General features: G+C 44.0%; 1 protein-coding gene and 1 long non-coding RNA gene across 2 annotated transcripts; one reads left to right on the top strand and one right to left on the bottom strand.

Moving 5' to 3' along the window:
• Positions 1-14,115: 14,115 nt before the first annotated feature.
• Ctsv (cathepsin V) lies at positions 14,116-20,875 on the bottom strand. Its single transcript, NM_001281687.1, has 8 exons — positions 20,794-20,875; positions 19,732-19,868; positions 18,970-19,092; positions 18,709-18,855; positions 17,528-17,752; positions 17,133-17,295; positions 15,682-15,799; positions 14,116-14,505 (listed from the first exon to the last, which is right to left on the bottom strand). Exons 2-8 carry the CDS (start codon positions 19,855-19,857, stop codon positions 14,406-14,408), a joined length of 1,002 nt encoding a protein of 333 aa, NP_001268616.1. The 5' UTR covers positions 19,858-19,868; positions 20,794-20,875; the 3' UTR covers positions 14,116-14,405.
• Positions 20,876-37,768: 16,893 nt separating this feature from the next.
• On the top strand, positions 37,769-38,854 carry LOC110342476. The gene is made up of 3 exons (XR_002384557.2): positions 37,769-37,870; positions 38,016-38,175; positions 38,303-38,854. It is a non-coding gene; the product is annotated as an uncharacterized LOC110342476 (long non-coding RNA).
• The last annotated feature ends 28,962 nt before the right edge of the window (positions 38,855-67,816 follow it).

Below are 67,816 nucleotides of genomic sequence, written 5' to 3' on the forward strand. Positions count from 1 at the left end.
AGGTGATAAATAATAAAATACAGCAAAATAAAATGAGATAAAATAAAAACTACCACACTTAAGTTGGACAAGACAAACCAATGGAAGGAAAAGAGCCCAAGAGGAGGCACAAGAATCAGAGACCCATTCATTTGCATAACCGGGCATCCATAACAACACCAAACTGGAAGGCATAAGAGCAGAGGACCTGGTGCAGATCTGTGCAGGCTCTATGCATGCTGCCTCAGAGGATCTGGTGCAGACCAGTGCAGGCTGTGGGCATACTGCTTCAGTCTCTGTGAATTCATATGAGCTTTGCTTATGCTGATTTAGAGGACTTGGTTTTCTAGATGGCCTTCATCTCCTTTGGCTCTTAGTTCTGCCTCCTCTTTGAGGACCTCTAAGGGGAGGGATTTGATGGAGACATCCCATTTAGGGCTAAGTGTTCCAAGGTCTATGAAATGGCATTTTTGTTTGTTTGTGTTTTTGAGACAGGGTTTCCTCTGTGTAGCCTTGGCTGTCCTGGAATTCACTCTGAAGACCAAACTGGCCTCAAACTCACAGAGATTTACTTGCATCTGCCTTCCGAGTGCTGGTGTGCTAACCTCTCCCATTGAAATACCAAATTTTGGGCCTGAAGAGATGGCTCAGAGGTTAAGAGTACTGACTGCTCTTCTAAAGGTCCTGAGTTCAATTCCCAGCAACCACATGGTGGCTCACAACCATCTGTAATGAGACCTGGTACCTTCTTCTGGCCAGCAGGCATACATTTAGGCAGAACACTGCATAAATAATAAACAAATAAATAAATCTTTTTAAAAAAAGAAATACCAAATTTTAAGTGTATAGTTTGAGATGTTTTTGTTGCTGTTGTTAAATTTTTATTTATTATTTTTTTATGTGTATACGCCATGTGTGTGCCTTGTGCCTAAGGAAGCTAGAAGGGGGTGTCAAATTTATTTATTTGTTTGTTTGTTTAATGTGCATGGGTGATTGCTGGCATGAATGTCTGTGTACCATGTGCATGCCTAGTGCCCACAGAGGATAGAGGAGGGTGACAAATCCCATTGAACTGGAGTTACAGATAGTTGTAAGTTGCCATGTGGGTGCTGGGAATTGAACTTGAATCCTCTGAAGGAACAGCTAATACTTTTAACCACTGAGCTATCCTATCCCATCTGTGAGTTTTGGCAACTGTCCAGTCCTGGGGAACCTTTATAAAGATATAGAACAGATGCAGGGAGATCATGAGTTTGAGGCCAGAGGGCAACTCTGTAAAACAAACAAATGACAGTAAACAAATAAGTAATAAAAGTTATATAGCTGGTTACCACCACTTGAAAGTTTCCTCAGCCTCTTCTATGGGACATTCCCTGGCTATGGTTTCAAGAGCAGAATTAAGAACCTGAAGCTTAGCAGTAGCTCTTCGCCGTCTTGCATTTCACCCAAGCTGTGTGTGTCTAGCAATCTGTTGTTCTTTCATGCAGAAAAGGAGGAAGGGGTTTAGAAAGCAAGGGAATGGATATTGCCATCAACAGCTCAATACTCTGAACCATTGGTGATTTATTAGTAGGCGTGTGTGAACAAGATTGTGGGAGAGAGTTCCAGAGAGCAAATGTTCTGGAATTCTTACCAGAGTCACTATGCATTTCAGTTGAGCAGTCTTCTTGGAATGTTGTCCTTCGGCAAATTTCCTTTGTCCTCTTTCCAGGCCTTAGCGGAGCCCTCTCCCTCTTCCTCTCATCCGGTGATAGGAAGTGAGAGTCATCAGCTTAGTATTCTCAGAAAGCAACTGTGCAGCTGACATTTGCATGGACTGCATGGGAATCTCAACGGCCAGAGGCGATTCCTTATTTTGGGCTGTGTGAATAGACTGTATCCAGCAGATTTCAAGAGAATAAATGCCTGGATTACAGACTTTCCTTTATTAAGTTATCTAAGGACCCTGCGTTTTCCCTCCTGTCTTCTTTACCACTATGAACTACATAATTCCAATTCTGTTGCCTATGAAAGAAATACATGTTGGTTATTTTACCTTCCTGAACTCAAGTGATCCACTCACCTTGGCCAAGTAGCTGGGATTAAGGGCATGCAACCACCATGCCTACCTTGCATGTCGATTACATTTGTTGTTTTGTTTTTCTTTGCTTTTGTTATGGGTCTGGGGTGATTCAGAAATTCACTAGTATAAGCATGAGTAAATTTAAACAAAGAAGAGGTTTTATTCAGATACTGACACTGGTTACTCATGGCTCCAGGACTGCAACTGAGAGGTTCTCAAGATGCAGATCTGAATTACATTTGTAATGGGTTTATAAAGACAAAACTTGAAAGGCTATGTACTTCTTGCCTTCGTGCAATCGGGGGCAAGAACACATACTGACATTCTTCTTCCTGCCTATATGTAATCAGGCACACATCCCTCCTATATACAATCAATCATATATCCTGCCTACACAAAGTCAGGGGCAAGCAAGCTTTGTTGTTGTTATTGTTTTTCAAGACAGGGTTTCTCTGTGTATCAGTCCTGGTCATCCCAGAATCACTCTTTAGACCAGGCTGGCCTCAAACTCACTGAGATTCACCTGCCTTTGCCTCCAGAGTGCTAGGATTAAAGGCATGGGCCACCACTGCTTGGTGCAAGCAAGCTTATTTACAGAAGCAAAAACATATGGTTTATTATCTTACACGAACAATTTCAGCCCCCAGCATTCCAGAAAGTTATGGGTCCTTGGGCAAGCAGGGTTTACAGGTAGAAACATTTTTGTCTTATAGTTCTCTTAAGCACAGTAATTTCATTTTTATTATTTTGTGTTTTGCTTGTGTGTGTGTGTGTGTGTGTGTGTGTGTGTATACCATGTTTATGCAGTGCCCACAAAGGTCAGAAGAGAGGATTGGATCACCTGGAACTGGAGTTTTAGGTGTTTGTGAGCTACCATGTGGCTGCTTGAATTTAACTGAGGTCCTCTGCAAGATTAGCCAGTGCCCTTAACTGCTAAGCCAACTCTCTGACCCAATCACAGTACTTTAAACTTGTATACATAATGCTCTCCATCACGCTCCCTCCTTGAGTTGTATCCTGAGCCAATCCTTGATTCTGTGGGGGTGTACCTGTTCATACTGGGATTTAATAACCATCAGTTATCGACACCTAGATGGGAATTTATGTAATTAGTTAAGGCATTAATGATGCTTGGGTCGACAGTAATCAGCAGGAGAAGTGCTTCAGGGTTGGAGTCCAGCTCCGGCATGGTTTAGAACCCTAAGAGGAGGTGTGGAGTCCAAGGGGAAGGAGGAGACTGACACAATCTGAGGGTGAGTCGGGATGGCTGCCACTTTATTGAAAAGAAGGCTACACCTTTTATGCTCTATAATTGTATAATAGTTTAGCCCACGGGCAAGACTGAAATCAGGCTCAATGATTCAGGAATGAAAGTGGCCATCAACTTTATCACAGCATTTTTTTTTTTTTTTTGGTTTTTCGAGACAGGGTTTCTCTGTGGCTTTGGAGGCTGTCCTAGTGTTGGGGTACCCCGAATTGAGGAGGGGTCCCCAAGCCGGATTCATCACCCCAAGAATCAAGAGTCCACGCGCCAATTGATGCAACACGAAAGAGGCTTTAATTAGCTAACCCTAACCCTAACCCTAACCCTAACCCTAACCCTAAACCCTAACCCCAGCTTTTAGACCGATTGGCCCCGAGGTTCAGTTACAATCAGCTTTTAAAGACAAAAACCACAAGCTTTTGGGAGGGGTCCCTATCTCGTGACGGGGGAAGGGGGTACGTGACTCCTGTCCCGGGAAAGTAGATGTCCTTCACATCAAACCTTGGCATGAGTTAATTTATCTCTCCCTAAGTAAATAGTGTTATCTCCTTGTTTCCCACTAGTCTTGTTTGCCCTGGTCAGTTCTTCACAGGTGGCAGCCCATAATTGGCTTTTTGTGGATTTACAGCCCTTCTGCAATTAAGGTCTCTAAACCATACATTCCATTCTGTGGTATGGCCGGTTCCTGGGATGGGGTCCTTTGTTCACTTCCCAAATTCTCTAGTGGGGTGCCCTCCCTGTTTAAGCTTATATTTTATTTCTATAAATTCGGGGTCTTACACTAGAACTAGCTCTTGTAGACCAGGCTGGTCTTGAACTCACAGAAATCTGCCTGCTAGTGCTGGGATTAAAGGCATTCGCCGCCAACTCCCGGCCATCACAGCATGTTTTTCCTGAGACAAAAGTGCAAAGTTCAGCAAGTATCTAAATGCCTATTGTTCTCGTTCAGTAACTCAACCAGGGCATCCTCTTGCATCAGTGGACCAGGCCACAAGTTCCTCCTGCTGGAGATAAAGAGAGTCACTCCCTTCAGCAAGCAGGAACTTTCCTCAAGCCCCTGGGGGAATGGAGGCCATTATCTAAATGCCTGACCTCTGGAAAAGGACTTCTAGGGACCAGAAACTTTACTAAAAGTTAAGAGCAATTTTCATTCCTTATAATGCAGCATAAGAACTGAACTCCTCCCTAATTGTGTTCCTTTGCGTCTTAATCTTACTTCGAGGGGCCTGTTCCTTTCATACACACCCAAAAGGGAAGGTCCTGGTGTGTTACTCTTTTTCCATTATACTGTACCATTTTGATTTGTCCATGCTTATTAACTGAGCTCTGGCCCTGGATCTGGATTATACGATGGTCATCCTTGGGGTCAGGTGTGCCCAGTTAGCAAATCTTATGGAAAATGAGAATTGTTTGTACCTTTTTTTTTTCCAGATAGGGTTTCTCTGTGGCTTTGGAGGCTGTCCTGAAACTCGCTCTTGTAGACCAGGCTGTTCTTGAACTCACCGAGATTTGCCTGCTTCTGCCTCCCGAGTGCTGGGATTAAAGGCATGTGCCACCACCACCCAGCTGTTTGCACCTTTTTGGGTCTTTTCTGAAAAAATTTTTTGAAGTACAGCCAAATTATATCTAATGACTTCAGAGTGGTAAATTTCTGTGCATAGGAACAACAAATTTCCCTGTAACAACCTCCATGTTCCGCAGACATCTGGTTGAGTGCCCTATCATATTATAGAATTAATTCAGTTAATGGATCTACCTGTTGGTAGATCTTGGGCTATTTGGTTTTAACAGACACCTTTTTGATAATGAGGGAGCCTGGAGGTCAGCATGAGTCCTGGTATACCATTAGGCACTGTAGGTAGCCATTTTGTCTCCTTTGCCAGGGAATTTCCTTGGGAGCTAACATTCCAGCTTTTGGTTGAGGATAAGGGGCAACACACTCTCTTCTGTAACTGTTTCTCAGCTGTGGTAGAATGTTGTTATCAGGGCCCAGGCCAAGGAAGGCTGGAATGCTAGTGAAAGGTTGGGTGGGAGTCAGGTAATTGGGCATTCATTAGAAGCATCTGGTTTGCTGACCTAGCTGAAGAATCAGGGAACAATTTGAGCCGATTTACATCAGTATTTAGGAAGTCCAGGGGCACCTGGGGCTGGCATGGTGTAGATTGCCTTTGGAGCAGTTTGTAGTATGCAGTTGATTTCTGGGTCCAGTCTTGGAACTCACTTTGTAGACCAGGCTGGCCTCACTCTCACAGAGATCTGCCTTCTTCTGCCTCCTGAGGGCTGGGATTAAAGGCGTGTGCCACCACCACCTGACTATATAAGTCTTAATATAAATCTATATGGTTGTGACATAATGCATAGTATATAACAGTATCACAGACAAAGCTATATAAAATGATACATACTGTATGCTATATGGATTGGATGGTTACCCTAGGCTCCTATGATCTTTATGGCTTCATTGGGCATAACAGGCATTTGACTGTCATATAGGACAGCATTATATCTTCAGCTGCTGCATAGAGCAGCATACACCTTCAGCTGTCAGACCCAGAAGGCCTGAGAGATTTCCCTGTGATGGAGAAACTTGGAAAAACTGACACACCTTGACAGGCAGAGTAAGGCAGTCAACCCAAGTGTCCATAGTTTGGGCAGCCCTAGTAGGGCAGCTCTCTGTCCAGTAGTTGGCATTGCTATAATTCAGGTGGAGTTGTCTTTGCCCCATGGTCTTGAGGAGGCCCTAGGGTTGCTGCTAGGAGCTGGTGTTCCTGTCTATCATGGGAAGTTTTTTTTTCCCCCCTGTTCGTGAGATTTTTTTCCAGACTGTGTGCCAATTCCACAACTTGTCTAGGAGAGCCTTTGGCTTTGGGGTTCAAGTGGGACACAGAGACTGGCTGTCATTTTGGATAAGAGGCTTATCAAAAAGAGGAACACCAGAGATAGCAGCCTGAAGGGGGCAGGGCACATGACTGAACAGATCACATGACTGCTCACAGGTGGTCTCTGAATCCACTATGTGGACAAGTTTTGCTAAGCAAGTTACTTTACTTCTGGGAATCAAACCACTGTAGTTTCAGGAACCATCACTGAATCATTCTACATCTTCTCATAACCTTGCATTGCTCACATGATTCTGTACTACCTTTTTCTCCTGGAAACACGTGGCTGCCTCATCTCTCACATCTCTGCCCCTTCTGCTCTCACCTCCCCATTAAACATTTTACATGCCATATTCAGCAAATCTCTGAAAACTTTTGTGGGTCATCCATTAAGTATACTTTATTTTATTTAAATTTTTTGCTTTTGGTTTTTCGAGACAGGGTTTCTCTGTATTGTTTTGAAGCCTGTCCTGGAACTTGCTCGGTAGACCAGGCTGGTCTCGAACTCACAGAGATCCGACTTCCTCTGCCTCCTGAGTACTGGGATTAAAGGCATGTGCCACCAATGCCCGGCAGTATACCTGATTTTAAACAAACTTTGTTTTTAGTTACTTGCTAACCAACCTGGCTAGCAGTGAGACTTTCAAAGTAACAATATCAGTAAGAAAGGAGCTGGAGAGACAGCTCAGCCAGTAAAGTGATTGCTTTGCAATCACTGGTCAGCCCTCATGGGGACTCTGGGCTATTAACAGTCTCAAAAAACCAAAGTGGATATGCCAGAGGATGATTAACACCTGACTTTATTCTCTATACATCTATCCCAGAGGAAGCAGGTTTGCCTTCCCCATATGGGAGAGGTTAAGCTTGCTGAATCTGAAACTCTGCAATGGCCTTGCATGAGATATCGGCCCCTTGAGACGTTGCTGGTCTCACTTGGTATGGTAGTCCACACTGTATTGGTAAGCAGAAGCAGATATATCCCTGTGAGTTCAAGCCAGTCTGGTCTACATAGCAAGTTCCAGGCTAAGGCTACACAGTGAGACCTTGTACCTCACCCCGGTACCACCCCCAGAGATATTGCTGGTCCTTTGTAGCACACCAGCCTTGTTTTCAGACTAACAACTGGACTTGAGTTCCAGCAGGCCCTGAAAGGGGAAGCAGAAGGTGTGATCTGTGAAGAGGTGAACACTATTCCAAAAAACTGCATCATCTCCAATCAAGTGTGGGAAATGGATGTAAGGATGCCAGGCTATCCTGAAAGGACCAGAATTGCACATCAAACGAAGTTGATTGGCATTATATTATTAAGCAGAAATGTTTGAAGCAACATGGTGGTTCAATGGGTTAGGAAGGGTTCTATCAGCTTGAGAGCCATGCTGGAACACAGGCCTGAGATGCCTGAAATGCTTTTGGAACACCGCTGAGCTGATTAATATTTACTGTCCACTTGGAAGGATTTGGGATCACCTAGGAGAAGCAGGGGAGACACTCACATGGTAAAGTGCCTGCAACATAAGCATAAGGATCGGATCCCCCTAGAACTGACATAAATGTCAATTGCAGTACATGTACATGTCTGTACCCAAACCCCGGTACTCATTAGCCGATCTGCCTAGCCAAAGTCATAAGCTCCAAGTTCAATAAGAGACGCTGTCTCAAAAATAAGGTGGGGGCTGGAGAGATGGCTTGGTGGTCACGAGCACTTAACTGCTTTTGCAGAGGACCCAAGTTCAATTCCCAGCACTGACAGGGAGGCTCACAACTATCTGTAACTCCAGTGCTAGAGGGATCCAACATTCTTTTTGGGACTCTGTAGTGCACTAACACACACTGGCAAACAAAATCTTTGATTTTTTTGGGGGGGGTGGGTTAGTTTTTCAAGACAGGGAGGGTTTCTCTGTAGTTTTGAAGCTTACCCTGGATGGAGCTTGATTTGTAGACCAGGTTAGCCTCAAGCTCACAGTGCTGGGATTAAAGACATGCACCACTACTGCTCAGCAAATAAAATCTTTGAAAAAAAATGTGGGGGAGGTTGGGAATGGCAGTATATGTCTTTAATCATAGCACTTGGAGGCAGAGACAGGTGAATCTGTGAGTTCAAGACCAGCAAGTTCTACATAGTGAGTTCCAGGTCATCCAGGAGCACAGTGAGACCTGTCTCGAAAATAAATATGAAAATAAAATTGTAGTGTGATTAAGGAAGTCACCAAACTTTGATCTCCGGCCTCTGTATGTACATACGCGTCTGCATACATATGTTTATACACCTGTGCAAACATATAGCCACATCCCATGCCCAACTCCAAAAAATAAGCACAGAATTATCTAAGAGATACTGTGTCCAGGGGGACATTTTCAGAGAAGACTAAAGGTAGGAAGACGTAACCCTAATTGTGGATGGCACTATAGCATATGCTCAGGGTTTAGATACAATAAACGTTTGAAGTCAGCTGAGCATCCGTCTTCTTGCTTCTTGGCCTACTGTGAAACAAACTGTTGTCTTCCCACGCCCTACCACCATCATGGATTATGCTCCTCTGAAACTGTGAGTTAAAAAATGAATCTTTCCTCCCTTAAATGGCATTCTGGTGACTAAGTGTAAAAGCGGAGACAGAAGGCATCTAAATGGGAAACTGAGATGTTTAAGTGCATTTAAGATCTTCTTGCTGACACAGGGTGATTGAGACTCTCTGCAGATAGTCAGATTTCTTCAACGTCCATCTATGAACTCCCTTGTAAAATCTGGTTTTACAAAACAACTCTGTTGAGTCACTGGCCTTGGCAAAGTTGGCCACACCTTTACGGATCTACCTCAGGGGCATGCTCATTCTCTAGTACTATCATAATTTAGTTCTCAGGGTTCTTAATTGCTTCTCTCTTCCATAAGACACACTGGTCCATGACACTTGATGACATTATACTGACTGGAACTAGTAAGGACCATCCTCATTTATGTCCTGTGACTTTCACCTCAGTAGTTCTATGTGTCTAATTACATGCATATGTTGAGAGATGCCTCTTCCAAAGTGAAGAGATTGCTGCATCTATCCTCTTTGACAGCCATAAAAAATACTGAACACTTTTGGGACCCCTTTGGATTGTGAAGACAACATATTTAGCGGTCACTACAGCCCATGTCTCGAATAACCCCAAAGCTTTGACTTTTGACTGAGGCCAGGTGAGAGGCTTTGCAACAGATTCAGGCTGCTGTCCATGGTGTTCTGCCACTTAGATATGATCCACCAGTTCCAAATCTCCGTGATACACTAGACAAGCATGAAGTATTGACAGAGCTCTAGTGGTAAAGCAGTCTTTGGACCATGAAAGAAGTCATCCTCTGCAAATAGCTATTCTTATTATCTTGTGTGTATGTTCACATCCTGTAGTGCATGTGTCAAGGTTAGAGGACAACCTTGGGTGTCAATCTTTGCCTTCCACCTTGTTTCAAACAGGGTCTTTTGCTCCCCCCTGTGTAAGTAAGGCAGACTAACTAGCCTTGGGAACTTCTGGGGATTCTTGTCTCTACACCTCCCATCTCAAGGTAGAAGCCCTGAAATGATGTGCTCTTTACTTCTGTTTGTATATGCTCTGGGGGAATCTGGACTCAAGTTCTTGCTCTTACATGGCAAGTGGTTTTACCCACCATGCTATCTCTCCAGGTCAGTTCTGTTTTATGTAGGTCATATACCATCTAGTTACCCTGTGAACAAAGCTGTTTGCCATAAACTAGGTGTTGTGCGATCCACCATGACCTAAAATATGACCAAATGGAAGTTGTGCATACCATTGAGATTGATAAAGTACTAACCAGTAACTTATGCAGGAACATGTTCTAAATGCTGATGGCCCTTGGTCCTGTTACTGTTCTCCAGTTCTAAAAGAAAACTTGGGTTATGTTCAGTGTGTTTGGAGCACTATGTATACAGCACCAGAGTAACAGTGGCAGTACTACATTGCTTGTCCAGAATATCCCTACAGAACAGGGTAATTCATTTTGCTTGGAAGGGGAAATGGCTAGATAAGTCTATGTATGGATTTCATGGCCCATGGCCAAGGGTTTGACTGGTCAGAAACTTGGAAGAAGCAAAAGGAAGACAGTAGATAATTGGGCCCAACAATTTGTGGGGAAAAAAGAAAAATGGGTGAGTGGGTAATGATTGTATCCTAAGAGAATTCTCAACAAATTTCAACCTTATGGGAGAGGATTTTAATATTCAAGTGAATATGATGCTAACTATATATAGGTACCCGTTGGCCTTCTCCTGTAGCCACACAGTATTATCCAAACAGGTGGCCATGGTGACAGAAATGAAAGTTATGTGTGTGTGGGTTGGGAGGAACCATGGAACCATGACTAATCATTTCATTCTTTTGTCCCCAGAAGTATCTCAGAGTTGTTGCCTAGGTGTCTAATGGACCTTTCCATGAGAAAATAACAAGAACTACAAAAGTTTTAAAATATAGGGAATAGGGCCAGTTCTGGGAACTGCTTCATTTAAAAATAGTGGATAAGGAACATTTGTATATTTCAGTGTTTCCGTCTGTCTTAGTTATTTTTTTTTATTTTTTATTTTTTGGTTTTTTCAAGACAGGGTTTCTCTGTATTGTTTTGGAGGCTGTCCTGGAACTCGCTCGGTAGACCAGGCTGGCCTCGAACTCACAGAGATCCGACTGCCTCTGCCTCCCCAGTGCTGGCATTAAAGGCATGGGCCACCAACGCCCGGCTGTCTTAGTTATTTTTTATTGCCATGACAAAATACCACAAATAAGGTATAAATGCACGAAGTTAATTGCTTACAATTTCAGAAGGTTAGTCCATGACCATCATGGCAGGAAACATGGTAGCAGGCAGGCAGGTAGGTATGGCACTGGAGCATTAGCTAAAAGCCTACATGTTGAGATAACAACTACAAAGAAGAGAGCTAATTGGAATGGTACAGGCTTCTGAACCTTCAACATCCACTCCTGAGTAATATCAACTCCTCCAACAAGGCCACACCTCCTAATCCTTCCCAAACAGTTCCACCAACTAGAAACCAAGCATTAGAACGTAAGAACCTATAGAGTCAATTTTCATTCAAACCAGTACATGAATGCCCTACCCTCAGTAAATAAATGTAATAAAAATGCCACAGGCAAAAAAAAAAAAGTCATGAATATGCTGTGGGGGTTTCCTGTTTATTCTAGGTTGTTCCCTACTCTAATAAGATGCTCATGTCATAGCTTAACCTGTGACCTGAGCTAGCCATCTTGATTTGCAATTTTCACCTTTCCATACTTCCACTGCACTTTAAGATATTTTAGATGCTAGAGTCAAGAAAACACTACTATAGGTTTATACTTGATTTTTCACTCCTTTCAGATCTTTGAAGAATGTTTTCAGGTTGCTCTGTGGTGGCTTGAAAGAAAATGGGCTCTAAAGGGAGTGGCACTATTAGGAGATATGGAGGAAGTGTTACTGTGGGGGTGGGGCACTATTAGGAGATATGGTCTAGTTGGAGGAAGTGTCACTGTGGGGGTGGGTTTGGAGGTCTCATATATGCTCAAAATACTGCCCAGAGTCTCAGTTGACTTCCTGTTGCCTGCAAGATGTAGGACTCTCTGGCTACTTCTCTAGCAGCATGTTGATAATGGCATGAACATGTGTGAGCACACATAATCCCCCTCAAAATGAATCTAGACAGGGTTTCCCTGTATTGTTTTGGAGGCTGTCCTGGAACTTGCTCCGTAGACTAGGCTGTCCTCGAACTCACAGAGATCCACCTGCCTCTGCCTCCTGAGTGTTGGGATTAAAGGTGTGCGCTACCAATGCCCAGCTAAAACCAAAGAAATTTAAGAGCCAGCTATATCAATCATGTCTTTAATCCAAGCACTGGGGAGGCAGGGGCAGGCAGATCTCTGAATTTGAAGCTAGCCAGGTCTACTTAGGAGTTCTGTTATAGTAACAGTTATGTAGAGACCTTGTCTCAGAAAATGAATACAACCTTTTTAGAAAATGCAGTCTGGTAGATGACTATGACAAAGGTCATCTCATAGTGTCTCATCCCTGTTCATCACCCATTTCACAACAGCTTGTGGCTCTAAGTATTTCCCCAGTTTATCATCTGCATTTCCTTATTTGACTGAGGACATACATAGGTCTTAATACACATTGGCCCACAGAATGTAGGAATATTTTTCACTACCTTTTTTTTTTAATTTTTATTTTTTTGGTTTTTTTCAAGACAGGGTTTCTCTGTAGCTTTGGAGACTGTCCTGGAACTCACTTTGTAGACCAGGCTAGCCTCGAACTCACAGAGATCCGCCTGCCTCTGCCTCCCGAGTGCTGGGATTAAAGGCGTGCGCCACCAACGCCCGGCTTTTTCACTACCTTTTAAACAAGAAAATAATACTACTGGGTGTAGTAGTGTACATCTTTGTTTTGTTTCTTTGAGACAGGGTTTCTCTGTGTAGCTTTGGAATCTGTTATGGAACTCATTCTGAAGACCAGGCTAGGCTGGCCTCAAACTCAGAGATCAGCCTGCCTGTGCTCTTCCCAAGTGCTGAGATTAAGGACATGCACCATCATGGCCCAGCTCGTGGTGTACATCTTTGATTCCAGCAACTGGGAGACAGAAGTAGGTGGATCTCTGAGTTTGTGGTCCACCTGGTCTACAAAGAAATACTTTCTCAAAAACAAACAAACAAATAAACAAACTAAAAACCAACCAACCAAAAAAAAAAAAAAGGAACAAATTTCTTCATGATACCAAATACCTGAGGTAGTCAATTATATGTATTGTTATAATCATATGTTAATCACATCATGCTGCCAATCCTGGGTAGCATGAGGTTTCCTAGGAGAGTCAGGTTGAGTATCAGCTGAGATGGCATGACAGAGCCAAGTATCCCAGCAACCTACCTGTATCTGATCTGTTCTTGAACTACAAAGCAGTATTGTGGTCTTCACCTGCAATGTAGGGAGGTGCTTCTATAACCAGCACCTTAGAGTTTCCTTGCACTTAACCCCCTTCCAGTCAGTGAAGCAAACTAACATGTAAAACCCATACATCTGAATCTGCATGTCTGCTCACTCTCTAGAACAGTCTGTGATTCGAGACTCCTTTGGCAAACCTCTGTCTCCAAAAACATTTACATTATGATTTACAACAGTAACAAAAATATAGTTACAAAAATAATTTTATGGTTGGGGGGTCACCACAACACGAGGAACTATAAAGGGTCACAACATTAGGAAGGTTGAGAACCACAGTGTAGAACAATTTGCTCTTGTATCTGGCAAAACTTGACAAACCCAGAAGAATGAGACTTGAGATTGGGTATAACAATGCATGCTTGTTATTTTAGCCCTTGGAAGGCTGAAGGAGGGGGATGTTAGCTTTAGGCCAGCCTAGGCTACAAAGTAAGACTGTTTCTAACAGTAATATGCTACCTACTTTAAAAACAGCTAAAAAAGTTGAAGTGATAAAATATTTGAGATGAGCTTATTATCCCTATCCGATCACTTCATATTATGCATGTATTAAAAAATGTATTCTATCTCGTAAATATATGCAACTATATGCCACTTAAAACCAGTGGGGCTGGCAAGATGGCTCAGTGTTAAAAGGCACTTGTGGATAGCCTGACCACCTGATTTTGATCCCTAGGACTAACACTGTAGAAGGAAAGAACTGACTCCAAGTTATTCTCTGACCTACACACACACACACACACACACACACACACACACACACACACACACACACACACCCAATCACCCCCTAAGCTAGATTCATTAACATATGCCTGATGGGAAGCTGAGGCAAATAAAATCTATGTATCCTTAAAACCAGAAGCCCCCAGGAGCACCTGTCACCTTTTTTCATGCTATACCACAACACCTCAAGCCGAATCTTGTCAACACATTACAAAAGGAAGTCCCACCTATATACACACTGAACTAGATTTTATTTTTAAAAGCTAAACAAAGCTTTATACATCCTTTACAAAACAAATATTCCAGACTCAGAATTAAGCAGTGAGTGTTCAATATTATAAAACTGTGTATAAGAGTAGTTTAAGTAGTGGTAACATTTAACTCACGTAAAAATGTCACAGAGTTCAAATCATGACTTGGATCTTCAATGATTCAAGTACTACGGTAAGGGTTTGGTCAATTTTAAGATAAATTCCTTCCGACATAGTACCCATAAGTCTTTAATTACCACTTTCCATCAATTCACACGGTAGGATAGCTGGCCGCAGTAGCAATTCCACAGTGGTTGTTCTTGTCTTTGGCTATATGGAAGAAGCCTCCCATACCCCATCCAGTACCCCAGCTGAAAGAGATTCAAGGAGATATGAGAAAGATTAATAAATAACACTTGAGAACAAGACTGGACTTAACTCCGAGTGAGGCACTCATTCCTGTTAGTCTTTAACTGTGGGGAAGCTACAGGTCCACGCTTAGGCCTCCTCTCATTCTCTTTCTTTCTTGAGATAGGATCTCTCACTGAGCCTGGAGTTCACAATCCCCCTTCCCCCCCTACACTGGGCATACAGTTGTGTGTTGCAGTTCATGGCTTTTATGTGGGTGCTGGGGATTCAAGCATAGGTCCTCATGACTGAGTGGCAGTACTTTATCCACTGAGGCATGGGCCTCAGCCCCCTTTTATGTAGCCAAGGTTAACCTCACTAATTCTCTAAAAGAGGAGGCCCTTGAATTCTTGGACCTCCTACCTCCATCAGTGTTGGGATACAGGCAGGCACACCATACCAGGTTTTATGTGGTGGTGCTGGAGACTGAACCCAGAGTTCTGCATATTCTAGGCAAGCACTTTACTACACCCTCAGCGCCCTGTTTAACTTTTAAGAGGAAAATGAGGCAAACTAGGATAGAACATAGAACGCTATGTCTCCATATCTAAGGTTATGTTATGTTTCAATGGAAGATAATTGGTTGTGAGACTTAATTCTGACAGGATTTAAGGCTGCTGAGAGCAAAATACAGATAACATAGGGAGGCAGGAAGGCTAAGGTTTCTGCTGGCCATCTCTTGCTGAAGAGCAGACAAAGAAGAAAAGCAGGCTGAAATCACACAGGTCTCACAGCCTTAGTGAGATTTTGGGGCAAAATTTGGAAATTAAAATGTTACAAATATGTATGAATCTCCCCAACAAGCTTAGTTCAGGATCCTAAACACAAATCCCTCACCCTAAATGTGATAGACTTCCAGGATTTTATTTTATTTTATTTTTTTGGTTTTTCGAGACAGGGTTTCTCTGTGGCTTTGGAGGCTGTCCTGGAACTCACTTGGTAGTCCAGGCTGGTCTCGAACTCACAGAGATCCGCCTGCCTCTGCCTCCCCAGTGCTGGGATTAAAGGCGTGTGCCACCAACGCCTGGCGACTTCCAGGATTTTAAAATCTGAACATCTATCGACTTGTATCTATCTAAATATTGGTCCCCCGCAAAGAATTCTCTTTTCAATTTAAAATACAACATTTAGAGTCTTACCTGTTCTTGACAATCCAATATTTTTTCTTATTTGAATCTGTTCCTTCAAATCCATAGCCAATCACCAGAACCCCATGGTCAAGGTCCTTGCTGCTACAGTTCGGTTCAAAGTAGATGCCTGGCAGAGTTAAATGAATGTCGGGTAAGAGGTTCCAGTCACCAGAGGACAGTGACACACCCTGTGCCCCACAATATTGCAGATCCCAAATTCTGTAGAAGATGCTAGTCAAAAAATAGTAGAGGCTATGCTAGGTGAGGTGGTACATGCCCCAATCCCAGCATAGCAGCAGAGAGAGACAGGTCTCTAAGGACAGCCTGATCTACATGGAGAGTTCTAGGCCAGCCAGGGTGACAATAGTAAAATCCCATCTCAGTATTTGAGACAAGAGTTTTATGTAGTCCAAGCTGCTCTCCAACTTGCTACGTAGGAAAGGATGGGTTTGACTGCCTGCTCTTCCTGCCTCTGCCTCCTGAGTGCTGGGTGGGATTACAGGAATGAACTACAATGTCTGGCTCATGTGGTGCTGAGATTGAACCAGGGTTTCGAGAATGCTAGGAAACACATCCTCACTCCCCTCAATTAAAAAAAAATTCAATTGTCTTAAAGCCTATGGTGACAGGATCCATTTTCTAGCTAGCATACCAATAACCAGAACCCATGCTACTCTTAGATCTAAAGAGAAAAAACTTTAGCAAGCACTCTCTCCCCCTTCCCCCTATAATTGAATGACAGGCTCTTTAAAGTCCTAATAATTATAGTAGTAAAAAAAAAACCTTTTGGAAAAAGATCCAGCTATTAGAGAAAAGTTTGGTAAATTAGGTTCTATCTATAGAAGTGATTCACAATATTTAGAGAAATATTTCAGATGGTGAGATGGCTCAGAAAGTAAAGATGCTTGTTAAAAAGGCTCAGGGTCGGGTAGGGTGAGGGTTCTGGGATTGATATGTGAAGCAAGCTTGTTCCTAATTTAAATTAAGGAAGAAGGAAAGAAAGAAAGAAAGAAAGAAAGAAAGAAAGAAAGAAAGAAAGAAGCTCAGGGCCTTAGTTTGATTCCAGGACCATACAAGTTGTCCCCTAACCTCCATATGCATGCACAGCACAGATACATTCATCCCCTAAATAAATGCATTAAAATTTTAAAAAGAGGAGGGTGCTGGAGAGATGGCTCAGCAGTTAAGTGTATTCACTGCTCTTGCAGGGAACCTGCCTTTTGTTCCAGCGCCCACATTAGGTGGCTTACAAACTGCTTCTTAGTCCAGTGCCAGGGGATCTGACACTTCAAGTATCTGAGGGCACCTGCACTTACATGCACAGTTCCCCACCCCCACCATAAGTAAATAAGATAAACCTTGAAAATGCCTAATAGGTCAAATGCAGACTCAAAATCCCGACAGTCCTGGAAAGCAAAACTCACCACCGAAAGCAAGGTGGCACTAATTCTAACAGTTACCTGAACTATAGAACTGGAAAGACGGGTGGCTTGCATCTATAGCGACAGCAATAGGTCCCACGGTTGCCACGGCCTTCATAAGGGCCTTCTCCAGCTGAGGGATATCCACGTATCCTGTGTCATTAGCTGCAGCAAACTCAGGTTTGTACTTACAGGTTCCATCCTTTGAAAGGTAAAGGAGAGACTTGATCACAACTGTTTACCTTAAATTTAGAACAGGAGTTCTAGAAACAAAACAGTCAGTGATGTGCAGCTCCCAACGATCAGATCAATATTCACAAACCATCCCTCAAAACACTACAATGCTATTTGTTAGTTACCCAAAAGTGTAACTCTGAAAACCGTGTCTGATAATGTTTCCCTTTCTGAAAACAGAGATGAAACAAACCAATTACCTTTGCCTCATAGGGATAGGACTCCTCCGAGTCTAGACCTTTGTTGTTCAAAACGTACTGGAAGGCAAAATCCATCAGGCCACCATTGCAGCCCTGATTGCCTTCACCCCGGGAACAGTCCACAAGGTTCTGTTCACTAAGGGAGACCAGCACACCAGTCTTAAGGCACATCTGTCCTTCTAGGGCCCCACAGGCGCTAAAAGCCCAGCAAGAACCACACTGGCCCTGAAAAGAGAAAAAGATGAGTGGTTTACAAGACAAACATGGTCAACAGCTTTTACATATGCATACTTTAAAAGATAGTAAACAGGAAACTGGGTGTGGCAATGTGTGCCCCAAATCCACTTGGGAGATTAGAGCAAAAGGATTCTCAGTTTGAGGCCAGGCTGGGCTACACAGTGAGACCCTGTTTCATACTCCAAAGATGTAATATGCCATGGAGCAGACAGATCAAAATACTGTATGGGGTTCAAGGCTAAAGCACAGAGAATAGAGAGTCTCATGGGGCCTGGCCCCTCTCAGGAGTCACTGGCAGTTGAGGGCTCTGCGGGAGGGGAGTCATTATCTTCAGTGATGTTGTCAATGTTGCGTTGCTCATGCTCTAGTGGGTGGATAGCTATGTCACACCTATGTGCATGGCAGACTGGGTGGTCCTGGTTAAACTCCATGGGCTACAAAACAAAGAGACATGAGGGTGGAATGGGGACTCACTGGGAGTGGCAGGTGGTGTTGGTATGGTTGAGAGGGGGATATCAGGTGCTGAGTGTATAAAACTGCCAAGGCATAATAAGGAACTTGCATTATCACACTACACTGTAGCAAAGCAAACTCCAGTCCCTCCATGACCTTTCCGTGGGAGAAGGTATGAACCAGACGTGGTCACACCTGATGTTTTTGGGGGGGGAAAGGGTCAGTTACGTGTGCATGTGTGCCAGAAGCCAACCCTGGGTATTGCTCCTTAGTCACTATCTACCTTGTTTTTTTGTGAGACAGGCTGTCTCAGTTTTAGCTGGAACTCATTGATTCATCCAGGCTGGTGGGCTAGTAAGCCCGGGGAGCCCCTCCATCTTGCTTCCTACTTTCTGGCATTATAAGTGTTATCACATTGACTTTCTCTCTCTTCCAAGTGTGGACTCCGAGGTTCACGTTTGCACAACCGAGACTTCTCCCAGCCCTCATACCTGATTCTTCACAGGAGTCACACAACCTTTTTCTCTCCAGTCCACAGACTTGGGGAGCTGAAGCATCAGAGGCTCCTGAAAAAGCTTCCCCTTCCTGTGTTTCTGGTGCTTATAGCCATTCACCAACTGCCGGAACTCCTCATTGGTCTTCCGGGAAGCGCAAAACACAAAGTTGAAAAGATGAGATAATTTTGTAAAATAAATAAATAAATAAATAAAGAATACGGAGAAGGAACGGGAGAGTTTGCATCACACACTCACCATGTCGCCAAAGGCGTTCATCTCCATGGTGAAGCCGTGCTTCCCCTCACTGTATTCCCCATTGTGCAGCTCAATCATCTTCATATTCTTCTCCCACACTGCTCTCCTCCATTCTTCCTCATTCTAGAGGCAAACACGGAACTGGCAGTTTTTATTTTTGTTAAAAACCCAGGAAATGATGGGCGGTGGTGGCGCACGCCTTTCACCCCAGCACTCGGGAGGCAGAGGCAGGCGGATTTCTGTGAGTTCGAGGCCAGCCTGGTCTACAAGAGCTAGCTCCAGGACAGCTTCCAAAGCCACAGAGAAACTCTGTCCCGAAACCCCTCCCCCCCCAAAAAATATCCAGAGAGTTTCAGGACAGTGAGAATGAATAGTGAGACCCCAATCTCCCCACTCCCAAAAGGGGCGGGGACCCTGGGGGCTGGAAAGATGGCTCAGTGGTTAAGACCACTTGCTCTTTGGAGGAGGAGCCAGGTTTAATTCTCAGCACCACATAGAGACCACAACCAGCCACTAACTCTAGTTTCCAGGATGCACACGATGCAGGCATAGGTGTGTAAGCAAAACACCACTTATAAGTCTATAAATAAATAGCTACACTACAAAAAGAATTCTTCCTCCCAAAGAGCACGCAACGGGGATATTTGTGCTCTACTCTTCACAATGGGTGTGTGATTGGGCTGGCTTCTAGAGACTACTCTCCGGCTATAAACTTCCAAGGGCAAGGAGGGCCGGTCTCTCTAGACACTGAACATTACAAACCGTGTCATACAGTCTTCTGTGTGTGGACTTCCACTTGTGCCACTGTGCATTAAATGTTTGATTAAATTTTGGAGTGGCTGAGGCTGTTCCCAAGCACAGGGTAGCCAGGAGGAGTAAAAGATTCATGGTTCAAACACCTAGGGGAAGAAAAGAAGAGGAAATGAGGAGCCGGAAAAAAAGCCTTTTTTTTTCCTTTTACGGACTGGGTCTCATGTAGTTCAGGCTGGCTTTGAACTCTTTTTACTTAGTCCCGTCTCTCAAGTGCTGGGAATTTGGTCACGAACCACCAGTCCAGCAGCAAGCCAGTTCATTTAAAATAGTTAAATATCACCGCAACAGAGCAGAAACGTCTTTACACGTGTTAATAAGTGTGGGTGTTAGTGGAGAAAAACAAGCCAGGAATTAATCTTTGAAAGTTATTCGATGAAGACATCTTGCCAAGTAAGTGGCACAGGAACTGGGGGATAAACTCTTCCATTACAGTGCCATGGTAGTCTCGGGTCTCCTTGTATTCTATGCCTCAGAAACTTCAGAGGGCAACTCGGTCCCGGTCATTTACTGACAGTACCGGGTGACCCCAAATGGGGATGCAGGGGTCCCCAAGCGGCCATCTCCTACTTTAAGTAATGCACAACTGGAGACCGGTCGGAACTGACTTTCCAGAACTGACGCCTCAAGGCGATACTTCCCTGGGTGATTCTGGTTCGGGTCAGGAGCCAGGCCGGGCCAGGCCGGGGACTTGATGTCCGCTCTGCTACCGTAGCCACCGCCCACGGGTTAGTTATGGCGGCACAGGGAGCCCTGGGCCCCGTGACCGGCTTGCGGGGGTCTTGCTGCCCCTTCGGGTCCCGTCAGGCCCTTAGTCACGCGGCCTGACGACTACGACCCCGCTCGGCAACACGGACCCGTCACTCAGAGGAGGCCGAGGAACCCGCCCCCACCCCGAGGTCCTGGTCCATCCTGGGGTCCCCAGAACGGGTTGCAGATGCTGTGGTCCCCAGGCTCTCCATTTTCCTCCCTATATACGCTCGCGTAGCGTCTAGGCCCGCTGAGGTCACTCACCTGAGGTGGCGGCCAGCTAGCTACTTACAAGTTCTCTGCAAACTCGGATACAAGGAGGCCGCCGAGGTCCGAACGAAAATCTGGGAGAGCAGCGGCGGACTCCAGCTTTAAAGCCTCCCAGGCTGCGGCCCCGGCAGACCCCGCCCCCGCCCCATCATTGGCTGTGTCTGCCTCGGGGGCGGAGCCCTCGGGACTCCGGGCGCGTGACGCGGCCGGGTCCTAACCTGCCCAGCCGTGTGATCGCCGTGGCCGGAGGGTGAGCTCCTCCTTGGAGGGTCGGTGTCCGTGCAGTGCCTCGGTCTAATAAGATAGGCTCAGGAACAAAGGTCTGCTGCGGAATATCCAGCCAACCCTTCCTTTTTTTTGTCTTAAGAGTTATGGATTAAAATCTGCTGCGTGGAAAGCTTGTATAGTCCCGTGATTTCTGTTCAGCCCACAGCAAAGCTGGGTCTAAGTGGAAGAAGGCAGAGCCGAGGGCAAGACTTGATAGACTTTAGGAAAATCCAGAAATGGGAAAAATAAATCCTGTAAGATGAAGCCGTGGTCAGCACGTAGCTTCTCCCTACTCCGCACTTCCTGCCTTACCTATTCCGGGATTGTTCCTCAGGAGCCTTTCTCTCAAGCCTACTAGAAATTACTCACGTGGCGTGCATGTCTGGGCGTGTGACTGTGTGTGTGTTTATCTTGTGTCGTGTATATGTGTGTGTGTTGTGTGGTGGCTGAAAAAGAAAAGGGATTGAGAACGATGAAAAGCTGTTTTTCCTACTTTGCGTTATGAATTATTTTCCTCAACCTTAAAATGCCTCTTCTGGATTCATTAAATTCGCTGGAAATGTATACATACTTGTTTTAGAGAGGGTTTATATAAAGGGTTTCACTATGTAGACCAGGCTGGGTTTGAACTCAGGGATACTCCTGGCTCTGCTTCTCAAATGTTGCAATTAAAGGTGTGGAACACTTACACCAACCAGCACAAGGTATTTTGATTCTATCCACCTCAGTTTCCGCCTCCTAGCTGCCCCTTAGTCCAGAGGAGTAATATTTAATATGAAGACTGTAGTTGTGTAGCTTGAATAAATTACTTGGATAGAGGGGGAAAACACATATATAAGTAAGGACTTAAGGACAATAATGCAGAAAGGTGTAATTTTTTTTTAGTCACATAAGAATTTTTTTCCATTGGCTATTCCGTTTAGAAGTTCATTTAGTTGAATAATCTTTAAATTTGATTAATTTCAATGTGTGATTTTTAAACTTGCAATGTCTTTTATAAAGAAGTTTAACATAGTATTTTTTTATTTTTATTCACTTATTTGGTTTTTCGAGACAGTGTTTCTCTGTGTAATAGCTCTGGCTGTCCTGGAACTTGCTTTGCAGACCAGGCGGGCCTTGGACTCACAAGAGACCTGCCTGCCTCTGCCTCCCAAGTGCTGGGATTAAAGGCATGTGCACCACAGCCTGGATAAAGTAGTATTTCTTAAGAAGTAATTTTGACAGGTGGTGCTACGATTTTGAGGCCACCCTAGTCTACATAGTGAGGCCCAGCCAAAGCTACATAGTGATACCTGTTTCATAAAACAACAACAAAAAGCATTTTCATTAAAGAAAACAAATAGAAAATAAACATTTCTTGTCTTCCCTGCAGTTCTTTTCTAGCTTTGTTTTTTAAAATAAGAGTGAGGTGCTGGCTCAGCTTTTCCAGAGGAAGCTAGATCAGTTCCCAGGACCCAAACTGTGGTTCCTAACTACCTGTAACTCTCCTAGGAGGATATGATGCCCTCTCCTGGCCTCTACAAGTGACTGCACATGTGTGGCATACATACAACTTGTGAACACACACACAAATAGATGGATGGGTGTACTGTGCCTATGTGTAAATGCTTAGTGAAAAACTAATTGAAGGCAATAGATGAAATTTTGTGTCTCAATTTAAAAACAAAGAGAAAAGGACAGGCTTTCTAAAAACACAGGCAATTTTTTTTTTAAGACAGTCTTACTATATGTAGTTCAGCTTGGCCTCAGTCTGAAAATCTTCCTGCTTCAGCCTCTGGATGCTGGAGTTACAAGTATGTGCCACCAAATTAAGTTGGAATAAATTCTCTTATTGATGGAACATGGTCTTGGGCAAGACCACTGATTCATATTTTCACACCCACCTCTTTTTATTTTGAAACAGTCTTGCTGTGTTGTCCAGGCTGGCTTTGAACTTGTAATCCTCCTGCCTTGGTCTCTTGAGTAGCTGGGCTTTCAGGATGGAGCTACCAGACCAGGATTCAAACAAGTATTGTTTGTTTGGTTTGGTTTTTTTTTCAAAACAGTGTTTCTCTATGTAGCCCTGGCTGTGCTGGAACTCAGTAGACCAAGCTGGCCTCAGATTCAGGTATCTGCCTCCCTCTGCATCCTGAGTACTGGGGTGAAAGGTGTGTGCCCCCACACCTGGTCAATTTATTAAATGTTTATTGACATCCTTTTACTGCTAGAAAGGCTATTTTCTCTCAAGTGTAACTAGACCTAGAAGTTCTCAGATGATTAAAAAAAAGTATCTCCTACCCTCAAATTAATCACACTTTTTTTTTAGCAGCTGCATGGTGGTGGCACACACCTTTCATCCCAGCACTTGGAAGGCAAAGGCAGGTGGATCTCTGAGAGTTCATGGCCAGGCTGGTTTACAGAGCAAGCTCCAGGACAGCCAAGGCTACAGGGAAACCCTGTCTCCCGGGAATTTTTTAAAAAGTTCTTTCAGATGGCAATAATCACAGTTTTCAAAACAGTCCTTCATGGATGGGAGTAGGTGGGGTGGGGAACAGACTTAGAACTTGCTATAACAAGGAGACAATCCAAAGAGAGAAGGTGATGCATGGATTGATTGATTGATTGATTGGAGCTGTCACTTGGAAGCTGTGGGAGAAGTGACTAGAAATGTAACTTCCTTGCGATTGACTTAGAGACTTGGGTTTAGAGATCATACCTTGTGTCCTCTGGTTCATCCGGGGTGGGAAGTAGAGGGGGGGGGGAACAAAAACAAAAACAAAAAAACCAAGTCATCACCTATTGAGTAAGTCTGGAGATTCAGAGCTATTCACCCAGGTAGTTTCTTTTCTTCTGTGGGTCAGAGTTCTGTGCTGTTTAGTTGTCCCACTGTATGTTTGTTTATTCAGTCTAACACAAGCAATCTAAGTTATTTTAACACGTGGGTTTTACAGCTGCCCCTGGGCCATGGCTGCCAAGATTGCAGTAGGTGGAAAAACCTGCCCGGGCTTTAAGCTCCACACTTTAAGCAACCATCTGGCAGCAGGCCAAGCAGAAGTGCCCTAGAGAATGGCATCTCTTTGCCTTTTGGTGTGAGACATAGTCACCCTGGAGAAAGCATCAAGTCCTTTTATGGCCCCCAAATCTAAACTTAAGCCAAAGAGTACTGAATATAGAAGACATGGGAGACAGTCACTCAATAGGAGTAGAGGTCACTATTCCAAACCAGAGTGTCTGTTTATACCTACCCATAGCCTGTTGCTGTATTGAGAGCTAACACACACACCAATAACTAAAAAAAAGTTTTAAACAGGAAAAGGAGCCCAATAATAGCATATTTCTAAGAGCATTAACAGGATAGTTCTTTCACCGACCAACCATTTTTTTTGGCCCTTTCCTATTGTTTGATTTCTATTTATTTGCAAAATAATCTTGATAAATGCTAATTATTAAAACAGTCATGTTTTAGTCATGTGACTGAACGTTAGCTCTATTTTTTTAAATAAAATACAGTTGGATGAATTTCCCAACCTATTTTCTGTATGTATGTATGTATACGTTTAATGCAGTGCTGTTCAAGACAGTGATGTCTCTTTATATAGATCTCCAATGTAATCACCCCTCCAAATTTCTAAAATTCACAAAGCCTCGAATTATTCTTTAAAAACACTATCCAGACTGGAGATGTAGCTCCATTGGCAGAGTGCTTGTTTAGCAAGCATGCTGGGAGCGCCGGGTTGATAAACTGGCGCCATAGTGGTTGGTACACGCCTAGAATCTCAGCTCTCAGGAACTGGAGGATGAGGCCTTCAGTGTCATCATCTGCTACACAGTAAGCTCAAGGTCAGCCTGAGATACAGGAGAAACAGGATGAAAGGAACGTTCTGTAGTCATTTGTCCCCACACACTGCGCAGACTAGAACCGGATCCGTTATCTCTCGGAACTGGAGGTCAGGAGTCTGAAATCGCCCTTGCGGGGCTGAAAACAAGGTGTCAGCAGCCTCTGCTGCTCCTTTGGCTGATAGGGCACCACTCTAATCTCTGTGACAACAATGCTGTCTTCTGTATGTGTCCTATCTTTCTCTGTCTTTGTCCTCTACAGACACGGTGACTGCATTTGGGATTCACATAGGTAATCATTCAGGGGAAATCTCTCCTCCCCAAGATCCTTAACCATATCTGCAAGACTTTGCTGTAGTATATAAGTTTCTGGTTCCAGGAGTTAACATTTCATTATCTTTGGTACTTATGTTTATTCTGTCACATGTGGCCTAAAAGTCCCCTCTTTCTCCCTCCCTCCCTTCATTGATAGGGTCTCTTGTATCCCAAGTTGGCCTCTGACTCTGTATGTAGGAGAGAATGACCTGAACTACCACCAAATGCTAAGATGAAGGTGCGTGCCTTCATGTCTGGTTTATGGGGTTTAGGCATCCAGCCCCAGGCTTCATGTCTACTAGGCAAGCACTCTACCAAACTATAGTCCCAGCCCCAGGGTTAGTTTCTCAAGTCTGAAAAGAACACTCTGTGCTCGCTATTAGTTGAAGCTGTCCATACTGGGTGGTGGTAGTGCACCCTTTAACCCCAGCACTTGGAAGGCAGAGACAGGCAGATTGAGCTCCGGGTCAGCCTGGTCTACAGAGCTACTTCTGGGACAGCCAGGGATACACAAAGAAACCCTGTCGTGAAAAACAAAACCAACAACCAAAATAACAACAACAAAAAAGTAAAGAGTTAAGGCTGTCCTAACTAGGACAGTTAGGTCCCAGGCTCCATGGGAACTTCCCAAGCTGCCACTTCTTTGTCCCATCCAAGTCTCAAATCTGTGCCTTGTGTGCCTTCCTTCGGACATTTTCTGCCTCAACTTTCCCTTGCCATGTATGACCCACTGTTTTTAAGAAATGTAAAAAAAATTAAGTGTGTATGTACATGGACACACGTGTGTGCACCTATATGCACACAGGACATGGGAGTCAGAGGACAACTGCAAGAGTTTGGGTCTCTTGTTTCACCGTGTGGGTTCTGTCAACTAAACTCAATTCACTGGGTTTGGCAATAAGTGTTGATACCCAGTGATCCATCTCACATCCAGCCATTGGCCCAGGGTTTTAAGTAAGTTTCAAGACCCCTTACACAAGAGTTTTTTTCTATGACCTTTACCCTTTCCACAGCCATCCATCTCACGAACTCTATCTATGAAAGCGCTGCAATGTTTCCGGGTCAGACTAGGGGAATCTCTCTTATTACAGTAGATCCAATTAATAAATTATTCCCTTACTCATGCAAGGCCTTGCACCCCACCCCAGCCCCCGATTCCATGTGTCTCAATATAGTTCACGGTAAAGACAGTGGAGACCTTTGTACTGTGCCTGTCACGTGCACACACACCTGACCCGGGCTGTTTCAGGGAAAGAACGTCACCATCTGTGTGAACCCAGCACTAGGTCAATGAAAGCATTGCTAGAGTAAGCTGTGGTAGTGCTGATTCAGGTGGTGTCATAGCTGAGCAACGCTGGAGCTGCAGGCACAAATTCTGACCACTCCACACATGCTCCTGCTGTCACTCTTGTAACAACTGTGAGACGGTTCTCAAACTTCTTTCAGGGCTCGGGAAAGCAGGTAGTTGAAACCCACCTCCTGGATGATATTCTTGTAGGTTTGGGACAGAGCTCTCTGTATTGTTTTGGAGACTGTCCTGGAGCTCGCTCCGTAGACCAGGCTGGCCTTGAACTCACACAGATCCGCCTGCTTCTGCCTCCCAAGTGCTGGGATTAAAGGCAGGCACCACCAACGCCCAGCTTTTTTTTTTTGGCAGAATTTGCTTTTGTGTGTGTAGGTTCATGTGTGTATATGTGTGCTCACAGATGCCTTGTGCATGGATGTGTGTGCACAAATGTATGCACATGGAATTCGGAGGTCTTAAGTAATTCTCCACATTGTTGTTATTATTACTATTATTTTTTTTTGAGAAGGTCTCTTATTGCACCCTGAGATCACCAATTTGTCTAGACTTTGTCATCCAGCTCCAGGGAATCTGCTTATCTCAACCTCTTTTCCCAGCCCAATGCTGACTTTACAGCCTCATACTCCCATGTCTGGCTTTTATGTAGGTGCTGGGGATCTGAAAACTCAGCCCCTTATGCTTGGACAGCAAACACTTTACACATTGAATTATCTCCCTAGCCTCTAGAATTTCCTTTTTAAAAAAGTTCCTAAGAGATGCAAGTACTTAGTGTGAGACAGGCCAACATGGCTTAAAAAATGGAATCTGAGCTTTTGGGCTTTTGCTGTTTACCCTGCTGCCCGCTCCCCATCACTTGCTTAGAAAACTCAACTCTGGGAGTCCCAGGGCACCTTGAGAAGTAGAATGTGATTACTGGGGCCATAGGAAGTAAAGCTTCAAGACTCCTCTAGGCCAGTCTCTTGACTTTGATGCAGATGCCAGCTCATCGGATGTCACCCTGGAAGGAGGAAAAGACAGATGAGCCATGCAGAAGGTATGCTGCCCAGTCTGGGCTGATATCTGAACTTTCCTGCCCCACCAGACTTCAGGAGGCCATTTTGCTTGTGCCTCCTGGGTGTGGCTAGGAGACAAAAGCCCTGCACCTTCCCTAGGATGGATTCAAGGTCAGGTTCATAAGCCTAATTAGGTGCCATGCTCAAGTGACAATCTCAGATACAAAAAAGTAGGGTTCATTTATTCATCAGTTCCAAAACCATGCAATATATCAATATCGATATCGATATCAATATATATATATATGTATATATATATAGAGAGAGATCACAAAAAGAACTAGAACCATGTAGTCAAGAGCATCTGAAGTTCTCTCCAGGATTCCCTCAAAAACCCAAACCAAGGAACTCTCCCCACAATACACTTTGGAAGTTTTCTGAGTTACTGATTCCACAGTCTCCTGGTTCCTCCCCCAGTTTCCCCACAGCAACAGCTGTTGCCTCCCTAAATAGGTTTCAGACCCATGACTGTGGTTTAAGTAAGTGCATCTGGACTTCATCTTGAAGTCTACATGCTCTCACAAAGAAGCCATGTCCTTGAAGAACTGATCTATTTCTGAATAAGGAAGCTATTGTTTCCTGGGGTTCACTGCTAAGATGCCAGCTGAAACGCACAGGAAGAGCTCAACATAAAATGCAGTCTGACCCCAGCAAGCATCTCGAGTGGCCAAGGTCTGGACTGGATGTCTCCAGGTTCTTGGTGCCATTTCTTTATTTATAAATAACTTCATTTGTTTATTCTGTGTTTCTATGAGCGTGCACATGCCTGTGCCACGACATGAATGCAGAAGTCAGAGTGTAACTTGTGGGAGTTAGTGTGGGTCCTAGGTTGTCAGGCTTTGTTTTATTTTATTTTTTATGGGATCTCAAGGAATGAGGGATGGATACTAAGGTGTGTAATTTGGGTAGTTCTTTCTATTTTTTTGGGTTTTTTTCTTTCTTTCTTTCTTTCTTTTTTTTTTTTTTTTGAGACAGGGTTTCTTTATATAGGTGCTGGCTATCCTGGAACTTTCTCATTAGATCAAGCTGACCTCAAACTCAGAGATTTCCTGCTTCTGCCTCCCATGTGTGTGCCAAACCACAGCGCTTTCTTTCTTTCTTTCTTTCTTTCTTTCTTTCTTTCTTTCTTTCTTTCTTTCTTTCTTTCTTTCTCTCTCTTCTTTCTTTCCTTCCTTCCTTCCTTCTTTCCTTCTTTCCCTCTTTCCTCTCTCCCTCCCTCCCTCCCTCCCTCCTTCCCTCCCCCCTTCCTCCATTCTTTCCTCCCTCTCTCCTTCCTTCCTTTCTTTTTTTTTTTTTCCTCTTACAGCCTTGACTGACCTGGAACTCACTATGTAGAGCAAGCTGGCCTTGGATTTTCAGAGATCTGCCTGTCTCTGTCTCTGCTTTCCAATTGCTGGGATTAAGGGGATGCACTGGTTTTCTTAGTTTCTCTGGTTAACCTAGAACTGAGTCTGTCTGCCTTTGCCTCCCTAGAGGTGGGACTAAAGGCAGGTGTAGTAAGCTTTTCGTTGGACTTTCTTTGGACTTCCAGCTGCAAATAATGACACAGAGACTTATTATTACTTGTGAAAGCTTAGCCTTTAGCTTAGGCTTGTTTCAAATGAGCTCATAACTTAAATTAAACTTCCATTAATCTACATTCTGACGTATGGCTTTTTACTTCTCTTTCATTCTGAATGTTGGACTCCTTCCATGTCTTGCTGGTGTCTCTCTCCATGCCTAGATTCATCCTGAGTTCCTCTGTCTGCTCGGAAGTCCTGCCTAACCTCTCCTGCTTAGCTATTGATCAGCTCTTTATTAAACCAATCAGAAGTTGCCTTAGGCAGAGACACATATTTACAGTGTACAAAAAGATTATCCCACAACAGGCATGTGCCACAATGTCCAAGGGATAGTTTTCTGTTGTGATTGACAGATTTGAGTCATATAATCTTGACTGTGAATGTTCCTTTCCACAGTGCATCTGCAATTTGTTTTACTGCAGACACACCCAAAGCCAATTCAGGCTGGATTGGTGGTCCCTTTACTATCTAGATGCAACTATAAGTTTGGGTAGAGATTGTTCACACTTGATGGTTGTCAAGGGAAGGAGAAACTTAATCCATGTTTGGAGCAGGGAGTACATGCAGTAGGTGGGGTACTTGGCTACTAGGTACCTTATTAGGAAAGAGGTATCTGCATAGCATGCACAGGTTGGGGTCCTAGATTGCCAAGTCTGTAGACAGATGAGGTGTGTGTGTGTGTAGCCCAAGCCAAGTGGGATCTCAGGTTGCATTTAGCTGCCTTAGAAGTAATTTCTTCTTCTTCTTCTTCTTCTTCTTCTTCTTCTTCTTCTTCTTCTTCTTCTTCTTCTTCTTCTTCTTCTTCTTCTTCTTCTTCTTCTTCTTCTTCTTCTCCTCCTCCTCCTCCTTCTTCTTCTCCTTCTCCTTCTCCTCCTTCCTTCTCCTTCTTCTTCTTCTTTTGGTTTTTCAAGACAGGATTTCTATGTGGCTTTGGAGGCTGTCCTGGAACTAGTTCTTGTAGACCAGGCTGGTCTTGAACTTACAGAGATTTGCCTGCCTCTGCCTCCTGAGTGCTGGGATTAAAGGCATTCACCATCACCACCAGGCTACAATTGCTTCTTTCAAATGCATCCTGTCCATAAGATCCTCTGCTCAGATGTTGTCCCCCTCCCCAATAAGCAGATTCAGATGTCAACAAACGGAAGTATCCTGGTTTTGTCACCCTGTCACATGGCGATGTGGTGAGCCTTGGAGACAGGCTGTTCTGCCTCAGTGTCTCCTTGGCCAGCATCCTAGGTTTTCTGTCTAGAGAGCAAGGATCACACAGGTGATCAGTCTAATTAGCATGTACACTGGGAGAAGGCCTCTGTGTTCCACAAAGGCACCCAAGCCTCTGCACAGCCCTCCATCCCCCATACACTTTCCTAGCTTCTAAAGGAATGCCATGTGGAATTTTGCTGCTGTGTGACTTTAATGCCTTCATTCAAGGAGGGTCACACTCAGGGAGCAAAAAGAAAGTCAGGAAGATGTCTCAGCAGGTTAAAGTGCCAGCTGTGGCGGCATGCGCCTGTAATCCCAGTACTGTAGATGCAGACAGGATTCAGACAAGAGTTTGCTGGCCATCTGTCTAGCCTAATCAGTGATCTCCAGGTTCAGCAAGACACTGTCTCAAAAAATAAGGTGGATGGGCAGTGATGGCACACACCTTTAATCCCAGCACTTGGGAGGCAGAGGCAGGTGGTTCTCTGTGAGTTTGAGGCCAGCCTGCTTTACATAGTGAGTTCCAGAAATCCTGTCCTGAAAAACAAAACAAAACAAAAGGTGGAGGGAGTAACTGAGGAACAGGCTAACATCAACCTCTTGCTTATACATTCACGTTTACATGTGTGAGCACACACAACCATATATACACATCCTGCAGACACATAGGAAGAAGCAACAAGAGAGTGCCAAGATCCCTGAGAACATTTCAAAGCTTACAAAGGACAGAAGAAAGGCACAGGATTTGTATGTACTGGGACCAAGGGTTTCCTGAGTCCACTTGAGGCCTATTGAGTTCTGGGGTTGCATCCCAGGATCTCCAGGAAACTGTAGCCACATTGGCAACAGTTCCTCTCTTAGCCTAAGAGATATCACTATCACAGATGAGTCACTAGAGTGTGAAACAAAAGTTCTGGCCTTGAGAGCCTCTATGGAAAAATGGATATATAACTTTAGTTCTGTTTCTCCTGAAAGAGGAGATGCTTCTTCTTCTTCTTCTTCTTCTTCTTCTCCTCCTCCTCCTCCTCCTTCTTTTTATTATTATTATTATTATCATCCAAGTGTGTGTGTGTGTGCTCTAGTGCTATAACACAACACACATGTAGAGATCAGATAGAAATCAAATGTCTCCTTCCACCTGTAGAGTCATCCATCCACAGTCATTGGAAAAATAATGAACCAATCAATAATACAAGGAACAACTTTCATTATCCTTTGACCCAATTTACCATTCCGCTCATGAGGACCGAAATGCAGAGAACTTCAGTCTCACTTTTGCAAGCAGATGCTTGAGACCAGTGATATGCTCTTTTCAAGTCTTGACTTCATCTACTATAAAATATTGAGTGATGATGATCTCTCTCTCTCTCTCTCTCTCTCTCTCTCTCTCTCTCTCTCTCTCTCTCTCTGAGACAGGGTTTCTCTGTATTGCTTTGGAGCCTATCCTGGCACTTGCTTTGTAGACCAGGCTGACCTCAAACTCACAGAGATCCACCTGCCTCTACCTCCGGAGTGCTGGGATTAAAGGCATGTGCCACCAGTGTCCAGCTTAGAATTTCTCTCTTAAATATGAATATATCCTTGAAAAATGAGTCACCAGTCAATGTAAAGCCACACAAATACTGCAGCTGAATATAGCAAATTTTCTCATTCCTCTTCCTCCCCTTCTCATTCTTTCATTTTCCCTTTCCCCCCATTCATCCCTCTTTCTTCCTCTACTGCAGTTTACTTTTCTCCTCCCCTTCTCTATCATCCCCACTTGCTACTCTTCCCACTCTTCCTCCCCTCTTCCTTATAAAAAACTCCAATCCACTGGAGAAAAGGTGTTGGCTTTGAGGCAGAGAGTCTCAAGTAGTTCAGATGTAATTTGCTTGGTACTTACTTGGGGAAGGAGGGCAGAATAACACAGGTGACAGGCTTGGTTCTGACGTCTAGTGCTTTGGTCACAGCTGTGGGACTAGACTCTTCCTTTTTTTAAAGATTTATTTATGTTTATGTGCATTGGTGTTTTGCCTGCATGCATACTTGTATGAGGGTGTCAGATCCCTTGGAACTGGAGTTACAGTTTGTGAGCTGCCATGTGGGTGCTGGTAATTGAACCCCGGTCCTCTGGAAGGGCAGCCAGTGCTCCCAGCCTCTGAGCCATCTCTCCAGCCTGGACTCTTCCTTTTCAAGTACCCTCCACATGTTCCTGGTAGGGAGAAAGTGTAAAGTGTTGAGATGGGAAGGGCAGGGAGCTTTGGATGACAGAGGCTCACTGTCTGGATGTAGGAAGTAGTGGTTTCCTGGTCTTTCATTTTGAAAATGCTTATTGAGTCTCTTCTATGACCCACACTGCTATACTCCTGTGCTGGGTGGCTTACAGTTCAATGAAGCAGTAGGCAGTGATCGGTATTTCCTGTGAATCATTTTTCTTTCTATTGACATAACACCCCAGGTAATTTTCTTGTTTTGAGGGTCCCTAAGTGGTGAGATGTCCTAATCTATTTTTTGTTATTGTAATAAAATACCTGAGGTTGGATAATGTGTATAGAGAAGAGATTGACTTGGGCTCACAGTTGAAGGATAAAGGTCTGGGAGTCATAGGAAGGGTTTTCTGGCTGTGTCATAATATATTAGAGAGAGGGAAAGGTCAATGTGTGTTTTCTGAAGGGACACATGCAAGAGAGAATGAAAGAACTAAGGAGTGGATCAAACTCTTGCTTTCACATCAGTCTGCTTCTGCAGAACTAACCCAGCCTTGTGAGAACAGCACTCTTTCCAAGAGTGGTGGCCCCATTATCTAAACACCATCCACTAGGCCCTGCCTCTCTCAAATGTGTAACACAGGAAGATTTCAGGGAACAAATTATAGCCTCACATAGCAGGAGGTTCACATAGACACCAAGTCTCTCTGGTTGAGGGGACCTCTGCTCCTTGAGATTTCATCTTGGAAAAGTCCAATGAGCGGTCTGTTACTCACTGTCTTTAAAGACATCCTGACAAAGCTGCCTGGTGCCCTTCATCATGGATGGAATGTGACTCTATGACTCAGGTATTTCTGTCCAAACTGTAAGGGCTCGCAGTCTGTTACTGGCTCTGCCTCAGCTCATTTAATAGTGACCTGGCATCTGGTCCTGGTTTTCGAGGAGTCTATAACTGCAATTGAGGGACAGATCCTGCACAGCTGCGGTGGTGACCTGAAAAACAAAGAGATGGTTATTCCCATCAGAGAGAACAGGTGATGGTGGGGATGGAGTAGCTGTCAGCTTGCAGAGTATAAACCAGATACTGTCAGACCTTTCTCAGAGGCCAAAGAATCATGTTAGTAAAATAGGTCCAGAAACCTAAAATGTCTATCACTTAAGGTCTTAGCAAATGTCTAGGATCTTACATGTCATCAAAACTGCAACTTTTTACAATCAGTGTCACACTATAACTGTCTTCCACTGTTTTACATCTGGTGTCACACCATAGCTGTCTTTGTCTATTTCATTTATTTTATTTACTTATGATTTTTTTGAGACAGGGTTTCTCTGTGTAGCCTTGACTGTCCTGTAACATATTCTGTAGACCAGGCTGACCTTGAACTCAGAGATTGGACTGCCTCTAACTCTCAGGTGCTGGGATTACAGGTATGTACCACCACTATGTGGTTGTTTATTTTTATTTTTAAAATTATTTTTCCTTGCTGGGTGGTGGTGGGTGCATGCCTTTAATCCCAGCACTCAGTGGGCAGAGACAGGCAGATCTCTGTGAGTTTGAGACCAGCCTGGTCTACAAAGCAAGTTCCAAGATAGGCTCCAAAGCTACACAGAAAAACCCTGTCTCAAAAAAAAACAAAAAGAAAAAAAAAAGGTTTTTTTCCTTTATGTATGTTGTCTACATGTGTGTCTGTGTACCACACTCATGGCTAGTGTCAGAAGAGGGCATCATAATTGCTGGAACTGGAGTTACAGAGAGTTACTAGCCACTGTGTGGGTGCTGGGGATCCAAGGAAGAAGTTAATGAGGTATTGTAGAAAAATACTGCAGACATGAACTGGAGTCAGTGTGAGATCCCATGGGATCATCTAGGTCTAGCTTCTCTGGAAGGACAGAAAGAAAGAGGGACAGGGGGAGGAGAAAGGGAGGCAAAGAGGGGGGGAAAAGGAAGGAAAGGGGAAAGGAGGGAATCAGGAAGGGAGAGAAGGAAGGAAAGGAGGGAGTGAGGGGGAGAAGAAAGGAAAGAAGGCAGGAAGAAGGAAGGAAGGAAGGAAGGGAGGGAGGGAGGAAAAAAGGACAAGCCTCATAGGAACAAACATGTATAATATGTATCTTTCATTTAGCATGATGCTTCCGAGATCCATGTGGTATTTTTTTGTTGTTGTTGTTTTTGGTTTTTCGAGACAGGGTTTCTCTGTAGCTTCCGAGGCTGTTCTGGAACTCACTCTGTAGACCAGGCTGGCCTCCGACTCATAGAAATCTGCCTGCCTCTGGCTCCCAAGAGTTGGGATTAAAGGCATGTGCTACCAACGACCATCGATCCATGTGCTATTATTTCATAGTCTGCTTAATCTCTTTATAAAAAAAACACCATCAAGACTGTTCATGTTCTTTGTACATTTTCTATTGGGTCATTGGTCTCACTATAAATTCATTTTCAAAGTAAGTTCATTTTTTTAATGTCAGTGAGTAATATGAAGGTTATTTCTATGTTTTTTTTTCTAAAGTTTCTTGGTTGTGTTTTCTTGGTTATGTTTTCCCACCAACTGGCTGTTGAAAGTGCTTGGTTCCTTCTACTCTGCAAGTTGCTTGGGGATGCACTCTCTGTTTTGCTTCCCTGTTCTGAATTTCACCAGTGCCCAAGGAGGCGGGGTCCTCAGAGCAGACAGTATTGTCGAGGACAGAGCTGTGGTGACATTTTGTTTATGATCTAACAAAGCTTATCTGAAGATCAGAGTACAGAGCTAAGTCATTAGTTATCCACACACTTAAGCCATTAGTTAGCCGTAGAGGACAGGCAGTGGTGGCCACACCCTTAGTCCCAACACTTGGGAAACAGAGACAGATGGATTTTTGTGAGTTCAAGGTCACCCTAGGCTACATGAGAGTGAATCAGTCTAAAAGAGAAACAGAGCTCATGTCTTTAATCCCAGCACTAGAGAGAATATAAGGCAGGAATTCAGTGCATCCTGAGGTTTTTGGTGGAGAGTGTTGCAGTCTGCAGTCATGCTGAGGACAGGATTGCTCTTTTTTGGTCTTAGCCTTGGTAGAGGTAAAAACTCTCTAGTGGCTTGGCTGTTTTGCTTTTCTGACCTTCAGTTTGGACCTCAATATCTGTCTCTGGGTTTTTATTATTTGTGTTACACAGCAACTGCTTCAACCTCTGCGCCTTGTCTCATTCATGTGTGGCTTACTCAGTCACGGTTACAGCTCCTGCTGTTATCTCTGTTCACATGAGCCCGGGACTAGACACCCCACATGGCCAGCAGACAAAAGGACTCGGACTTCATCATGAACACGTGGATAGCAGGGCATCTCCACAGGGGCTGCTTTCCAGTTCTTAGTGAGAATAGCATGCTGGGCAGATCCGTGGAACAGAAACCTACTGTGGCAGGCAAGGAGCTCTCCGCATCATCGCTCAGCACCAAGGGCTGGCTGGGCCCTGGCTCCAATTTCTCTTCTTTCTCAGGCTGCAATATCAAGAGGAACTAGGTAGAGTGGGAGGGAAGTGAAGGCCCTGATTCTACAGGTGAACGTTGGGCTTCCTGGGAAAACTTTCAACTTACAGGGTCAGGCTGGAATGTGTAATTGGTGTGGCATTCTCTTCTGGTATTTTCCCAAGCAAGAAGCTGCTGTGTACCAGCCAGCCTCAGTGCCCAGCTGCCAAGCACAGGGTGCCATCCTGTTTTCAGGACCGGCAACTGGCCCCGCACTAAGGACACAGGACCTGCTTAGAAACTGCTGTGTTCCTGTTTAAGTCCAATAGGAAGCTTGAGTGTGATCCTCACATGGGAACAAACTGATGTCTGTCTGTCTGCCTGACTACTTGTCTGTCTGCTTTTGAGACAGGGCTCATGGAGCCTAGGGTGGCCTTGAACTTGTTACATGACCTGAGAAAAATCTCAGACTCCTGATCCTTCTGCTTTCATCTCCCACGTGCTGGGTTGACAGGCACATGTCACCGTCCCCAGTTTAGGCAGTGCCGAGAATGGAACTCAGGGTTCTGTGCATGCTAGACAAAAACTGCTGAATGAACTGCTATCTCCAGCCCTAAGAATCAAATTAGTGTTATCTTGTTTTTCTTTCTGTTCTTTCTCAATCTAGCACAAGATGGAAATAAAGAGGGCATAAAACAGTGAGGAGGAATTTGGAATTAGTGATAATGGCAAACGATCTTGGTGCAACTCCAATGCCCACCTAAAATGCTTTAAATCAGGAGCTACTGAAAGGAGATAACTGGGGTTATAGATGGACCTTAATGTGTCCCGATTTTATGTGGATTTTGGGGATTCAAACTCCTACTTGTACAGCAATTGCCCTAACCCTAGCCCTAACCCCAACCCTAAATCCCCAGCCTTAGAATTTCCTAATGGAATTTTCTAAGATTCAATTTCTTTTTTCCTTTCTTTTTAAGATTTACTTTATGAGCATTGGTGTTTTGCCTGCATGCATGTCTGTGTGAGGGTGCTAGATCCCCCGGAACTGGAGTTACAGACAGTTGTGAGCTGCCATGTGGGTGCTGGGAATTGAACCCAGGTCCTCTGGAAGAGTGATCAGTGTTCCTAACCCAGTGCAGTTCCAGATTTCAATGTCTTTCTTTTTTTTTTTTGGTTTTTTGAGACAGGGTTTCTCTGTGGCTTTGGAGGCTGTCCCAGAACTAGCTCTTGTAGACCAGATTGATCCTGAACTCACCGAGATCCACCTGCCTCTGCCTCCTGAGTGCTGGGATTAAAGTCATGTGCCACCACTGCCCGGTGACTTCAATTTCTTAACCCAAGAAATCTCCCCTGGAATCTGAACACTCTCTAAATCTTTAGAGTTGGTGATCAGAGACATTATAAAGAGATTTTTGGAGAGCTTGGCTCAGTGGTTAACAAGGGCCTTTCCAAATTCTTTTGTTGTTGTTTTTGTTTTGAGACAAGATCTGGTATAGCCCAGGCTGTTCTCAAGTTCGTTATATAGGGGCTGATGAGATGGCTTAGTAGCTAGAGGCTCTGGTGAGTCCAATCCCCAGAATCTAAATAGTGGAAGGAGAGAACTTATCCCTGAAAGTTGCATACGATAGCAAGTGTGTGTGCCCACACTAAATAAACAAAATATAAGAAACAATTAAAAATCCACATGAATAAAATGGCTTTAATACCTGGAAATTGTGAGATACCACGTAGCCACGATAACCTCGAACTCCTGATCTTCCTGCCTCTTCCAAGTGCTAGGCACAAGTCACCATAACCAATTGCCTTTCTAAACCCTTAGAGCCTGACTCTGGGGTCCTCAAAGAGTCCGGGAGCCTTTCTCAACATCTCTCGTGTGGGAAGACCATCTGCTCCATGCTGCTTGCCACACAAATCACCATTGTGTAGCCCCACGGTGAGTTTCAGTGAGTTGGTTCTACCACGTGTGACACAGGTAGGCTTGGACTCACAGGTATGTTTGTTCTATGGTTCATATTCAGATGTGTGTCCCAAGTAGTTTACTTTAGCAACTATATTCTTTGTCTTCCGTGCTCTCCCAGGCATTGAGCGCACTGTCATCTCCGTGTGGGTGCTCGGCAAACAGTAATTGATGGTGACCAGGAGGATAATGATGTTGATGAATGACTTCATGAAACTGATGAGTCACTGGACTGGAAAGGCTCAGGCACAGCAGTTATGTAATGCTGCTTCACCAAACAGGTAATGTTTCATACCTCAGTGCGCTCAGGACATTCTGCCTGACAGTGCTTAGTCACTGTTTCTAGACCAAGCCCCAAAGGCATCTCTGGTTAGAGACTTTCTGAAAGCCAGTGACTGTTTATTCCAGGGACACAGCTGCTTCTCTTTGGCTCAAGATCTACCGAAACTTACCAAAACTCCCACAGAAGTTAGCCATTAAATAAATGAGAAGATGAAGCAAGAAGCCTGAGTCAGACAATAAAAACAATGTAACTGACATGAGACACACATATATACTTCATTGAAAATTCAAATTTTGAATCTAGGATTCCCCTACTTGAAAATCCATCAGTTGAATCAACATTTCCTTAGGCAATGGGATTCTTCATGAGGAGTATATTGGAAGCCAGACGTGACTCACAGTCTCATGGCAATCTGCACAATGATGAGTACTCCACAAAAGACAGGTCCTCTAGAGAAGGTGGACTCCCTACAGAAAATGCCTATATTCACCTTTGGAAGGACCCTGCAAAGCACATCATTTCCAACCTTCTTCTTAGGGGACCAGGATGCCTCGAAATTCCCCTTCCTCTCTCCTGAGGAGAGCTCCTTCTGAAGACTCCCCAACCCCAAGGCCATGTCTTAGTGTCAGTGTGAGCAGAAGGACACACACTTCTAGGATATGGTAGGTAGCCCCTTCAAGCTTTCAAACTCTAAGCTTTGAAAAATTAACAAACAATATGGTTGCATGTAAGACACTCATTATGAGCCCGGTGGTGGTGGTGCACGACTTTAATCCCAGCACTTGGGAGGCAGAGGCAGGCAGATGTTCAGTGAGTTCGAGGTCAGCCTGGTTTACAAAGTGAGTTCCAGGACAGCCAGGACTGTCACAAACCCTGTCTTGAAAAACAAACAAACAAACAAACAAACAAACAAACAAAACAAAAAAGAGACTCATTTTGGGGGTTAGCAAGAAGGCTCAGCAGGTGAAGGTATTTAACTTCCTGGCCTGTTAGATCCCTGGGCCCCACTAGTAGGAGAGAACAAACCCCCACAGATTAGTCTCTGACCTCAACACGTGCAGTGTGGCAAGAGTGTGCACAGGCACACACAAACACACACTAAATATTCAAAAAGGATGAACTAGAGGCTCAATTTGCCTTTGGAATATACATAAACTGAAGCAGAGGGATGGGAGCATTTCATGGAGAGGGAGACCAGTCAGAGCAGGGGTAGCTGTGGATACATCACAGAAAAAAAGGCCTTAACTTACATGCGACATATTGTTGTGTGTGTGTTTGTGTGGAGGTCAGAGGGTTCAGATTTTCCTGGACCTGAAGTTACAGTCAGCAGTGAGCCACCAACATGGGTGCTGGAACAACTACAGGTCCTCTGAGAGAGCGGCGAATGCTCTTAACTCCAGCCCTTTATCTTGTTCTTTAAAACCTTCATATGCATCCAAAATTACACATTTCTCTATTGATGGGCATTTAGGTAATTTTCAGGCTTTTCCCCCCTTTTGAAAGCAATCTATATATACCATGAGAAAAAAAAATCGTGATATGAAGCACATGATCTCTCGCTTAGGTGACTGCTTTACTAAGATATAAGTTGAGACAACCAGTATATACTGTTTTGCTTTATTAGTTGAGATGGGGTTTTACTGTGCATCTTGAGAGGACCCGGAACTTGCTGGAGAGATGGTTCAGTGGTTAACAGCATTGACTGCTCTTCCAGAGGACACACACACACACACACACACACACACACACACACACACACACACACACCATTCAATAAAAAGAAAGCTGGGCAGTGGTGGCACATGCCTTTAATCCCAGCACTCAGGAGGCAGAGGCAAGCAGATCTCTGTGAGTTCAAAGCCAGCCTGCTCTACAGAGTGAGTTCCAGGACAGGCTCCAAAGCTACACAGAGAAACCTTGTCTCAAAAAAAAAAAAAAAAAAAAAAAGACAAAAGAAAAGAAAAAAAAAAAAAGAAAAAGAAAAAGCCAAGATCTAATGGCTTCACCAGCAAACACTCAAGAATATTTAAATAATTGACATCAATTGACGAGCTGCAGATGTGACTCAGCTGCAGACTGCTTGCCTTGCATGTTTGAGACACTGGGTTTGATCTCTACCACTGTAAGGGTAAACATTAGTTTAAGGGATGAGGAGATGGCTCAGTGGGTAAAAGCACTTGTGTGCAAGCTTGCTGATATGAGTTTGATCCCTGGGGCCTACATGGTAGAAGGAGAGAATCAATTCCCTCAAGTTATCTTCTGATAAACAAGAAAAAAAAGTGAGGGCTGGAGAGATGGTTTAGTGGGTAAAAGTATTTGCTGTGAAAATAAGAGGCCTTACTCCAGCACCCATGTAAAAGCCAGGGTATGGCCACCTGTGCCTGTAGCCCTGGTGCCTTGGGGCAGAGACTGGTGGGTTCCAGGAACTCGATAGCCAGCCAGTCTAGCCAAACCAGTGAGCTTCAGGGTTAGTGAGAGATCCTGTCTCAAAAAATGAGGTGAAGATTGGGTGGGGTGGCACATGCCTTGAATTCCGTCAAAGCACTTGAGAAGCAGAGGCAGGAGGATCTCTGAGAATGAGTTTCATGACAGACAGGGCAATCAGTGTAGTGAGACACAGTGCGTTAAAGCCAAACCAAACCAAACAGTTCCACCCTCCAGTGTTTCTCTAAAGAGGGCAAGCCAACATCCAGCACATACATTTAAATGCTCTGCAGGATTGAGCGTGGAGCCCAGCTGATGGTGTGTTCACCTATCCTGCACAAAGCCTTGGGTTCAACCCTGAGCACCATGTAAGACCTGGCATGATGGCCTGAAGCATTTATCTAATTATTCTTTATCAATAAAAACTCGAGAGCCAGATATTGGAGGCAAGAACCTGATTGACCAGAGAAGCGTCGGAGAAATGACCAATGACTTCCTCTCTTTCTGCCTTCTCATCCCAAAAGACTGAGAATCTTTCTAAACTCCTTCCTATTACTTCCTGTGTCTTTCTATATGTTCTGGATCCTCCAAACCTCTATGGCTAATTTTGGTCTACTAGTAGCTAGTTCTGCCCTCTGGTTCAAGGCAAACTATACTGGCAGTCTTGGGAGTGTCAGAGTTCAACCAAAATATCCCACAACAGTGGCCCATTATGGGGAAATTTGATCACACTGTGAAGATGTGCCTCCATTTAACCTCACCTGCCTATGGAATGTTCTGATTGGTTAAACAAATACCTGAACGATCAATAGCTAGGTAGGAGAGGGCAGGTGGGACTTCTGGGCACAGATAGGAATTCTGGGAAGAATCTTGTTTGGGAGATTTGCCAGTCAGACATGGAGGAAGTTGGACATTCGGTACTGAGGAGAGTTAATGAGCGATGTGTTAGAATGGAGATTAATATAAACAGGTTAATTTAGTTGTGAAGAAGCCTAAACTGAGGCCAAGCATCCATACATAATAAGAAGTCTCCATGTCATTGTTCAGGAGCTGGTGGTCCAAAGAAAGACCCATTATAGGCCCCTGCCTCTCATCCCCCTACTCAGGAGGTGGAGGCAGGAGTCTATGCAGTTAGTTTAATTAGAGATCAGCCTAGGCTACAGGATAACCCCCCTCTCAAAAATAACAAAAAGCTGAATGTCACTAATTATTATAGAAATGCAGATAACATTTTATATCCTTGTCAAAAGGATGAAAGAGGAACTAGAAAGATGACTCACTGGTTAAGAGCACTGGCTGCTCTTCCAGAGGATCAAGTTCAATTCCCAGCACACACACACACACACACACACACACACACACACACACACACACACAAGCAAAGCTTCCACACTCATAAAAACCAATCAATCAGTTAATCAATTTTTTAAAAGATGAAAGAAGCCAGTCAGGCTTGGTGTCCAATATTTGTAATCCCAGCACCCAAGCACTTGGACAGCAGAGATTGGCAGATCTCTGTGACTTCAAGGCCAAGCTGGTTTAACTAGCAAGTTCCAGGCCAGATCAAGATGAGCTTATCCATGTGGGTAAAAATGTGAGTATAATTTTACTCAAGGTATTCATCCATAGAAGCATAAATCAATAAAAAGGATAGCCACACTCCCATGTTGACTTTTGTGTAACACATGGTTGCCAAGATCAAACCATGTGCCCGTTAGTGGGTGGGTGGATAAAGAAAATGTTTACATATACAACAAGATTTCCTTTAGCCCTTTCAGAAGGAGGGAGACAGCTGTGTGTTGTGGTGCACGCCTTTACTCCCAGCCCTTGGTGGGCAGAGGCAGGTGGATCTCTGAGTTCAAGGCCAGTCTGGTCTACAGAGTTTGTTCCAGGACAGCCAAAGCTACACAGATAAATGTGGAGGACACCCTGCTAAGTGGAGCAAAGCCAGCCACAGAAAGACAGGCTGCACGATTTCGTTTGCTTGTGGAATATGGAAAAGTTGGGCTTATAACAGAGGGAAGCTAAGATCAAATGTAGACTAGAACAGTTGTTCTCAGAGGCTGGGAGTGGGCAGGAGGAAGGTATGGGGACTGTTGGTCAAACTCAAAATTTCAGAGAGGAAGGAGGATATCTGACCATAGCATTCAAAACTCTCAGAGTCTCCTCAGACAGGCAGGATAAATAGATTTTGAGATCTATATGTAACACAAAAGGGTGACAGTAACATTGTAATGTATTTTTCAGAATAACTATATTTCAAGTGTCTCACTAAAAAATGATGTGAGGATATGATAGAGTCAATGTTGCTGCATTGTGCATATACATAGAAACATTACATATACTCATCTATCTATTTATCATCTATCTATCTATATCATCTATCAAGTGTATACAACTATGTATACAACTATGATTTGTCAACCAAGAACAGTATAAATTTAAAAAGTAACTATAGTATTGATTGAACACTGAAGGGAAATGAGGTTTCCAAATGTAGAGTTTTTTTTTTTTTGAGCTTCAGAGGTCTATTTTGGTTTGTTACAAAACAAAACAAGATCTTTCCATTTTAAATTAAAGGTGGTGTTTATTAAGAATAAGATTTTAGGACCTGGAAATGTGTATGGATTTGTTGAGAGCTTGCCAAGCATGCTAGAAGTTTTGGGTTCATCCCCCAGTATTAAATAAAGTAGGTATGGTGAGCATGCTTGTAATCCCAGCCCTTAGGAGGTATAGGTAGAGGACCAGGAGTTCAAGGTCATCCTCGGCTATGGTAGTGAGTTTGAGGCAGGCTAGAATACATGGGAACCAGTCTCTCTCTTTCTTCCTTTTGTTTGATTTTTTGAGAAAGGGTTTCTGTATAGCTCTGGCTGTCCGGGAACTTGCTCTGTAGACCAGGCTGGCCTTGAACTCACAGAGATCCACCCACCTCTGCCTCCTGAGTGCTGGAATTAAAGATGTGTGCCACCACCACCCAACTAGACCCAGTCTCAAAAAAAATTAAAACAATTCTTTTCCTTCCTTCCTTCCTTCCTTCCTTCCTTCCTTCCTTCCTTCCTTCCTTCCCTTCTTCCTTCCTTCCTTCCTTCCCTCCCTCCTTCCCCTTCCTTTCCTCCTTCCTTTCCCTTCCTTCCCTCCCTCCCTCCCTCTCTCTAATTCTCTTTCCCCCAGCTTTTCAAGACAATGTTTCTCTGAATAACAGCCCTAGCTGACCTTGAACTCACAGACATACACCTGCTTCTGCCTCTCAAGTGCTGGGGTTAAAGGCACGTGCCACCATACCTGACTCTTGATTAAAGCAATTCTTAATTTGAAAGTCACATTTATTAATTTATTGTGTGTATGGTGATATGGAGTGTGTGTGTGTGTGTGTGTGAGAGAGAGAGTGTGTACTTATTCAGTTGTATGTGTGCAATACTTACATAGCTTTGTGTGTGTGTGTGTGTACCTGCGTGCACGTGAGCATGCTCGAATGCTACTCATCCAGCTATATGTGTGTGTAGTACTTAATTCAGTTGTATGTCAGGAGGTCACAGTTATTTCCCAGTGTTTGTAAAGCTAAAGAATGATTCAATTTTTTTTTTGAGACAGGGTTTCTTTGTGTAACCTTGGCTGTGCTGGAGCTAGCTCTGTAGACCAGGCTGGCCTCAAACTCACAGAGATCCACCTGCCTCTGTCTCTCAAATGCTGGGATTAAAGGCATTTGCTACTACTGCCCAACTTTAAATCATTCTTAAATTGGGCAGTGGTGGTACACACCTTTTATCTCTTGGGATTCGGAGGCAGTTGTATCTCTGTGAGTTCCAGGCCAGCCTGGTCTACACAGGACAGCCAGGACTGTTATGCAGAGAAGCCTTGTTTTGGAAAAAAATTAAAAATTGAGACAAAAGTAGCTATTGTAAGTAAGAAGTCCATATTAGCAGATATTGAACTTGTCCTCTCAGTGCTGATTTTGCTGTATTTAAAAAGAAACACCTCCATCTTTAGCTATCCGTGCTTCCTTTCCAGGAAGACCGGCATAAAGCTTGTCAATGTTATCTGCTCACATGCCTCATCCTCAGCCCCTCAGCACACATGGAACCTAATCTCTGGCAGCAACCATGTGAGCCTGACTTCAGTTGCTTACCTCATCTGTGCTGTACGGGGCCTTGCCCATCAGGTGCCTGAGCAGAGGACCTGCCAGGCCATGCCTGAACTCTAGATTCATAAGAACTGTGAGATAGGAAGCATGTGTTGTGAACTCTAAGCTTGAATTAATTTTTATGCAACATCTCACAGCAGCTATGAATTGCTGGATTTTCCTTGTTTTGAAGGGTGGTACAATGTCATTTCACTAACCAGGCGCATTTGGAACACAATTCCTAGGTTAAAAGAAAGAGAGGTCTGGGGATGTGGCTTACTTGGTAATGGTCTTGCCTTTGTTGCATGGTCCCTGGGTTCAATCCTAGTGGAGCAACTCTGGAATTGTAGCACTGGGTGATCAGGAATTCACAGTCATTCTTGGTGGAGTTTGAGACCAGCCTGAAATACATGAGTGAATAAGTGAACAAAATAGAGAAACCAAATAGAATAAGCCAGGCTTGATATTTCCAGCCTAATATGCTAGTTTTTTGGGAGGCTGAGGCAGGTGGATCTCAAGTTCAATGCCAGCCGGGACAACTTTGGGAGTCTCTGTCCAAATGCAGAATAAAACGATGGTGGGAGATATTATAACTCAGTGATAAACCATCCCTGCTTACAATGGGGCCTCACAGTGTGTGTGACTTAAGCTGTGTCTTGAAGTATGTTTTCACCTTTAAGCATTTAAGGTCTGGGTGTAGCCCATCTCTGGGACTATCACAGAGATCCCAGGGAGAGTTGCCCATTAGGAGACTTTTGCTTTTTAAAAAGCTTCCAGGGAGGGATGCACTATGGTGCAGAACTTCCATTGACCTATCAGAAAGTCAGTGTCCTAGAATGTGGACACTTGGACAGTATTCTGAGGTAAGTCACATGACCAGTTGACAGGCGCACACAAGGCTTGGGTGTCACAATCTCAGGAATGGGTGTCATCAGATAAGAGTAGGTGAAGGACCTCCCACAGGGAGGGCAGGTAACCTTTGGCTCTGATTTGTTCTTTGCTAGAATCCTGCTTCTGTTTCCTTCAAGGAACACAAAGCCTTTTTCAATATTTAACAATCTGGACAAAGTAGAAAATGGTGACCATGATTACTTTTTAATCACTTACTCAGTCCAGACATTTTGACAGTGTAACTGACAACAGAGTGTCAAAAAAAATCACCCTTCCAAAGGTGGGCAGGCCTGGTATCAGAAGCCTGTAATCCCAAGACATGAGAGGTCGAGGCAGGAGAATCAGGAGTTCGAAATCATCTTTGACTACACTGAGGCAAACAGGCTACACGAGACCACTTCTGTCTCTCAAAAAAAGAAAAACAGGAAAGCAAACATCCTTTCGAAACATCAGGGCCAGTAATAACAGTTCCCACTTCATACAGAAAAAAACTAGGGCCCAAGATACAGTTTGTTCAGTGTCATATTTGCATATAGAAGAAGGACATAGAATAAACAATCAAGTGAAGTCAACCTGAAGTTTGGACCAGGTATAGAGGTGAGATGAATAAAGGTAGATCAGTAGTTCAAGGTCATCCTTGATTTCAGAGTGAGTATGAGGCTACCTTCAGCTAAAAGAGATTTGTCTTAAAACAGACAGAGTTGGGTGTGATGACACATGCCTTTAATCCCAGAACCCAGGAGACAGAGGCAGAGGCAAGCAGAGATCTGTGAGTTGAGACCAGCCTGGTCTACATAGCGATTTCTAGGTCATCCAGGCCTATACATGGAGACCTTGTTTCAAAGACCAAACCCAAACAAAAATAGCTACAATGGCTGCAGCATTGGTGGCACACACCTTTAATCCCAGTACTCGGAGGGCAGAGGCAGGCAGATCTCTGTGAGTTCCAGGCCAGCCTGGTCTACAGATCGAGTTCCAGGACAGGCTCCAAAACAATACAGAGAAACCCTGTCTCTAAAAAACCAAAAAAAAAAAAAATACAATGGCCAAGTACATGCCTACAATAACAGCACTTGACCAAGTCAGGAGGATTAGAAATTCAAGGACGACTTGAATCATACAACAAGAATTTGTCTCAAAGATAAAACAAAACAAAAACTGACAATAGCAACTTTTATGCTATATATGTCTATAACATGACCATATATATGTGCTTAAAACATACAAGGGGCTGGCATATACCTGAGCACTTGCCTAGTCCATACAAGGCCTGGATCCTATCCCCAGCACCAGGCTGAAATGGGTAAATGAGTGAAGATCTTCATTCTCTACTCGAATTGCTCATTCTCCAGCCTTTTGAGGAAAGCTTGCCCACAAAGGTTGGATATGGTGGTGTGCACCATTAATTCAGGCACCCAGGAGGCAGAGGCAGTGGATTTTTCTGTGAGTTTTAGGTCTACATAGTGAGTTCAGGCCAGGAAGATCAGGAGTTCAAGGACCTTTTCTGTTATTCAGGATCAGCCTATAACCATACTCCCATCAAGAGAGAAGGTATTTTATAGAAAGACACACTTGTGATACCAGGCTACTAAAACAGTGACCTTTAAAGAATTAATGTATGACTGAAGTCCTTGTCTCATGGGAAGGAAGTTCACACACTTATCAGACCACCTTGTAGGAGGGACTGGAGCTGAGATAAGAGATGAGTCAATGGTGAACAAGACTGCTAGACCAGGACTGCTGAGTCATGTATCCTCTTGGTCTGTTTAAACCTAACCATCATGTTGGTACCAGAAGTGGACTTTTTTTGTTTACTTGCTGCCTTAGGCTTTGACTCTTTTTTTTTTTTTTTTTTTTTGAGACAGGTTTCTCTGCATCCTGGAACTCACTCTGTAGACCAGGCTGGCCTCGAACTCACAGAGATCCGCCTGCCTCTGCCTCCCGAGTGCTGGGATTAAAGGTGTGTGCTGCCAATGCCAGGCTAAGCTTTGACTCTTAAAAACTCAAGTAACTTAAGCTACATTAGACTCTGTATTAAACCACAAACAACAACAAAGTAAATACTTTGAGTATTGAAAAGAAAATTGGGCTGGGGAGATGGCTCAGCGGGTGAAGAGTTTCTTCACAAGCGTAAGGACCAGAGTCAATCCCCAGCACCCATGTGAAAAGCCACATATGTCTAGAGCATGATCATGGTGCTTGGGGAAGCAGAGACGAGAGGACTTCTGCAGGCTTGATGTCCAGCCAGTCTAGTTTAATAGAGGAGCCCCATGATCAGTGAGAGAGACACAGTGTTAGGATAAAAAGCAAGGAACCTTTCGTGGGGGACCATGGTGGATTCCATGGCAGGCCAGGGTGACCAAGGCAAAGGGACAAATATAAGCATTCGGGTGGATCCAATGGGATGGATTATGGCACTTGGGAAGCAAAGACTACTGTGTTACAGCTCTGATGGAAAAGTATTCTGGCACTTGGGAGCCAAGGAATACCACAGGTCACAGTAAGCATTGCAGCTGACAGCCTTGCTTCAGGGAAAGACTTCCTTAGTGAATAAGCTCTGCTCTTGCAGGAAAGGGTTTCTCCGGCCAAGTTGTTACAGTTCAACTCTGTTCCCCAGAGAGTGTAACAACTTCATTTCACCAGCGGTACAGTCCTGCTCTGCTCTGCTCTGCTCTACCCAGACTCATTTCTGCTCCGTCGAAACAAGGTCTCACCCAAACCTCATTCAAGAGATTTATTGGGAGGGAAGAATCCAGGAGAGTGGCTGCCCTTTGCCAGAGTGGCAGAGGACAGCTGGGTAGCACAAACAGCCACAAGCTGAACAGACACAGGGTTTATGTAGGGATTCTTAGGGGGTGGAGTTTTCCAGGGTGGGGATGGTCAGATTTCAATCCCTGAGTTTAGGATACCTAGATCTCCTGCTCAGGAATTGGTTATTTTTCTGCACAGGGCAAGGGTCAGATTTGGCTCTGGTTTCAGGGCCAAAGTGTGTTTCTTTCTCTGGTCCGTTTTTAACCTTTTGGCTCTAGTTTTAGGGCCAGGGTGTATTTCTTTCACTGGCTCTGATTCTAGGGACAAAACTGTGTTTCTTTGGCACTGGTCTCAGGGTCAGGGTACATTTCATTGGTTCTCGTTGCAGGACCAAAGTGTGTTTCTTTGGCTAGACCCTTTTCCTTACAGCAAACATGCCCAGCAGACAGAGCTTAAGTGAGAAGTTTTATTAGAAAGGGGAAGGAGGGGGGAAGGAAAGAGAAAAGAGGTAAAGAGACACAGAGACAGAGGACAGAAGCAAAGAGGGAGACAGGAAAAGTCCTGTCTGCCCCAGGGGAACAGCAGGGAAAGAGAGCGTTAAGTGGGCAGAGGTCTTTCTTTTAAAGGGGTCCTTTGTATCTGTGTGCAGACTATGTAGTCATAGAGCACTGGGCTGACCAGAGTACTACCTGAGTGTGTCCTGGCAGGTGACAGGGACAGGCCAGCATAATGCCTGAGTCCTTACACACACAGTCTCAGAAAATAAGATGGATACATGAAATTTCCTAAAGGGTACTTTTTTTATATGACTTTTGCTTTTTGGAACCTCTGAAAAAGGCAGGCAACATGAAAAGAATTTCTAGAATTTTGCCGTTTAATACTATTGAGTGTGTGACTCTCAGAGACTGGTAAGTTTAGTTGCTTAACTGCCTAGCAGTTTCCTGGCAGGCAGAACACTCTGGTTTTGACCCCTCTCACCTCATTGGAGAAGAAAAGAAAAGATGGATAATTTTGTAGCCTATGGGCATACTTTTCTGTGGGGTCATCTGGACTCCAGAAATAACGAGGTCACCGGGCTCAGGCAAGCTTCGCTTGTCTCCTGGGCTTGTAATACGACTGTGTGGTTCTGCTTGACTGCAGCTTGGCTATAGCAAAGGGTGTCGTCTGTGAGGGGAACTCCTCCTGATTCTGGCATTCTGATTGCCTGGATGTGCCCCTCCCCTGGAACCGGATATGGCTTGCTGCTGGGGCTATTTCAGCTTCAGCACAAACTGTACTCCACTCAAAGCAGCCGGAGTCTCGATAAACAAAATTCAAACTTTGATCTGGAAGACTGTGCAGAACCCTGTTGGAGCCTCAGACAGCATGGATGCTGGAGGGACACCCACAAGAGAGGGCTTGTTTTCTAGTGGAGCCTCCTGCTTCAGGCATTTCATTCCACTATTGCAAAAACTAATTGCATTCCTTGTGATGTCTGCCAAAGCTCACAAGTTCAGACTGGTGCATTACGGGACAATGAACACCCCCCTCATTCCTGGCAGACCCCACTCCTGACCTCGGTTTTGGGATGGTTCAGTGACATCCATTGGCTGTTACTGCTAGCTTTACAGATTGTCCCCAGTTTGCAACAACTGACTTAGATGGACTGTACTTTTCTTCTGGTACTCCTCACACTTTGGAAAAAAACAAAACAACAACAACAACAACAAAACCAAACCAAACAAGCTGTTCTTCACAGTGCAGCAACCCCTGAAAAGGAGTCTTTTCTAGGCTGCTCTCTGCATGAGCCATTAAGAAGAAAGACTGGGAAGCTGTACAAGCACATTTGGAAACTCTTCCTAAGTAGGGATATCCATCCTATCTGTTCTGGAACATGATGTGTCTTAGTGAAGTTGTGTAGAATATTTTCTGGAGATGATGCTTTTACAAAATCTCTTCCCGATATAATGTCTGAACGGGAATTGGGGATGATCTTAAAATGTAGGATTATGACTGGTGAAAAGCATCCAGTGATTTTGCAATCCCAGAAGAAAACAAAATATCCCACTCCGAGAAGATACAGAGGGAAACAATTATAAAGTCTGGTTTTAAAAACTGTTCCCGAAGGCGCGTCCTTTCTCTTGAAGGGTCACTCTGTTTTCCTCTCCCAGCTGGGAGGATGTTTTGAATTCCAACTGACCCCTGACACTGGATCATGCCCCACAGTGCTGACTCTAGTCAGAGAAAGCTGAGTAGAACAGAAGTTAAAAAGCTTGAAGGCAAATTCTGTTCAGGAACTGTTGCAACAAGGGAAGAGGGAACTCTGTAGAAAGAGCTCCTCTTCAGACACAGACACCATTGCAAATTAGGATTTGTGGTCAGGACTGGGAGGGGTCAGTGGATGGGAAATTACTAAATAGAAACATTAGAAGTGATGGGATTCTAAGTAAATTGACTTTGTAGTATTCTTGAATTAGCAGGCCAGTATCTAAGGGCAGAGCCCAGTGTGGGGACTGTAAATCTTAGTGAAGTTTCAGTATAGTCAGAGCAAGGCCAATGTGTCTCCTGCAGGAATGGCTGTAGAGCTTGATTTTTCTTTTCTTTTCCTACTCCTCCTTTCCTGTCCTCTCCCACCTCTCTCCCCTCCTCCTCCTCCTCCTCCTCCTCCTTTTTTTTCTTTTTCTTTTTCTTTTTTCTTTTTCTTTTTGTTGAGACAAGTGTACTATGTAGCCCTGAATGGTTTTGGACTCACTGTGTAAACTAGGCTGCTCTTGAACTCACAGAGGTCCTCTTGCTTCTGATTCCTAAATACTGGGATTGTAGATGTACACCACCAGGCCTGGCTGAGCATTTATTTATTTATTTTTGTTTTCTCATGAAGGACACCTCCAGCTCATTCACACTCATAGTCCTAAAACTGGAGAATTCTTCCAGATGAACGAATTGACTGTTTGCAGTTCCTCTAAGACCAATAAGCCCAATTAAGAATTTCAGAGTGAACTGCAGATCCTGGGGCAGAAGGCCCCTCCTCTGTGGAGAAGCTACAATGTGGCTTTTCTTCTACATGCTTTGTTACATGGAAGTCCAGGTGGGGTAGGCTTCCAGTCATTCTCTGCTAACTTTGTTCATTCACATGTTGGTCTTTCTAAAATAAATCTCTATTGTAACATTTGTTCTTTATTTTTTGTGTCTATGTGAGGGTGTAGGGGTGTGCATTCATTCCATGGAGTACGTGTGGAAGCTAGAGGATACTTACAGTCAGAATTCTCACCTTCCACCACATGGAACCTGGGCGTATAAACTATTTCTTCAGGCTTGGCGCCAAGCACCTTTACCTGCTGAGCTATTTTCCCAGCCTTTATATGTTAACCTTTTTTTGTTGTTTTTTTCTTTAAGTCTCTACTCTCCAGCCACAGCCAGTGTTATCATGTGCCTGAATCAATGCCTCAGATGAGTTAAAAAAGATGTTTGTTGATATTTTTGTTTTCTTGAGACAGGATCTTGCTACATAACACAGTCTGGCTTCAAACTGACAGCGCTCCTTTGCCCCGCCTCCCAAATGCTGGGATTACAGTCATGTGGCATCATGCCCAGAGCCACATCACATTTGTTCTCAAGCCATTTCCTTGGAGTAGAGATGTGCCTCCCTGGGCTGAAGAGGGAGGCTCCTAAGACTTAGGAAACTAATGAAAATCTCAAGGTTGAGGAAGCTCAGGAAATTACTAGATTAAAAAAAGAAGAAAGAAAGGGAACCTCCAAAGATGCTGCTGAGTTTCATTTTGTGTTGGCTATTTACTGCTGGGCATGCAGCTTACCCTTAAGAGTAGTTTGTTTCCCAGTGAGACTCCCTTGGAGAAAACTAAATTTTCATTTGCAAGTGGTTATCATTGGATATAACTTCTGGGTTAGGCATGAGGGTACATGTCCACTTCTTTCAGCTCTAGGACCCCGTCGGGTGTAGATCTGTATACGCTTTATAGTTACTGGTATCCCACCAGAGATGATCACTCAGACACAGTTTATAGCCAACTGAAAGTATTTATTCCAGTCATCTGGGACCACACCCATGTATTTGGGGACATAGGTGTGGTCCAAAATGTCCAGAACACTGGGTGTTTGTAGGCAGAAACCATCCCCTAGTATCTTGTTTGACAGCTTGGGCGTGGGGGTTGGTGTGAAAGTGTGGACTTTGCAGAAGGAAGCCCTTTAACAGCAGCTAAGATAAGCAGTTAGCTCTAGGGGGTTCCACACAAGCAGGCTAAGACAAGGTGGCTAAGACATCCTGACCTTGGGTTCCTAGAGTAGAGCTGGCTAATTTTCCTTGGGAGTCTCCCATCAAGGAGATTAAAAATCTAGTGAACCTGAAATGGTCTCAGAAAGAATACAAGATGGAGGAACTTTTGTACTGTGCTGCCCTGCCACAAAATATTACAGGTAGCCTAACAGAGATGACCCCTCAAACATAGTCTGTAGCCAACTGAAAGTCTTTATTCCACAGGTGCACGCTGCTTCAGTCTCTGTGAGCTCCTATGTGGGGCAGTCCTGTTAAAACAGAGAACCTTATTTCCTTGTGTTCTCTCTCCAACTCCTCTGGCTCTTAGACTCTCTGCTTTACCTTCCACAGGGTTCCCTGAGTCCTGAGAGGAGGGATTTGATGGCCACATGCTATTTAGTACTCAGTGTTAACAAGGCCTCTCACTCTCTGCATATTGGTGGTGGATCTTTGTATTTGTTCTTATCTGCTCCTAGAGGAAACTTCTCTGAAGATGGCCAAGTAAGGGATTTACAAGTACAGCAGAATGTCATTAGGAGCCATTTTATTGCTATTTTCTTTTAGTAGAACAGTAGTAGTTAGTTTTACTCTGGGTACCTGGGCTATGTAGTTTCAAGTTCTTGGTCACCCAAGCAGCACTGGGTATGGGTTCCATTTCATGGAGTGGACCTTTAGTCAAATCAAGTATTAGTTGGTTACAGGCAGGACACCATTATAGATCAAAGGGTTTGTCACTGGGTTGATGTTTACATTTTCCCCTTGGTAGCATGCAGAGTACCTCCCTGAACCAAAGATGCTAGCCTGTAGAGGTGAAGGCTCTATGTAGGACCAGCTTGACTTGTCTATGCTCGCATTGGTGTCACTCAACAACAGGGGCTTGCTTCAGTTTGTGGAGAGCAACCTATAGTCTTGGCAACAGCATAGGTTGTTTGGGGGTTTCCATGAGACTCCTTTGGCTAACAACTCAATTAGATGTAGCCTAATTCTTGTACTGGAGGCTTCTTTGTGCCGAGTGATCTCTGAGTCTGTATTGGTTTCTTGTGCCTTTTCTTGGACTCTTTTCCTTCTGTTTGTTTTGTCCTATTATGATGTGTTAGCTTTTGTATTATCTCATATTTTATTTTATTATTCCTTGTGAAGTCTGTTTGTTTTCTAATGAGAGACAGAAATGGGGTAGAATCAGATGGGAGGAGAGGTGGGGAGGAGTTGGGAGAAGTAGAGGGAGGGAAAACCACAATCAGGATATTGTATCTGAGGTGGGGGGGGGATCTATTTTCAGTGAAAGGAAAAAAAAAAAAAAGAAAGGTACAAGATTCACAAGACCCTTCCTCAAGGTTGTAACTGCTCGGCAGAGGAAACTCTCCTGCTGGCTGATCTGTCTGCAAGTTGAGGGAGACAGTTGCTGGGATGCAGTGTTCATGAGTTGTCACCCATGTTGAAGCTGGATATTTGGTGATGCAGTTGTTTTCGAGTCACCCATGCTCCTGTGAATAACCCACTAGGCTCACTAAACTAGACTTGAGTATAATCTTTTCTTTGGTCTCTGGTCTGTGCCTGATCTGGGGTAGAGATGTTTTCATGTCTTCCCAGGAAAAGTCTCATATCAGATTTCCAATACACAGTTGTGTCAATGAGGTTTGTTTTAATTTCCAAGAGGCATAACTAAGCTCAGTTGTGAAGGTTGGTTTCACCGGGCTGCAAGGGACTTAATCATATATAGTTTAGCCAAAGGCCTGTCAATAAATGGTTCTGAAGAGGCTGATGCGGCAGCTCTGAGATGCCTTCTCAATTCTTCCTGCTTGCAGGGATAACCCTTGGTTGGGAACTGATAGATTTTGCAGCCACGCTTATCAATCTGATAGAAATAGTTGATTGCAATTAAGCTGTTTGCATAGACAGTGTGCTTCAAGCTGAAAACCTAGCTTCCTCTGAGAGCCTGAAAGTTTTGTAGCTGGCAGTCATTGTGTGCTGCTGGGAGCGTCCCAAACTTGGCTGCTGAGTCTGAGAAGCAACTGTGGCTGATGATGCTTAAACACATCCCGTGTGGCAGCACTGTGGAGAGTTGCCAGAAGCTTCATTTCCCTGGACTTCCCTCAGCTAGCCTTTCCCCTTTGTTGACTTTCTTTTTCATTCTTTCACAGGAGCAACAATCGACCATGAGGATAGTAGTGCCTGTGAGCCTTTCCCATGAAATCACTAAATTTGATGGTGGTCCTGGGGATGTGGGCACAGTCTTTTCTCTAAAATCTGTTCTGTTCTTTCTTTTTAAAAATAATATTTATTTCTACTTACTTATTCATTCATGTGTGTATGTGTGTGTGTGTGTGTGTGTGTGTGTGTGTGACACTTCTATGGTTGCTCACGGAGTCCAGAAGAGAGCATTCGATGCCCTAGAGTTGGAGTTACACGGTTGTGAGTTGTTAGGTGTAGGTGTAGGTGCTGAGATCCAAACTCAGTTCCTCTGGAAGAGCAGCAACGTCTCTTAATCACTGAGTTGTCTTTTTGGAAAAGTGTATAGAATTTAAGGAAAATCTAATGAACAGGGTTTTTTTTAGACAATTTTACTATATGTAGCCCAGGCAAGCCTCAGAGCTCAGCAATCCTCCCGTGCTGGAATAAAAAGTGTATACCACCATGCTCAGCGAAAAATATTTTTATATTTCTGGGCCTGGTGGTGAATGCCTTTAATCCCAGCACTCTGGAACCTGAGGCACTGCACTCTGAGTTCGAGGCCAGCCTTGTTAATATAAGTTTCAGGCCAGCCAGAGCTACAAATTTCTATAACATTTCTTTGTAAATCATTATAGCCTTTCCTGATAACTGAAAGTCAAGGTGCTTGAAGACAGCAGATAAAATTATAATTGCCTACAAAGATAATGTGTTTTTCTTAAAGTCATCACAAGCAAGGATGTTAAGAAAAACAAATGTGCACCCTGTATGACAGCTTATTGGGTAAAGGGAAGCCTGACTCCCTGAGCTCCCAACCTGGAACCCACATGGTGGAAGGAGAAACTGACTCCTACATGTTGTTCTCCAACCTGCTGCCACACTGAAAATAAATAATAAAGATGTAAAGAATATTATCAACAACAAAGGACAGCTGGGTGTGGGGGCTGAGTCTGTTATCTCAGCACTCAAGAGGTTCATGCAGAAAGATTACTATAAATGTGAGGCCAACTTGGGCTCTAGGATGAGTTCAAGGCCAGTCCAAGTTGTGTATAAAGGAAAATTGAAACAATAGCAAATGAGCCTTGCTTACTTAGAGTCAGAATGTTTGTGATTTTGAGTTTTGCTGTATCGGCAGTCTAAGTCTAAACTTCTCACCTCTAAATCTAAGTAATGTGCCTCATAAAACCACCCCAGAATGTCATTTACAAAAAGAAATTCTTGCCAGGTGGTGGTAGCACATACCCTTCGAAGCCACCTTGGTCTACAGAGTAAGTTCCAGGATAGTCAAGGCTACACAGGAAACACCACCACCACCAACAACAAAAAAACCCAACAAAATAACAACAAAAAGAACCCCCAAATGAAATGAAATTCTTTTTAAAAAATTGAAAACAGTATTTATTTATTGTGCATGCACATGTATCTGGATATAAAAGGGTAACTTCTGGGAGTCAATTCATTTCTTCTACCCTGTGGATTCTGGGGACTGAATTTAGGTGGTCAGGCTTTGTGGTAAGTTCCTTTACATACTGAGTCATCTATTCTTTTCTCTTTCTTTTCTTTTCCTTTCTTCCTATTTTTTTTTTTTTTTTGAGACAGTTTTTCCGTGTAGCTCTGGCTGTCCTCTGTAGACCAGGCTGGCCTCGAACTCACAAAAATCTGCCTGCCTCTGACTCCTGAGTGTGAGGATTAAAGGCCTAAGCCATCATTGTCCAACACAAAAGGAAATTCTTTAAGATGGGAAAATAAGTAAAACTGACTTATTTGCCTTACTTAATTGTTAAACATCACGTTTACGCTTTGCTTAATCTTTTTTTTCTTTTTTCCAAGGCAGGGTTTCTCTGTTTAGCTTTGGAGCCTATCCTGGCACTCGTTCTATAGACTAGGCTGGCCTCAAACTCAGAGATCCAACTGCCTCTGCCTCCTGAGTGCTGGGAGTAAAGGCATGCACCACCACTGCTGGGCTGCTTTGCATAATCTTTAAACCATGTTGAAAATTACATCTTTTAAGGAATGTAACAGAGTGCCACAGGATCATATATGTAGCTGAAGATGGAGGTTTTCTGTCCCTCCAAGTCCCACCAAGTCCCACTGTCCTTCAGCCCCAAATAAACACACAGACGCTATATTAATTATTAAACTGTTGGCCAATGGCTACGGCTTCTTACTGGCTAGCTCTCCCTTAATTATTAACCTGTAAGTACTAATCTATGTATTTCTCGTCTTATCTTACCAGAGAATACCTGGTATGTCCTACCCTCCTGGTCTCTACATGGCATCTCTTTACAGTCTCTCTGCCTCTCTGCTTAGCATTCTCCTCGTCTCCTAAACCCGCCTATCTTCCTGCCTCTACTTGCCAATCAGTGTTTTATTCATCAATCAATAAGAGAAACATATATACAGAAGAGCATCCCCCATGATGTAGCCATTGTAGACACACAGGGTCCCATTTCTCAAGAAGTGTGCACCCATGTGTCAGGAACTTGTCCTGCCCTTTATCTATACAAATCTATCTTAATAACCTTGATTCTTGATCCTGCAGAAATGATTTTCTGTGATGTGGTCAAGGATCTGACTTTATCTGGTGTGGTAGTTCTAACGAGAATGACCCACATAGGCTTATATATTTGAATGCTCAGTCCTCAGTTGGTGGAACTTTTTGGGAAGGATTAGGAGGTGTGGCCTCGTTAGAGGAGGTGTGTCACTGGAAGTGAACTTTAAGGTTTCATAAATCCATGCTAGTCTCAGTCCCTCTCTCTGCCTGCTGCCTGGAATCAGGATGTAAAGCTCTCAGTCACTGTTCCAACACCATACTTGTTTGCTTCCCACTATGATGATCATGGACCAGCCCTCTAAACTACAGGCAAGCCCCCAATTAAATGCTTTTTAAAAAATAGCGGTTGCCTTGGTCATAGTGTATCTTCACAGCAATAGAACACTGATTAAGATGTCTAAGTGGAGGTGGTGGCTGTGTCTCCCTGCCATCCCTGCCACCTCTACCTCTTAAGTGCTGGGATTAAAGGTGTTTGTGTGTACCACTACACCTGCTGTTTTTCATCCTGTGATGATAGACATTCTGACTGAGGTGACTCCAATGTGGTTTAAATTTTCTTTACCTCCACTGACCACTTGTGTTTTTTCATTTGATTGGATTATTTTTTCTTTTGTTGTTTAAAATTTTGAGTTCCCCAGGGTGTGCTATTACAGCAACAGGAAAGTAACTAATACAACCATGATCTACTTCCTGTTAATTTATTACTCATACACACTTGCTTATGTCACAGTTACTTTCCTAATAAAGTGACCAGTTCATGCTTCTGCCTCACATGCCACAGTCATCCTGCATACGACTGAAACCTTTTCCCAGAAGAGGATGCAGACTCCTCAGTTTTTATCTTAGTCAAAGTTCTATTGCTGTAAAGAGATGTCATGACCATGGCAACGCTTATAAAAGGAAGAATTTAATAGAGGCTTGCTTACATTTAGAAGGCTAGTCCATTCTTCATGGCAGGAAGTGTGGTAGCGTGCAGGCAGACATAGTGCTGGATAGGTAGCTGAGAGTTCTGCATCTTGCCAGGCAGCGGGGAGAGAGTGAGACACTGGGCCTGCCTTGACCATTTGAGACCCCAAAGCTCACTTCCTCTAACAAGGTCACATCTCCTAATCCCTGTCAAGTAGCACTTCCCCTGAACCTATGGGGGGGGTCACTCTTATTCAAACTACCACAGTATTCATTTATCTCCTTGGTGTCTCAAAATATGAATGCCTTAAGTAGGATACAGTTATTTGTTTGTTTAGACATGGTCTCATGTAACCAAGGCTGGTCTTGAACTCCTGATCCTCCTGCCTCCTTCTCGAAGACGTTGGGATTATAGGTGTGCACTGCCACAGCTAGCTCCATTATGTGAATTGAACCCATTGTATGTTATATGAAAAGGATGAGAGGACAAATCAATGTAAACACACGCAGGCATACACATATACACAAACATTCATAACAAAATAATGAAAACTATTCTTAACAGCTGTAGTCTTTGTTTCCACATCTGCCCAGGTTCTCTTACCTATTTGTACCTATTGTCTTCATCTACTAATTATGGTTCTTTACAAGATAAGGTGACTCACACTTTTTCTCCTGATAGCTCTGAGCTGTGATTAACACTGCCTAAATTGAGTTGCTGTGGTTTTCCAATGACTTTAATACGAGGTTGCAGCTGTGCAAAGAAACACCCTAAGGGGCCCACTGTGGTCCAGATGCACACTTCTTTAGCAGGTTGAGGACAGCAGTTCCTTGGAAATCAGAATCAGTTGCTCCAACCAACAATTCCAGCCTTGTTTGTTGATATAGAGGCACAAGAAAGCCAGAAGACCAGGGAGCAGTCTTTTATTATTATTTTTTAAATTGTGGTACTGGGGTGTCTTAGTTAGGGTTTCTATTGCTGCGATGAAACATCGTGACTGAAAAACAAATTGGGGAGGAAAGGGTTTATTTGGCTTACACTCCTGCATTGTAGTCCATCATTGAAGGAAGTTAGGATACGAACTCAAATAGAGCAGGAACCTGGAGGCAGCAGCTGATGCAGAGGACCTGCAGGGATGCTGCTTACTGACTTGCTCCTCATGGCTTGCTCAGCTGGCTTTCTTATAGAACCCAGGGCCACCTGCCCAGGGAGGACACCATCCACCATGAGCTGGACCCTCCCATCTTGATCACTAATTAAGAAAATACCCTACAGGCTTGCCTATAGCCTGGGTTTTGTGGAGGAATTTTATTAATTGAGGTGCCCTCCTCTCTGATGACTTTAACTTGTGTCAAGTTGACATAAGACTAGCCAGCACAAGGGGATTGAACCCAGGGTCTTTTTGAGTGAAAAAAGAAATAAAAAGGAAAAGAAACATGACTGCTCCTAGGTATGGTGGAGGAGAAAGTTTATTGTAGACATGTGGGAGAGCATAGCCTGAGGCAGGGACAGAGACATCTGGGAGACCCCAGAGTGGACATGACCAGACTGAGCTGTGTCATGTGGGGGAGGAGGAGAGGGAGGGAGAGAGGAGAGTAAGGAAACCAGGTGTAGCAGCCAGGAGGCACAAAGTTGCAAAGAGAGTGGATAACCAAAATGATTGGATTATATAGTGAAGAGAGCTCCCTAGGCTGGAGTCTTGGGGGTAGGGGGTAGGGTATGTAAAGCCAGGAGGGTCCTAAGGACTGAGGGATGCAGGGGAAACTTGGTGGTCAGGTCTGCTTTGATATGCTAAATAAGCACCTTAGCCATTTGTCCCAGGTTTGAAACCTAATACTTTTGTGTACTAGGCAAGCACTCACTCTATTACTGAATTATGTATGCAGCATTCCTATTTTGATACAGGGACTCATGGAGTTGCTCAGGCTGGCCTTGAACATGCAATCCTCCTGCATCAGGGGTTACAGGACAGGCAGTCAAGAACAGTTTTAACTTCTCATTCAGTGGTATTGATTTTGAGACCTGTAGGATAGCAGAATATAAGGTTGAAGGGACAAAAGCAACACTTTTGCCAAAAGGTTTCTGAGGGGGATGGTGCTACCTCTATTTCCATTCCCTTCCTGGACTCTTTTTCCTGGCTTTTAATCAATCCTATATTGAGTGTTGATTAAAAGTACACACAGCCTTCACTCTGTCTCTTGGATTTTAGGGATGGATATGAGAGGTGGTGGGTGGTTTGAGAGAGAAAGGCTGAGACCAATTGTCCCTGAAGGGAGAGCTTTATAAAGAATTATTAATGCAACAGAAAGCATGGTTCTGAAGACAAGAGAAGTCTTTCAATCTCACCACACAAAGTGGGGCTCCCTCTCTTAAAGATTTCTGAGCAAGAAGGAGTATGAAGTAGCTCATACTTACTACATGCTTGTGGGCAGGTTGACTCTGATTCCTGGGAGGCAAGCAGGGTAGGGTAGGGAAGGGTGACTACAGGGTCACACCTGGTGTTGCCTGCTAGCCCCTTGCAGTAGAGTAAGGGTAGAGCAGCTGCAGAGGATGTGGCCTGATCTTCGAGAAGGCAGCACCTGCTTTCACACGGCCCTCCCTACTGCTGGTGTTATAACTGACTCTGCAAAACCCATCACACTGTTTTATCAAGCTGCTTCAGGATAAACATGGTAAGAATAATGTCTTTCAAGAGTGTGGGCCCATGATACCTTCACCCCATGTCACATGATCAGAAATCTGAATGGAGTGCCACGAGAGTGTGTAATGTTGGTTCTGGTAAGAACAGAGGCACAGCTCCATCCCATCCCTTACATTATCAAGAAGGGCTCCCTTTCCCTTAGGGACCTGTATTCAGGTAAAGTCAGCATTCATGGTTCTAAGGAAGAAAGGAATTTCAGAGTAAGCCAATATGAAGAGTTTGAGATTTACTAAAAGTCGTCGTCGTGTGTGTGTGTGTGTGTGTGTGTGTGTGTACACATGAGTGTGCATAAGCTTTATGATGAGTGTGTGGAGATCAGAGGACAACTTCCAGGAATTGATCCTCTACTCCCGTCATGTGGGTTCCAGGGTTCAATCCCAGGAGCTTTAGTGGCAAGTGCCTTTATCCATCAAGCTATCTCGCAGGCTCTAAAAGACATTCTTTTATATTGGTGGTCCTCAACCTTCCTAACGCTACAGCCCTTTAATACAGTTGCTCATGCTGTGGTGATCCCCAACCATAAAATTATTTTCATTGCTACTTCATAACTGTAATTTTGCTACCGTTATGAGTTGTAATGTAAATATCTGTGCTTTCTGGTGGTCCTAGGTGATACCTATGAAAGGTTGGTTTGACTCCCAAAGGAGGCACGACCCACAGGTTGAGATCCACTGCTTTATCTAGATGTTCAACACTGGGGTTATTAGAAGGAGAGACACTCAGAGAAAGGACAAGACACACCCACGGATGGGTATCTACTGAAGGGAGAGTCACACTTAGGCTTCTTTAATAGATATATGTAGGATGCGATGCTGGTGGCTCTCAAGTTATGCCACTAAAAGTTAAAAGGTGCTCTCCTTTTGAAATATTGTTCAGAGCTGCAATTTACAGCAAGGTTAAAGTTAAAGAAGTTTCTTTTGTAAACAAAACCAGAAGCTCAAAAGTAGAAGTTCACACTTGTTGAGGTCCTGTATAACCAAGCCCTTCTTTTCCACGGTGATGGGATAAGGTCAGGTGGCTGGGCAAGGTCAGGTGATTGGGGGCAGGGGTGTTGAGAATCCACAGGGTAGACTATCCAGTTCTCCTGATTGCTAAAATCCTTTCATGGGACAGTGAGATTTGTGGGCGTGTTATTTAGATTTAGAAACTGAAGGGGAATGCTAGAAACTCAAGATTGTACATTGTTTTGGCTTAAGTAAGCACTATTTATTTATTGTCTTTGACAAGATGTTTTTAGGAAAGCATTATGTTGTCTCTGTAAGCAATTTTTCAGTAGGGCCTGAAGTTTTCCTGACTCTGTCAGCAGGACAAAGAGCCAGATCAGAGATGAGGGGAATTTTTTTGTTGTTGTTGCCACATTTCCCTTTTGTATCCATAATTTTTCCTGTGTTTCTGTCCTGCCTCATATAAGGCATTCTGTAAGGAGTTCCCTAATGCAACAAAGACACATCTGTACCCAGAGATAGTGTCTATTCTAGATTGTTTACTCCATGATAGGAGGGTTCAGTGTGATCAACCTGCCACCAGGTAGGTAGCAGATACTGAAGACTCAGTTTTGCGCTCAGTGTGACAATGGGAGGAAGAATTCTGAGTCAGTGAGCAGAAGCTCATGCGGCCAAGTCGTCCTTGTCTAATCAACCTCTTCCACCATGGCTGGGCAAAAAGGCTGACCAGAATCCATTAGATTGGACTATCCAATCCTCCTGGTTGTTCAATATTGCTATGGACTGATGAGATGGTTCGGTCAGAGAGGCGTTTGTCACCAAGCCTGACCGCCTGGGTTCAATCCCCAGGACCCAAGTAGTTCAAGGAGAAAACTGACCCCTGAAAGTTGTCCTTTGACCTTTACACCTATACGACAGGACATGCAGATGTGTGTGTGTGTATACGCTAATGCATACACACGCACACATGCAAATATAAATAAATATAATAAAAAAGTTCTTCCATTCTGAAGACACAAAAATCTTCTTACTTTTTTTCTTCTTACTTGGAGGTCTGTCCATAAACCCTGCCTTTCTCTTTGCCACCAGTTTTGCTGTTATGGTGTTTCTAAGTCCCTCATCAGCCACAGCCCACAAGTCTGTGCACAGTCATGTGTGTGTCCATTTCTCCACATAAGCAGAATGACTTTACAGTCACACTGTTCCAAGTCCTGCTTACTGGGTGTGTGTGTGGGGGTTTACCCTCCATTATGGCATTTCATAGGTGTCAGCATTGCTTGTGAGCTTGACAACACAGCCTGGAGTCATCTGAGAGGTGACCTCACTGCAGGATTCCCTTGAACAGATTGCCCTTTGAGAATGTTGTGGGGATCGGATCATCTTGATTGTTAACTGCTGCAGAAGGGTCTAGCCCACTGTGGGTGGCACCACTCCCTGTGCAGGTAGTCCTTGGCTGAATAAGAAAGCTGGCTAAGCATAAACTGTAAGGGAGGCAGCAAGAGGTGTTCCTCCATGGTTGCTGCTTCAAGTTTCTGCCCTGACTTTTTTCAGTGAAGGACTAGCTGGTAATGCAAGCTGAAACAAACTCTTTCCTCCTTAAGTTGCTTTTGGTCAGTGTTTTATCACAGCCAGAGAAATAAGGGGTATCCCACAAAGGGAGTATGATGTTGTAGTTGCTCAGAGTCTTTTGTAAACCAACCCCCGGTTTTCTCCTCTCTTTTTTCTTTTTGTTTTTTGAGACACAGTTTCTCTGTGCAACTGCCCTTGCTGACCTGGAACTCGCTCTGTAGACCTGGTTGGTTTTGAACTCACAGAGATCTGCCTGCCTCAGTCTCCAGAGTGCTGGAAGTGCCACCAGCTTCAGTTTTCTCTTTCTTTATTCATTTTGGGGAACCTCTGACTTCAGTAGCCTGTAATTGTGGGTGGATGAAAGTTGTACAGTAGGGATAGAAGCCTTAGGCCTTTGGGACACTTCCTTATGTCACATACTCGTGCCTTCGGGGCACAAGCAAGACTCTGAGAATGGAGTGTTGCACACTACCCAGATTTTATGGGATGAGTCAAACAACATCTGGTTCATGCTGGGAAACCCTAGCTGCAAGGTAACTAGGTGGCTTATCGTATTAGTTGGTTTGCTAGTGAACAGAACCAATGAAGTGGCTATGTGTTACAGTAGGGGATTCATTATCCTGGCTTACAGTGTAAGTGCTTGGTAGTTCAAAATTGTCTGAATTTCCAGAGAGGCTGAAAACCCCATGGCTGCTCAGTTCACAAGCCTGGATGCTTCAGCAGTCCCGATCTGGCCTTTTCCCCTTCAGTTACTCCTTCCTGGAAATGAGTGACTGTAGGTGAAGATCTCACTTTGGGCGTGGTCACAAGTACGTGGGGGGGAGGCAGACATAAAGGTCAAGGAAGGAGGGGTCATGCTCTCTTGGGGTTGCACAGAGGTCGGAGCCCAGCAGAGTGCTGACCTCAGTTCTCGGCATCTCATGTGACTTCTCGCTCTCTCTAATAAAGCATCTTACTACTTCCCTTCCCAGTATACTTGGTGTGGCTCGAAATCCCACATCAAATGACCTTACAGACCTGCCCAAACACATGTATCTCAATTGATGCCAGATATAATCACGTTGACAGTCAAGATTAACCACCATATGTGTGATTAAGGCGCAACCAAGAGCTCTGTCTCTCTGAAGCAGTGAACTGCAGAGGGTTTACTCATAGTTCCTAAGGGCTCCATTGCAGGTCACTTGTAGGACTGCCAAAAGCACCAAACAGTATCCCTATCTGCCACTGACACTTCACACACATCCATGCTCACTGACTGCACCATTTACGATAGCCAGGAAGGGAGGAACCAGCCCAGATTCATCAAATGATGAATGGATAATGAAATGATGGTAGATTTACAAAATAAGATTTTATTCACCCACAAAAAAAAAAATGAAATTACGAAGTAATTCAGGAAAACATACTGAATGAGGTAGGACCAGATAGACAAATGCTGCATGTTCTACCTCCTATATAGAACCTAGCCTCAAGGTTTTAGACTAGTACTGTGGTGATTTGAATGTGAATGGCACTCATTGGCAGAGGCAGCCTGGTCTACAGAGGGAGTTCCAGGACAGCCTCCAAAACAATACAGAGAAACCCTGTCTTGAAAAACAAAAAACAAACAAACAAACAAAAAGTTACTGGGGATAGAACTTAGCAGTAGAGTTCTTGTCCAGAACCAGTGAGACCCCAGGTTCAACTCACAGCACCCGTAAAGTTCAGAGTGATCCTTGGCTACACAGTGAGTTTCAGGCTAGTCTGGAATACATGAAACTCTGTCTCAACAAACAAAGAGACAGACAGACAAATAGACAAACACACATTCAAACAACATCAAAATAATTTAAAATTTCTATAACAGGGCAGGATCCTTTTACCAGGAGGTCCACAATCTTTTTGTTTTCCTGAGACTACCAGTTTGGAAGTTGCCTCAGGTCTAGGATTAATGTTGGCCTCAATTATTATTATTCTTTTCTATTTAAGTTAACCCTTAGACCATTTGGTACAAACACTTCACACACTTCATTTTTAGATTGCTTATCTGTTTTACTCTGAAGACAGTGCCATAGGACCCTGTCAGTCACACTTTGAATGGGTGCTTGGACTCAACTGTCTTCAGTGGTGTCCATGCACACCTTGCCTTTGGTGATTACATGCTTTTTTTTTGGTTCTATAATAGGTAAACATTTCATTCCATAAAACAGAGTGCACAGTGAGTTTGTAGCTATCCTGGGATACATGAAATTCTGTCTCAACAAACAAACAAACAACAAACAAACATGAGAAAACTTTACTTTTAAAGTTAAGTTGGGGCAAACAACTAATTTTGTTTATTGGTTTTCCAAAGATTTGAAGTTAATCCTTTTCAGATAAAAGGTTCAGCAACCTGGTAAACTTCTATACAAAACTGATGAGGACCACCTTGATGTTTTCTGAAAAGTAATTTAAAACATGTATCAGAAATACTGATTGCAAGCCAGGTTGCTCATTCCTTTAATTCCATCACCTGGGAGGCAGATGCAGGTGGATTTCTGTGAATTTGAGGCTAGCCTGATCTATACACTGAGTTGTAGGCCAGCCGGGGCTGCATAGTGAGACCCAGAGCAAAACACATCTGGCCCTGAGTTTGATTCCTCAGAACTGCAAAAATGATACTGATGACAATTATCATTTTCGATAAGTATTCAGACACCCTATAACCCCAGCACTTGGGAAGTGGAGGCAAGAAGATCTAGAGTTCAAGGCTAGTTCCAGCTACATAGGGAGGTTTGAGACTAGCCTGAGCTAAGTAAGACAGCTGTCTCAAAAACCAACCAACCAAAAATCTACACACATATATATTACAATCAGAAGTTATAAGGCCAGGAACATACATCATAATAAACTTTGTAAGAGAATATGCAAAGTCTATTAAAGTAAACCTGAAATTTTAACAGTAGTCTAAATCAAATAAAAACCATCTGGATAGGCCACTTCAACACTGTAGGCTCCTATCTGAAAGACACCTCAACTGAACTACTTACTCTTCTGCTCAGTTAATATTCTCTCAAGGCAAGAAGAGTATTCTTATAGTTGTTTTTCTGGTTGTAGACAAGTTGGCACTAAAGATTATTTGGAAAATAAACCCAAGGCTAGTAAACACTGAAGAGGGATTTAGGAGGGGGTTAAACTTTAACACACATTAAACTATGCTTTTTAGTTTGTACAATTAAAACAGCAAGTAGGGCCAGAGACAAGACACAGCAGGAAGAGTGCTTGCCGCCATGGTGGGGGAAACAGAAAAGAGGATAGGGAGTGGAAATTTCTCTTTGTTCGCCTACAGTTAGTTATCTCTAGGTATAACCAGGGAATAGTAAGTTAATTAATGCTGGGTGATGGATAAGCATCTTTCCTGGCTAGTGATTAAAGGAGGTCCATAGGGAAGGCAGGATAAGGATCTGAGTTCTAGAAACCAAATGCCTTTAGTTCCAGGAACTGCTGCAGTGGAGTTGCTGTGGAAATGGCCAGGCCCTGCCCAACACAGGGCAGGCACAGCTTTGCATTCCACCAAGCTATGATCAACACACAACCTCCTGCATCTGTCGTGCTTCTTTCTCTCTGGTTCCTTGTCTCACTAAGTCCACACACCGTGAAAAGACGTATCTGCTGTGCTTACTTCACTTGGCAAAACCTCTACTCTGTAACTGGACTCCATTTTCTTGTATTGCAGTTTGAAAAGTGTCCCCAGGCCTGCATCCTCAGTTCCTCCCTCTGCCCCTCCCTCCATCCCTCTATCCCTCTGTCCCTCCTTCCCTCTTTCCCTCCCCTCCCTTCCTCCTTTTATTTGAAGATTTCACATAACCCAGGCTAACCTTGAATTTGCTAAGAAGCTGAGAACGACTTTGGGCTTGTGATCATCTTGCTTCTATCTTCGGAGTCCTAGAGTTACAGGCATGAGCCACCATCACTGGTTTATGTGGTGGAGAAGATAAAACCTAGGACTTTGTGCTTGCTGGGCAAGAGCAATACCAACTGAGCTATATCCCCAGCTCTCCTGGGTACCACTCAAGAATGAATAACGGAACTCACAACTGATACTCAGTCTCTCTCTCTCTTTTTTTTTTTTTTTTGGTTTTTACGAGACAGGGTTTCTCTGTTTTGGAGGCTGTCGGTCCAGCCTGGCCTCGAACTCAGAGATTCGCCTGCCTCTGCCTCCCACAGAGTGCTGGGATTAAAGGCGTGCGCCACCAACGTCCGCCGATACTCAGTCTCTTTTAAAAACACTTTTATTATTGTTGTGTGGTATATCCACCAGAGAAGGCTGCTCAGACATGGATTTAAGCCAGTAAAAAGTATTTAGTAGCTGGCCAGCAGCTACCTTAGGTGTTTGGGA

Source organism: Mesocricetus auratus, unplaced genomic scaffold (assembly GCF_017639785.1).
Source record: "Mesocricetus auratus isolate SY011 unplaced genomic scaffold, BCM_Maur_2.0 Super-Scaffold_100013, whole genome shotgun sequence".
NCBI lineage: Eukaryota > Metazoa > Chordata > Mammalia > Rodentia > Cricetidae > Mesocricetus > Mesocricetus auratus.

Excerpts from the sequence above, each read along its gene's own strand:
- Ctsv (NM_001281687.1), bottom strand. The coding sequence starts at position 19,857 with ATGAATCTTTTACTCCTCCTGGCTACCCTGTGCTTGGGAACAGCCTCA. Across the intron at positions 19,093-19,731 it reads ACAGAAGACTGTATGACACG|AATGAGGAAGAATGGAGGAG; the intron begins GTTTGTAATGTT and ends GTTTGCCTCTAG. Across the intron at positions 17,296-17,527 it reads CCTATCCCTATGAGGCAAAG|GATGGAACCTGTAAGTACAA; the intron begins GTAATTGGTTTG and ends TACCTTTCAAAG.